The 72,089-nt window shown below is 37.8% G+C and overlaps 1 protein-coding gene across 1 annotated transcript; it reads left to right on the forward strand.

The window, feature by feature from the left end:
* Positions 1-27,845: 27,845 nt before the first annotated feature.
* On the forward strand, positions 27,846-33,218 carry LOC113318205 (probable beta-1,3-galactosyltransferase 2). The gene is made up of 11 exons (XM_026566340.1): positions 27,846-28,239; positions 29,265-29,361; positions 29,518-29,576; positions 29,691-29,902; positions 30,022-30,085; positions 30,867-30,939; positions 31,123-31,243; positions 32,128-32,215; positions 32,309-32,434; positions 32,519-32,628; positions 32,720-33,218. Exons 1-11 carry the CDS (start codon positions 28,115-28,117, stop codon positions 32,866-32,868), a joined length of 1,224 nt encoding a protein of 407 aa, XP_026422125.1. The 5' UTR covers positions 27,846-28,114; the 3' UTR covers positions 32,869-33,218.
* Positions 33,219-72,089: the final 38,871 nt, after the last annotated feature.

The following is a 72,089-nucleotide window of genomic DNA, read 5'->3' on the forward strand; positions in this document are numbered from 1 at the left end:
AAACGATGAACCTATGCAAAATAGAGAAGAAAATAATAAATAATTAAAAATATTGACCAGGATGCTGGGAGCACGGACACACGACCGGTCGACCGTGTCGTGGTCAATCCCACGCCAGTTTTATATTTTTAAGACATTTTTATTATTTTCCATGATTTTATGAAAATTCTCTCATTTTATCAAATCTCCTTGGTCTTGAGGAAACTCCTTGGTTTCATGTAACTTCCATAAATCCATAAAAAATAATACAAAATTAAGGAAAGGAGTGTGGGGCGAGACCATTGGCCAACCGGCCATGCCTTGGTCCCAACCGACCCCACACCCACGGTTTCTTATTATTTTATTATTATTTCTCTAATTTCATGAAAAAACTCCTTGATTTCATGGTATTTTTGCACAAATCATCAAATAATAATAAAATAAAATAAATTATGAAAACTTGTGGGACCAGGCCTTGGCCGGCCGGCCATTCCCTAGCCGGTCCCACACGCCCCTTTGTTTTATTATTTTATTATTAGTTTTCCTTGAATTCATCAAATTCCTTGATTTCATGGTATTTCTCTCAAATTAGGAAAAATTCCCTCAAATCATCAAAATACCTAAAAATATTAAAAAATTAGGAAAACTCGTGGGACCGGGCCCTAGCCGGCCGGCCATGCCTTCCACGATCCCACACACCCTTGTTTTTTATTATTTTAATATTTTTTGGTTCCTTGAACTCATGAAAACTCCTTCAATTCATGGAAACTCCCTAAATTCATGAAATTTCTCAAAATTCATGAATTTTTCATAAAATCATTATAAAATTAGGAAAACCCGTGGGACCGGGCCCTAGACGGCCGGCCATGCATTCCACAGTCCCACACGTCCTGTTTTATTATTTTTGCTTCCTTGAACTCATGAAAACTCATTCAATTCATGGAAACTCCCAAAATTCATCAAATTTCTCAAAATTCATGAATTTTTCACAAAATCATCAAAATATTATAAAATTAAGGAAAAGGCACCACGGGACCATGGTCACGAACGGTCGACCATGCCTTGACCATGGCGGTCCCACGCCTCCTCATTCCTTATTTTATAATTATTTTTCATCATCTCATGGTGTCTTCCTCAGTTTCGTCGAAATCCTAATTTTGGCATATTTTCTCGAATGGATGCTCAATTGCACGCCAGAAAATATCGAAATTCTCAGGACTAAGACGCGGACGCCTTGGTCTGGCGGTCTATGGCACGTGTGTTCAAACACACAATGGAATGTGACCAAGTCGTGCAATCAGTTGAAGGAATTCACGAGGTAGTGGGTGGAAAATCGATCAAGTCTCCACACGATGAGCAACTGGTTTCAAACACGATCTCCACTTCCCCACTCCTTGATTCCGTCAACTGTCACACTTCATGGGATCATGGTACCTAAAATTCCAGCAATATAAAATAAGTCTCTGAATCATGATTGAATCATCATCATCAGTATCATCAATCTCACGTCAAACTGACAACACGAGATCATCAACTCATCAATTGAGCAACTACTCTCAATTGAGAAATTTCAATCACTCAGAGCTTATCGTATTCAGAATTCACATACCAACAATCTTTGATTACCATTGATTCCACACATTTCTCAGCTTCCCTCCTACAGATCAACCCATCCTCTCTTGTGACCGAATTTACTCTAGAACGGTCATTGTCTTGATTTAGGCCGGAGTACTACAGATTGATCTCTCGAATCTAAAGCACCCCTTTGCAGCGGTGCATCTGTGTGAGGTTTAACATTTCGCTCGGTTCGAGGAGTCTCCTCCGTACGGTCGTCTCCTCAATTCCTTAAAAACCAGCAAATCGTTTTTCCCCATCTACAAGTCCGAATAGGTAGTAGGAAATTGGTGTAACAACTTATTATCAGTGTGTGTTTATTCTGGACTAGGTCCCGGGATATTTCTGCATTTGCAGTTTCCTCGTTAACAAAATTCTGGTGTCTGTGTTATTTCTTTTCCGCATTATATTTTATTTATATAATAGAAATATCACAGGTTGTACGTTAAGATCAATCAATTCTTGTATCCGGCCTTATGGTTGTTGAGTGAATTGATTGACACTTGAACATTGGTCTTTGGTACCGTTCAAGTTAATCCTCTTATATTCAATCGGGCTCGCAAATCCCTATTTGCTGATTGCGGATTGAATCAAGAGATAGAGATATAAAACTCTTTGATATACTTTTTATAGATTGAGTCTAACTGTCTAGTTGATTCTCTTGAAAGTATATTGGAGTTTGTCTATTCAGATTGCCAAACGAAATATTGGGTGGTGTTGTTGGACCCCTTCTTTTTCAATTGGTATCAGAGTAGGCAAACACGCTAAGACCTCATAAGTCTGTGTTTGTAGCAATCTGATTCTATGGACAGAGGTGATGTCTCTATAAACGTACCACCAGCCTTCGATGGCACAAACTACCTATGGTGGAAAATTGCTATGCGAGCTTTTCTTCAAGCACGTGATTTTCAAACATGGGTATATATAGTTAATGGATATGATGCTCCTATTGTGGCAGTTGGAGATGTAAACGTTCCCAAAAACATTGGTGAATACAGTCCTGCCGAGATACTTGTTGCAAAGAAAAATTCTGACGGTTTGAATGCTATCATACATGACATTACCCCAGATCTTCAGCACCACGTGACTACGTGCAATAAGTCTAAAGATGCTTGGGATATCTTAGAAACCGTATTCGAAGGGAATGCCGCAGAGAAAGAAGCAAGGCTTCAAAATCTAGCTTCTGACTGGGAAAACCTTCGCATGTCTGATGATGAAACCTTTGATGAGTTTAACCAAAGACTTTCTCAAATAGTTAACTCCTCATTTGCGTTAGGAAGAACTATTCCGGAGAAAAATATTGTGTGCAAAATTCTCAGGTCTCTACCATCAAGATACGAGTCTAAGAAACATGCCATTGAAGAAGCAAACGATCTTTCTACACTCTCCAAAAATACTCTTGTTAGAAAGTTAAAGATCTTTGATAATGAACACGCAAGAAAAGAGGTGATTTCTCTTAAAGCTGCAAACAATACTGAATCCTCTAAGGATAAATCTGGTTCGCCAGATACTAAGGATGTTACTCCACGACAATTTAGAAAATTCTTGAGAGACTGGAAAAAGATAATGCAAACAATACTTTTAGAGTTTTTCTAAAAGTACAACATCTCATAAGGATAATGTACAATGCCATAACTGTTGTGGTTTCGGGCATCTTTCTTCAGTATGTCCTAGTTGGAGTCGTAGGAAATCGGCATATGCAGCAGATTTTCCTACTCTTGATGATGGACATGAATATTATAATCTTCAAGAGCTCATAGGTGAGGTTGCATTAACTTCTGGAAAAATTCTTTCGGATACTGATTATGATTCTGACGAAGAAGTGTTCCATGTTGATCCAGTTGCTAATAATCTTCTTAAAGAATGTCATTGGAAACTTTCGGAAGCTGATAGTACCATTTTCAGTGAGAAAGTTAAATATGACAGACTTCCTAGTCGGAAAAAAAACTTGCAAGACCAACTTGATTCTAGTGGTGCAAGAGATTATCTCAACAAAATACGAAAGCTTAAAGAAGAAATTGCCGAAGGTCGAGATCGGGAAATTACTCGTCAAGCAAAGTTAGATAACTTGGAAAACATTGAGATGAACTTGTTATTTGATTCGGAACGAGAAGATCTCAAAGTTCAATGTGAATCATCCAAGAATGATCTAGTTATTGCGCTTGAGAAGGTCAAAAGTTTGGAAGAAGAAAACTTGAGCTTAAAAGAGAGTTTGTCTAGAAATAACAGCTCAGATAAATTAACCTCGATATTGGGAGAATGTAGAATTCATTGTGATACACGAGGATTGGGCTATGAAGGAATAGACGCTCCTAGTATTTGCAAAGAGGTAAAATTTGTCAAAGCTAAATATTTTTCTCAACCAAAACCTTCCACGGTTGACAAAAGTAAAGTATCTCTACCAACTACGGATGGCGAAAAGAAGAAATCCTTCCAAGCTCCAAATCAAGCACATACACATTCAGGTAATACTAAACATAACTTTTTCCATTATACTAAACATTTTTTTTTTATTGTGGAAAACCAGGTCACTTGCAAAGGAATTGCAGATTTCTTAAACGAGATAAAACCAGATATGATTATGTTAGGATGACAAGATCTGATGTTCCAAACTGGAGAAAAACTGAGTCTCATAATATCAGTTCTTTCAATATTCCCCCAAAGAAGTTTCACAATTATATTGGGGAGAAAAAGAAATACGTTGCTCCAAAAGCTGCTCAGAAATGGGTACCAAAGAAGACTAATAAAGAAACGAGTACTATTAAGAAGGATATCCCAGACAAGAGTTTGACAAGGGATAACATCTTAAAAAGGTATGGAACATTTATTGAAAGTTTCAAGGAAGTTTTTAAATTCCTAGAGTCCATGCATGATTTTGTTTCAAATACCTGTAGTGAGCAAGATTTTGCTCACCTCAACACAACCTGATTGTGTTGAGAGTGCATCCTCGCCAAGAAGCCCTAATAAAATAATTGGGGCGCACATATTAAGTTGGGAAATTTCTGAATATGTGGAACAATTTATTGTTTCGAGCTGAGTTTAACTCACCTATATATTCCTCGAAACATGTGTTGGTAAGCTTTCGCTTCAATCAAGTTTATCTTCACCTAGTGACTAAAGTCATGATGTTTCAATCACTTTGAAAATCGCTTTGATGGGAAATAGTGTAAGAACTATATAACGTCCTCTAAGAATGTTTCAATGATTGAAATGAGGGTTTAGATCAATATAACCAATGATGGATATAAGCATTGTTGTGGAAACACATATGTGGATAAATCCTATTCCTTAATCCGAAGTTTGCGAACTTTGTTGATTGAGAGAAACCGGAGGAATTGGCTATGCCAAGTCCGCGAACTCAGTCCGCGAACTGACGGAAGTTCTCTTGCCGAGAATTTCTGCTGGGATTTTCCAAAAACTCGTTTGCGTGTTTAGTCCGCGAACTCAGTCCGTGAACCTAGTCCCTGAACTGGCGGAAGTCTCCTTGCCGAGATTTTCTGCTGAGTTTAGAAAACTCTGTCGGTTGCCTTAAGTCCGCGAACTTGTTTGCGTACTTGAGTGGGTTATGATCTAAAGATGTGCTCTGAACATGAAACTTAAATTACTAAGGAATGCAGTATGCCAACCGTGGATATAAATTTCATGAGCCGATTCAATCGAATCGAATCATCTTTGTTTCAATTGTGTCTTGTTTAGTTACATAAGATCTCATAGCAATTGAACAACTCTCTAACTAGTTCATTTGAGTCAATTTAACTAGTTATGGTGAAGAAGAATATGGTTAGATACCACATGTATGAGTCTTAATTACTTAACTTGATTTGTGATTGAATTTCTTAAATATAACAGGTTAGAACCAATTATCAAAGCCATGGATGTTGGTTTTTATTTCCAAAGAATCTTTTTCATACTCTTATGGTAACCATTCTTGGTGTAAATCCTTGTGGAAAAGCTTATTCTTCCTTCTAAGCATATCAAGTCTTGTTTATACAAGTTTGTATTTTAGAAAAGATGATCACATATTGTGTATTGTTACCATGAGATAGTTCTAAACTTTTTAGTAACATGATCTCATGAGAGACTTTCAATGATTGGTTCTTAAATCATATCTCCTTGTAGGATTTCTAAGATCCATTATAAATCCTTCTCTCTGGAGTAAGGTCGCTCTTGTTGTTCTTTCGGGAATGACACCGAATGAGGGAGAGTTCTTTTGAACTTGTGCTTAATGGTATTATCTTGCGGGGTGTGCGGCTGTGGAATTTTATAGGGGTTATCTTGTATCTTAAAACTCCTTGATGAATGCATTTAGCTTCGGCTTTATGATTGCATCTAAATTAAGTTGGCATGTATTTTTTTCTTTTAGTATATGAAATGTCTCTTCTCGGAAATTTCATTAGGATCCCGTTCTTGTACCTTTGCCAATTTTATTGACAAAAAGGGGGAGAATTAATGTGTAGTTCTATTACATATACATATGGTTTTCGGATCATTGTGTAAGGGGGAGTGGTTTCCATGTGAGATGGAGTATTGACTAAGGGGGAGTGATGCATATCACCGTAGTATTATTGTCAAAGTTGTGATACAATAAAACATCGATGCTACGTAATAATACTATGATGGATCTTCAACAAGTATAGGATGAACACATGAAGAGTTGAAGAACCAAGGAAATCAAGATTGTCGTTTTTACTTTTAACAAGTACAAGCCATATGTAAAATGGTTTTGTCACTAAAATTGACAAAGGGGGAGATTGTTAAAGCACTGCTCGGTTGAACCCACTAGCGTTGGTATGTCAAGTTAGTTGTCAATTTCAGTTGCCAAAATGCATTCTTGATTTAGCATACTAAAGATAGTTTCGGACTAGATTAGGTCTAAGAAGTTGAATCGAAGCTATCCTTAAAGGTTGAAGATTGAAGATTGAAAGACTACAAGAAGACATCAACAAGTACTTCATCAACAAAGGTATGTGATTGATTTCATTTGGATTCTTATTCAATTCTACCTTTCTAATCTATCAAGATTAATGCTCACACCATGGAACAATTCCAATGATGGTAAATGTACATTTATGTATATATACTTGAGGTTATTTGATTCATGACCTTGGAGACAATAACCTTTATCCTTATAAATATTAGTGAATGAGCTTATGAATCCAACGAGCCAGGAATCACTCAATTCCGAGTTATAACGATGAAGTTATGAGTGATTTATTAAAGTAACAATTATAAGTGTTGCTGTGATTGTTACAGTTCGTTAGTAGGAAACAATTCATGGGCTGTTTGGAACAGTTCACGGACTTGGGCCCAATTACGTGACTAAAAGGCATTTTTGGTCAAATTGGTGATGTTTCCTTATCTAGGTAAGATGGCTATTGGTCCAGACATTTTTGATTGCCATATTAAAGTGTTTGTGATTCCTTCCTAATTTAATTTGTGATTTATTCACAAAAATACAAGGGCTATTTTGTGTTTCCTCCCCTCCCAAGATCGCTAATTAGCGTTTCCTCCCCAAAAAGATTAAAATTAGTGTTTCCTCCCATCGTTAGTTTTTCCATCCATTGCTCTGTTAGCTGAGTCACCAGTCGTGTATGCGTGTCAAAGACATAAAATTTTATGGTGAACTACCTAAAATACCCTCATCTTCTTCCCCAAAACTTTTGATTCCTTTCATTTCCTTTGTTCTGTAATTTCTCTTTTATTTCATTTCTTTGTTCGCTTGGTGAAGCAGATGCTCCTGCTCTAAACACCCAATATTGTTTGATAAAATCATCACCATCTACATAGCCAATCTCAAATAAGTTCATAGACCCAAATTCAAAGATCGGGTTTCTGTTTTCTCCACTTCATTCAATAATCAATTTATTATTCGATTAAGTCTCTCTTTAATCAAATCAAACACTGTTTGAATTATATTCAAGTGAAGCTCCTGTTATTGTTCCATAAAAACCAGGTAATAAGCTTCTTTGAAGCCATTATTAACTTCCATTATGGAAGACACGCCCAAGTGGGTTCTGCCTAGAATGGATCTTGATTAAATGGTGATTGACGGTAACCATAGATTTGAGGATTTCTGGATGTGACTGAAATTGGGTTTCGTTCAAAGTACTCAACGAAGAAAAAATGGACAGCCGGTGGTAGTGATGGAATTCTTTTTTCGGCTAAAATAGGTTTCTTATATGTACTGAAATTGAGTCGAAGCAATAGATGGAGCTGTTGATGCCTTGATGAACAAAAATTGGTGATGTTGCCGAGATTCATATGGTTCAGAATAGAAATTGATGTTATGGTTGCATTTGGGAAAGAATTGATTTTGGAAATTAAGGTTTGTTGGTGTTTATTGAATTGGGTATAACCCATTTGCAGAACTGGTGCAGGGAAGATGGAGAAGGGTCTGTATGTTAACTGGAATTGGGAGAAGGATCTCTCAGTAACTGAAACCAATTTGCTATCTGAGCCTCCCTTCCTTTGTTGTAAATTAGGGTTAGGGTTTCTAAGTAAAGGTTAGAAACGATCCCTTCATTATTGGAATATTTAATTTTGGTAAAGAAAACAATTAAAAGGGACTTAGAAGAGAAATTGATTGGATCAGCGGGAGTTGTTTCTTTAATTGAGTTTTTGGTTGAGTCCCTTATGAAGAAGGGAATGATCTTCCATGGATTTACTGAAGAAGATAAGGGTATTTCGGGAAGTATATGTGACACGTGTATATTTTTACCACGCGTACAGTAGTGGTGACTCGGCTAATTGGAAATTGGATGGAAAAAATAACGATGGGAGGAAACACTAATTTTAATCTTCTTGGGGAGGAAACGCTAATTAGCGATCTTGGGAGGGGAAGAAACGCAAAATAGGCCAAAATACAATTTTCTAAATTAATTATTTATTTAATAATTTTTGCAAGAGTTGTAACTTAGGAAAGACTCCCTTTTTTAGGAGAGTCTTGAAAAAGGAAAAATACCTTTTCTTAGCTTCCAAGCTATTATAAATAAGGAGTTCGTGAGTTTACATGTTTTTCATCCCTTTGGAAAATTGGCATAAGCTCTGCAGGTTGTTTTCCACGTCTTCCGTTCTTCGTGAACGAGAGTGACATAAAAGTCTTTGTATTAGGGATCACAAAGCCATGTTGGATTTAATCTTCGTGATTGATCATACAACTTGTAATCTAGGTTTTTCACCTCTTGTCTATTCTAAGGTTTTCTCTTCTGATATAAAACCATTCAAGAGTTGTTGATCATAAACCCTAGGTTTTGATAGATTTCAGTTTCCGATCGTATACCAACTCTTGTTAGTCGAAATCGGAGACTAGAAAGAAAAACTTCTATTGAGGCATCTCGTAAAAATCCTTGAGAAGTTTGAAACAAGATATATCTAGATTTATTCTAGTTGTTCTTGTTGTAGAATTATTAGTATTTTCTTAACTTGGAAATTGATCTTTGGAATCACCTAAGTTTACTTACGGAAATCAGGTTCACGGACTCCTTGTGTGTACGCATACTGATTGTAAGTTAAAACCCTAATCTACAAGTTTGTTTTGATATTACTTTTACCTAGTATTTGTTTTTATCAAAATAAACACAAGATTTCCAAAACCTTGATTTACATCTAAAGGGAAATCAAACCGGTGTTTTGTGCAAGCAAAATATCGAATCGTATCAATCGTGGTGGTGTATCTTCTAAAGAGAACCTTGGGTTCTGCTAGAAGATTTGTGTGAATAATTTCTAAAAAGAATCGGTATTCTGCTAGGAGTTCTACAAGTGCTGAAGAAGGTATTACATCTAGTCCGAATAGGTAGTAGCAAATTGGTGTAACAGCTTATTATCAGTGAGTGTTTATTCTGGACTAGGTCCCGGGGTTTTTCTGCATTTGCAGTTTCCTGTTAACAAAATTCTGGTGTCTGTGTTATTTCTTTTCCGTATTATATTTTATTTATATAATAAAAATATCACAGGTTGTACGTTAAGATCAATCAGTTCTTGTATCCGGTCTTAGGGTTGTTGAGTGAATTGATTGACACTTGAACATTGGTCTTTGGTATCGTTCAAGTTAATCCTCTTATATTCAATCGGGCTCGCAAATCCCTATTTGCTGATTGCGTATTGAATCAAGAGATAGAGATATAAAACTCTTTGATATACTTTTTATAGATTGAGTCTAACTGTCTAGTTGATTATCTTGAAAGTATATTGGAGTTTTTCTATTCAGATTGCCAAACGAAATATTGGGTGGTGTTGTTATTCCCCCGCTTTTTCACTTTCTATAACGATAAAATTCATATGAGTGACTATAATGCTAAATTGCTAAATACAAGTTCGCTACAAAATGTTGTACCTAGTAAGGATACGTCAACATGAAAATCACCTCTGGAACTTGTGAAAACATAAATTTGTTGCATCTCATATAACTAATTCTGGTATTTCAGGAATCGAACTTATATGTAGAAATCAACAGGTACTTACAATGGAGTAGGATGCCATCCAGAACAATTAGAGGAAAAATGTTGGAAGTTAAACCAAGATATGGTGAAGTTTGGCTTTGGATCTACTACTGTTGTCGACGAAGTATGAAGAAGACAATATGGATCAAAAGTGTTGTTGACACGATGGATTTACTTTGGACATCAAGTTAACTTGAGAAGCAAGTTGGTCCAATTGTCGGTTTTAGAGTTTTACTTTGTTTAAAAGTTCTTTGTATTTCTAGAAGAGTCTTTGTTAGAGTTTGGTCTTTGTTAGGAAAGTTTATTTGAGTGATCGTCAAGTTTGTGAAACTATAAGTAGTCTGTTGAGCCATGAGAATTGTACACCGGAGTATTATGAATGTAGTCTTTTTTCCTTTCGCGTTTGTGTTCTCTTCTCTCTTGTCTCGATCCTACATTTGGTATCAGAGCAAGGTGAGAGGGACAAAGGAGAGGGAAAAAGAGTTAGAGAAGATTCATAAGTTTTTTGGTGATAGAGAATTATTTTTCATTAAAAGAAGAAGTTGTGCGAAGTTCTGATGTTTTAAAAATTTGGAGTTTGTCAAGTTTGGTTAGGGTTTGGAGCAAACAAAGAAGATTAGGTGGTTTCTGCTCATTGTCGTAAAAAAATGGTCCAGTTTTCGGTTGTTGCTTCTTAGCATGGTTCGGTGGCGGTGAAGATGTGTTGTTGCTCTTTGTTTGGGTTCATGAATTGTTGAGACAAACAAGAAGAAGAAAAAAGTGGTAAAGTACGGTGTTTTTGGCTGATTTTGGAGACACAATAAAATACAGTTTTTCGAGTATGGTTGGATATAGAAGTGGAGATAAACAAGGAAGGTTGGTACGACTTAGACGGAATTGTTGGTGATATTTGATCAAGCAAATATATGAATAAGAACTGAAGAGTTGTTGTTGTTTCCAGAGAAATAATAAGTTTGGTGTTGTCGTGGGTGTTTAAAAAAGAAGATTGTTACCACCATGGTTTGTTTGATTAGTTACGGAGATTAATAGTTTACTTTAAAAAAGAGTCAGGAAAACAAGGTATTTGAAAAGAGAACTGAGATGAGTTAGCTGCTTCGTTTGAGGTGATGATGCTTAATGCGAGAAGAGGATTAGGTGAGAACCAGGTGTTGTTGCTGGCTAAAAAAATTGATTGGTTTACAGTGATTTTTGCTGGAAAGAAGGCGCAAGAATGAAGGAAAATTGTCGGTGCTGCCATATCATGTTGGCTGTTTACCAAAAGTTTGAAGGGGTATTCGTTTGCAAATAAGAAAGAAAGTTTGGATAGGAGGTGTTACTATCATCGATTAAATTGAAGATTGTTTATCGAGAAAAATCAGGTTGAAGACTGATCCTGATAGCAACAGTAGTGATGAGGTTGTTGATGCTGTTAACAAATTTGGAACTGTGGTGTAGTATGACTTTTGGTTGTTCGAAGCAAAAAGAAGACAGGAAGCAGAGTGTGAATGGATTCAAGGCCATGACAGTCTGTGAGCATGAGATGGTTGTCCAGAGATGGTGTTGTTACTGTTGCTGCATACAGTAGTGGCTGGATGGTAAGAGTTTGAAGAAGTTTGGAGTGCGAGAAGAAATTGGAGATGATGATGCAGAGAAGTTAAGGTTTTGTTAAAGATGATGTTCCGCTGCGATGAAGAAGAATGTGAAGGAAAAAAAAAGTTTGCGATGATTGCTATGGTATGATAGCAGTACGAAGCGAGTGTTTGATGATTACTGTTAAGTGAAACAAGAAGATTGATTTGTTAGCTGAGTTGCAGTTAGTGCTACAGTTTTTGAATTGAGTTTGCTGATTGGATAATAATAACGGAATTCCGGTATGATCATGAAATTGGGTTAGCTATAATTGAGTATCAAGGAGTAATGGTTTGTTGGTGGTATCTTTGAAAATGAGAAAAGACAAGAACGTGCTACTGACACTATTGGTAATTCTAATAGTGTTGTATGTTGATGTTGATCAATGGAAGAAGAGGAATAGAAGATGAGAAAAGATAAGGACGTGTTGACGTTGATTTATGGAAGAAGCTGAGGAGTAGAAGAGGATTACGGAATTCTCGTTGAATGATGGAAGAAGCTGAGGATGATTGGAAGAATGTGTGAAACAAGGTATTGATTATGTTTGTGTTTTTGGTAAAGAATCTTTGGGTGAGTGGTTGATTTAATGGGTTAAGTTATGGATTCGAAATAAACGCAAAAGAAGATCAAAGTTGGTATTGCAGATGGGAAATCCTGGTACAGTTTGATTAAGTTGATCGAATTCAGAGACTTAGAATGACAAGGAACGTTGGGTGGATATGTTTGAGCTTAAAGGAGGATGTTGAAGTTTAAGCTCAAACATGTTGGTGTCCAAAAAACGGTTGAAGAGTTTGTGGCAGAAACTGGGAATACCTGACAAAGTGTGGCAGACTTTGTAAAGAAAGGTTATAGCTTGTGGAAAAAGGGTAACAAGAGAAAGATTGTGAGAGAATCTTGAAAAGTAAAGAAGTCTGAAGGTTTCGCAATAATAGCATGAATAAGAGAAGAAGAAACAAAAGTAAGGTTGTGAAGAAAGAGAAGTAATCACCAGGAGGTGATGAGAGAGTGAAGAGAAAAGACATCACAAGGGTGTGATCGTGAGAAGTGAAACAATCCTAGTGTGGGATTTGAATATAGAAGAGAAGAAATTTCAGTATGGAATTTGGGAAGTGAAGAAAACAATAGTGGGTGAAAATCCCATGAGTTGTAGAGAACAACAATAGTGGGTTAAAACCTCATGAGTTATGGAGAACATCACAACAACGGAAAGTTGTAATCGTGGAGATAAAGCAAGATGTGCTAAAGAAGAGAAAGGATGCCAATGTTACCAGAAAATATCCAAAAATCGGGTTAGATGGATCATGGCAATAGTGACAAAGAGAAAAGTTGTTAGAGACTGAAATGATACAGGGAAATAATAGAAAATCAGGTTAGATGGATCATGGAAGTAGTGACAAAGAGTGAAGTAGGTAAATAAGAGATGAGGTTGAGCTACAATGCTCAGTGAAGAAAGTATAAGATGAACTACAATGCTCGGTGATGAGTTACAAAATTTTTTGTTTCAAGGGAGGATGTTGGAAGTTAAACCAAGATATGGTGAAGTTTGGTTTTGGATCAACTACTGTTGTTGACGAAGTATGAAGAAGGCACTATGGATCAACAAGTGTTGTTGACACGATGGATTTAGTTTGAACATCAAGTTAATTTGAGAAGCAAGTTGGGCCGGCTGCCGGTTTTAGAGTTTTACTTTGTTTAGCAGTTCTTTGTGTTTCTAGAAGAGTCTTTGTTAGAGTTTGGTCTTTGTTAGGAAAGTTTATTCGAGCGATCGTCAAGTTTGTGAAACTATAAGTAGGCTATTGGGCCATGAGAATTGTACACCGAATTATTATCAATGTAGTCTTTTGTTGCTTTCGCGTTTGTGCTCTCCTCTCTCTTGTCTCGATCCTGTACAAAATCTCTTTTGAAAGTTGTTTTTTGGGCAAGAGAAAAAGACTTGCAAACGTCCAACTAAAAGGGGATAATCTAGCCAATGTCGCTGTAATATAGTGGTAAAGTCATTGGGTGATGATACCAGTGATTCTGAATTGGAAACTTGTCAACACCAATTCTTTAGTGATCAAAAAAAAAATCAATTGAAAGGAAGAAAAAAAAGAAAAAATTATCTAAACATCGTGAATGCTCTGAATGGGGAGTCCACATGATGTGCAGTGGGCAACCTACGATATTATTGATTCTTATACTAGTTCAAATGACCAGAGAGATGCAAACAATGCATCAGACTATTGCTAAGTGAAAAAGCGGGGGTCTAACAACACCACCCAATATTTCACTTAGCAATCTGTATGGACAAACTCCAATATACTTTTTATGAGAATCAACTAAACAGTTAGACTCAATCAATAAAATATATATCAAAGAGTTTATATCTCAATCTCTCGATTTGATCTTTACTCAAGCAAAAGGAAATCTGCGAGTCTTTATCAAAGGTTAAAGGAGAATCGACTATAGCGAGCGCACTAGTATTACACAGACATGTGGGGATTAGTTTTGCACAATGCTAGATGTCTCCTTTATATAGCCTTCAAATCAGGGTTTTGCCTTAGTTACAAAGCAATCCGTATTCACCGTTAGATGAAACAAGATTTAGATTCAAGCTAATATTTCTCAACCGTTAGATCGAAAACTTAGCTTGTCACACACACTTGGGTAGACGTTTACTGGGTTTGTGAAAACCATGCCCAAACATGTACGTGTATGTTGGTTCAACATAGTAACCCAAAAGGTTAACCATATGAGCAATTCATATTAACCTAGTTCTTCTTCACCATAACTAGTTCAATTGACTCAAATGAACTAGTTAGAGAGTTGTTCAATTGCTATGAGATCTTATGTAACTACACAAGACACAATTAAAACAACGATGATTCGGTTCGATGGATCGGCTCATGAACTTTATAGCCACGGTTTGCATAAAGCATTCCTTAGTAATTTAAGTTTCATGTTTAGAGCACATCTTTAGATCATAACCACTTAAGCTCACAAACAAGTTCGCGGACTTAAGGCAACCGGTAGAGTTTTCCAAACTCAGCAGAAAATCTCGGCAAAGAGACTTCCGCCAGTTCGCGGACTAAACTCACAAACGAGTTTTTGGAAAATCCCAGCAGAAATTCTCTGTAAGAGAACTTCCGTCAGTTCGCGGACTTGGAAAAGCCAATTCCTCTGGTTTCTCTCAATCAACAAAGTTCAAAAACTTCGGATTAAGAAATACATGGTTATGTAATCTAAACTCTCATTCCAATCATTGAGACATTCTCAGAGGACGTTATATAGCCGTTATTCACAGACCGTTTCACGTCAGAGCAATTCTCAAAGTAATTGAAACTTTTCATGACTTCCGTCACTAGGTGAAGATAAACTTGATCAAAGCAAAACGCTTTACCAACACACGATTTCGAGAAAAAGATAAGTAGTGAATACTCAGCTCGAAATGTCAAATGTGTATGATCCAGTCTATATAGCATACGACTTTTTATCTCATAAGAAGTAGGAGACAAAATAGATAGACTTTTGAGTAATAGATAAGTTCAAGTCTCCACATACCTTTTTGTTGATGAAGTTCCACGGTTCCTTGAGTAGATCTTCGTCGTTGTATGATGAATCGCCATGAAGTCCTTGAGCTCAACTGCACTTTTCTATCCTAGTCCGAGACTTAGCTCTAATAGACTAGAAATCAAGACTCATAGTTTTGATCACTAACATTGACAAACATGCTTGATATAGCAACGCATGCGAGGTCGACCGAGCTATGCTCTAACAATATCCCCCTTTGTCAATTTTAGTGACAAAACTATTAATACATATGGAATACAAAAAAGATAAACTTTAGTGGCTCCTATTCGATAGTCTAATCTTCAACGTTCCTTGAAATATTCATCCTTCCAAGTACTCCAATGATCCCAAAGGTTGTAAGTTTAGCACCACCGTTGTTGAAGATCCGTAGCTATAACAATGAGAGAAATCGATATTCTCGATCATTATTATGCAGTGTCATGGTATCATTATTTAACATCAAATCCAATTGCATCACGACTTTAACAACAATACTATGGTGATATGTATCACTCCCCCTTAGTCAATACTCCATCTCGATCATGGAAACCACTCCCCCTTACACGATGATCCGAAAATCATATGTATTTGTAGTGTGAACTACATTATTTCGCCCCCTTTTTGTCAATAAAATTGGCAAAGGTAAAAGAACGGGATCATAATGAAATTTCCACAAGAGACATTTCATAGACTAAAAGAAAAAATACATACCAACTTAATTTAGATACAATCATAAAGCCGAAGCTAAATGTATTCATCAAGGAGTTTTAAGATACAAGATAACCCCTATAAAATTCCACATCCGCACACCTCGCAAGATATTACCATTAAGCACAAGTTCAAAAGAACTCTCCCCCATTTGATGTCATTCCCGAAAGAACAACAAGAGCGACCTTAATTTCGAAAGAAAAGAAGGATTTTTTAATTGGACACCAAAAACCATGAAAATGATTTTCTATATCCAAAACTCAACCAAATTAATCACAAGTAAACCCATGATTAATTTAATCGGAATACACAACTAAATCAAACCACAAAAGTGATCAATTTAATTGATTGTGCTCAACATAAGAAAACTCACGGATCTACGACTAAGATAACCACACGGAGATGACTACCTTAATCGTTCAAATACTCAACATAAGGAAAACCTTACGGAATATACGACTACATCAACCAATAGAACATGATTAGTATAGCCGTTCATATACTCAACACATGAACTTGTGGAATATATGAAAAACTCAACTAGATTAATTACAAGAGAACCTATAATTAATCTAATTGGAATACACAACCAAACTAATCACCGAAGCAATAAATTTAATTGTCAAAAGATTTTGCTCGACAAAAGAAGACTTTCGGAGCAAATAACTAAATAACCAATCAAGATGATTAATTTAGTTCAAGAATGCTCAACATATAGCATCTCATGGAACAACCAACAAGGCTAGTATTAATCGACATAGTTGTAAGGTGCTCAACATAAGATTGATAGGATTCGGAGATGCCTATATAAATAACCGCAATCGCACGGTGTCTAACTAGCAGACAGAGGCAAGTACGGGTCGTTCCCACGAGGAGCGGTGGAAATACCGTAAACAATATCTCTAATAAATTAACCAGCAATGATATTTTCGGATATTTATAATTGAAAACGAAATAATAAAATTAAATTAATAAAATGAACGCAGTGAGAGAGCCGGTAACCAGGGTTTAACGTATCCACCACTATTTCTATTCAAATACTGAAATGAAACATAATTCATGAATTATTTATTGTTCGTTCTATTGACATCACCTATTATGTATATTAGAGTCGCAAATATCACTGGGACGCCCTAAGCATGGCACATCAAAAGACTAAACCAAAGCATGCACCATCAAATTGCATTAGCGAGGAATTTATACGAAACTAAATACAGGTTCTCAAATAATACCTGGCTATTCTAAGCATACCTCATCAAAGGATTTAACCCAAGCATGAAATATCAAATAAGTAGACAAATATATTTTCGATCCTAACAATTATGCACAAAGGTTATACGAAACCGGTGAAGCAACAACTCATTATCATTAAATCAATATATAAAATCATGGAATTATTTATTCAAATCAAAATGGTCTATTGCTATATAATGCAATCAATCAAAAATGGCCTAATACCCAAAGTGGTTTCATCCAATAAACCCTAGTTACGATAAAAATAACAAGACATGGCTTTCTCAAAAGCCATAAATAAATCAAAAGAAAACTCGCTAATCACAAACGAAAATGGGAGGAATAAAACTTCAAACCCCACTAGCTCTGTCGCCGTCGGCCTCCTCCTTTCTCCTTCTCAAGATTCTGTTCTTCGGCTCCCTGTAACGGCGTCCGTCGCCTCCCCAAAACCGGCCTCCTCCCTCTGTCAATTCCTGTCGATATATCTGCTAGTTAGGGGTGTGCAACGGACGGACGGTTGCGGATTAGGGGTCACCCGCAACCAAACCGTCAAAGCTGCGGATTTGAAAAATCAAACCGTGACCGGCCCAATCATCCGCGGATCCGCGGATTGTGCGGTCCGGTTGCGGATTAACCGCGGATTAGGGATAAAAAAAAAAAAAAAAGAGATCTGGGCCTGTCTTTGGCATCGTGTTTTTAGTTGGTAGTCGTTACTACCGTTGCGTAAAGCCTAGTGGAAGCTCATTTAAGGTTTTACTTTACTATTGAATTGAATTGGAAGCCTAGTGGAAGCCCATTTAAGCCTAGTGGAAGCCAATGCTATTGAATTGGGGTTTGGGCCTGTCTTATGTTATAAGGTTTTACTTTACTAACCTACGGTGCGGGTAATCCGCGGTTTTCAATATTCAACCGCACCCAAACCGCTAAAACGTGCGGATTTGAGAATCCCACCCGTATCCGGCCCATACGTTTTGCGGTTTGGGTGAAATCCGCAATTTTGCGGACGGATACGGGTCAAATCCGCGGTTCCGGTTTTTATGCTCACCCCTACTGCTAGTCTTGCGAGGGTTTCGAGTGAGACCAAACATACAATTCCTAAGGCCCAGCCCAACCAGCGACAGTATAGGTCAACAAATGGCCCAACTTCCAAATCCAACTCCTTTCTCTACTCCGGTCACACCACCAGTTTCGGTCTTCTCTGCTCCTGGCCGTTTCACAACTTTCCCTCGCCGACTGCACACAGCTTAACCACGACACCAAGTCATGATCCTTGTTCACACAGCGCTTCTTTGAGAGACAAAATCCATCGCTGCCACAATCAGCCAACACCAGAATAAGCTCAAAACCATCTCCACTAGTTTTGTATACCGGCATCTCAGCAGCCACCAACTTCCGTTCACAGCACCATTTACATCGCTATGGCAACACATGCCATCTTCCCTGACATCTTCGTTCCTTTTCTTCTTGCACTCATCTCGAGATCTTCACTGTCCATCTAGCCATTACTTCAGCCATCATACCCAGCAGATCAATAAACCCCACAGAAGAAGCTAGCTCTGCTGCCAATCGATTACCACCAATAAAATCGAATCCATCTCCATTCATGGCCTTAACTTCTGCAACATGTCCTGCAGATGATCGAAAAATACTCACCAGGATCCATCAAGAACATTTGATAAACCATCTCTACTAATTGATGCTGCTCATCTCGGAGAAGGAGCTCAGACACCATTGGCAACATTCTTTAACAGTTCAACTCCATCGGCATAAAGATAAAGAAGAAACCACTCTCTCTTTTGCTGGCCAGCTCCTTTCTAATTCAGGTGAAGTGCAAATTTTGTCCTTTCAAAATCACGCCACAGCTCCAGCTTCATAGCTTCTTTCCATATGGTCACCACCTCCGTTTGCAGACCAACTAAGCACACCCATCAGCTCCTTCTCTATCCGTTGTATCTGCCCATCGTCATTCCTATGTGAATTCAATCTCCCACCATGAAGTAGAAGACGCAACAGCTTGGACCCTTTCTGTGATGAGAAACTCCACTTCTAAGAAATGAGACGGAGTTTCATTTTATTTTGATATAAGATAGTGCCTGAATATTATAAACAATAGGTGTTGGAAACCACGTCCACTGTTTAGGTATCACATGCTTGATTAGACAAAGAAAATTCATTGTCTTCTCTTGACTTCTTGGCCATGATGTGGCTTTGGTGATTCCACCAACTTAATCAGGTATCATGGCAAACCACCAGTGATCATGCCATGTCTCTTCGGTACTTTCTCGCCACTGACGGCATTTTAGCTTCTTTAATCGTCTATTTCACCGGGAATGGAATTTTGTACTTTCTAGAAAAGCACTAAAATAGAGTTATTAGTCAAAATGCCGAGTCCTAGCTAATATAAATATGGGTATAAAATGTAGTACATACGTGCTTATCAACACCCCTACACTTATATTTTGCTAGTTCTCGAGCAAAACAGAAAATTGACCCGCTACACAGCTGATCATATCATAAAAGAGAGTTAGACCCGCTACACAGCTGGTCATAAAATGAAAATTTAAAATACCCTACAAAAGACCCGCTAACAGCTGGTCATGACAAATATCATACACAAGACCCGCTACACAGCTGGTCATAACCCGAAAAGTCATGTAATAATTTTTTTTTAAAGACCCGCTACACAATTGATTTTTTTTTTTGATCAAAATTCCTAACAAAAGAGCCACTCCCCCACACTTAAACATTACATTGTCCTCAATGTAATTGAGTCATCCAACGTAGAAATTAAGATGGGAAATTCAAGCAAACAAATAAAAGAAAGAGGAAAGAAAACAAATCTGATGGGTTGACTCCCATGAAGCATAATCTTTGTATCTCTGGAAAGCATATATATAAAGTCTGAAAAGTTGGGGATCAATCCAACAAATCAGTTCAGCTACGAATATGAACCTGCAAAGACTATAAATCTCCAAAAAGATGTGTAAGTCCATTCCTAATAGAAAACAATCCTTAGTCGAGATAAGTAAATCACTCACATGGACAACCGACATAGAATCCATATTAGTTTCTATTCGAGAAGCACACTCTAAATCAGGTTCTAAATCAGCTGAAATACACCCGATCGACACATTATCTTAACTAGAGATCATAGGAAGCAATGCATTGACAATGCAAAAAGGTACCGATTTATCAAACTCAACACAATGGTTTAAACTTGTATCTAATGGTTCAAGTTTATCAAAATCAGCAACTCCTAAATCTGGTTCTAAGTCTGCGGAAATAACTTCCGTTGTTGAGTTACCTTGATTACCCATTGTAGACCGCAATGCATTGACGATGTCAATATGCATAGGATCATCGGAATCTGTAAAGTGGGCTAAACAAACTGATATTGGTTCAAAATCATTAGTTACCTGATCAGTGTCAATTGCCTCCACATCCACATCAGCAATCAGAAAATCACAAGATGGGTCAGCAAAACAGGAGCTCAATGGAGCAACAATGTCATGAATAATCGCCTCATTATTGTCTGCAACTAAGTGACTTATAGAAATATCGTTATTCAAATGACTAGAAGGTATCTCATTAGGAATGTCTATTGTCTCTAAGTCGTTAGACTCAACAATAGTATCTTTTGTATAAACAGGTTCTTCTAATTCATCATTATCTGAATAAATGGCATCTCTAACACAACTCTCGTCCTTTTGAATAGAAAAATAATCGGTTAGATCATGAGTTGTGTAAGATACAATAGATTCAGATATTATATCGGTATCATAATTCCTAAAATCACTTCTAGTATCAAGTTCCTTTTCACCCTCATGGTATTGGGGTTGATACTCATCTGAATAACCACCGATAGCGAAATTACGTGGATTCCAAGTTCCATACCTGAGACGATTATAAGCAAGAACTTCCTTATACCGTGACCCATACATGTATTCCCCAAGCGTCATAGACGACGTCTCGCGCAAGCACTCATTGTTCTCAAAAAGGCTCCTGAAATAAAATTCTGAAGCACAAAACAAGTCAAAAGGAAAAAAAATCCTAAAAAATAAAAATACTGTACAAAAAAAATTAAACACCTAAGTATTTACAAAATAAAAAAAAATACTAATTACCATATTCCACAACCGCTCCCCGGCAGCGGCGCCAAAAATTGATAGGATCCGGAGATGCCTATATAAATAACCGCAATCGCCGGCGTCTAACTAGCAGACAGAGACAAGTACGGGTCGTTCCCACGAGGAGCGGTGGAAATACCGTAAACAATATCTCTAATAAATTAACCAGCAATGATATTTTTGGATATTTATAATTGAAAACGAAATAATAAAATTAAATTAATAAAATGAACGCAGTGAGAGAGCCGGTAACCAGGGTTTAATGTATCCACCATTATTTCTATTCAAATACTGAAATGAAACATAATTCATGAATTATTTATTGTTCGTTCTATTGACATCACCTATTATGTATATTAGAGTCGCAAATATCACTGGGACGCCCTAAGCATGGCACATCAAAAGACTAAACCAAAGCATGCACCATCAAATTGCATTAGCGAGGAATTTATACGAAACTAAATACAGGTTCTCAAATAATACCTGGCTATTCTAAGCATATCTCATCAAAGGATTTAACCCAAGCATGAAATATCAAATAAGTAGACAAATATATTTTCGATCCTAACAATTATGCACAAAGGGTATACGAAACCGGTGAAGCAACAACTCATTATCAAAGATACACAATGGAGCCTTCACGGTAAAACATAACAAAATGGATCAATGAAGATCAATACCGTGGATAACATACAAGGATCTATTCTATTTTCCATCACTATTTGCATAACGACATAATAGACTTTATCCTTGTCAAACAAAAGATTTCATCCTATTTTCCATCAAATAAATGACTGCATAGGCATAAATTTTGTAATTTGTCAAAAGTTCATTCGTCCTTTCATCAATACGAATATCAATTTAAGAACGACTTTACTTTTGACACAATATGGGACCTTCAAGTTTACGGACGCAAACAATACATATCCCATAAAAATATTGCAATACTTCAAAACAGATTAATACTGCAATAATATCATCCTCCAAATATTTTTAGAATTTAAAACCAATAAACCTAAAAAATAAACATAAGAAGATGAAAACAAAAATAGCTATGTTTAGTCATAATCTTCGCTATTCAAGCTCTAGTTATTCTTCCAACTAATCCAAAAAGAAGACATACTAGGCAACAAAAAGACAAGCTAGAGAGAATCAGACCCCCATCATTTTCCTGACAGCGAATAGGGATATGGGCAGTACCGGATCCTCACAAGATATGGAGTCTTCGGGCTTGTGAACGCCAGCCTTCTCTGCTTCATCAGAGAGATGATTCTCTTTACGAAGATCATTGATTTGAGATTTTATGAGACCAAGGTCAGAAACAACCTTTTCCAACTCAGTTTTCACCTTATCAAGACCTTTTAAAGTATCAACAAGCTGTTGTTTTGCTTCCCCAAAGTACTTAAGAAAGTCATGAACGACTTCAGAAAAGATCATATCATCCTTCTCAACATCTTCATGAGAATAAGCAAAGAAACATGGAGCATTGGGATGATCTTCATCTACAAGTGTTCTCTTCCTCATGGAATCAACCTCAACACTTTTGCCAAGAAATCCTTTTCTGAAACCACCATAGCAAGAAGAGGAGGAAGACATTCTTTGAAAATCCAAAAACCACCAGAGGTACACGTACGTGACTTGTAACCCTAATAGTTTGGATATTTTATCCTTGGGGACAACAATTTAGGGTTTCAAATAAACTGCTGACTCGGGCCAGAACGAAATTTGTTCGAGTACAACAAATACCCAAGAAATAAAGTCCTTCAAACATTTGAAAACAGGTCCTAAAAAAAAAAATTTAAGACAGTATGCAACATTTTCATTTGACTTAAACAATACTTGATCTTAGCGGATCTGTCAACACAAGTTTAGCTATGGACGATAAGAAAATAGCTTAACTTAACAGATGCAAGCAGCAAGTATACCTGTTTTTAACACAACTTACTCAACAGGATTTTATATGAGTAAGTTCTCGAACCTTGTGATTAATTAGCACAAGTACGAGCCTACAGGCTCATTACGAGGTTTATGTCTTTGGTTAAGTTTGTTTTTTCTCTTAGTCTTAGAGAGGGATCCTGGTTGACATGAGAAATTATCAAAAAATTTACTGTTGTCAAAGTAAGAGACATAGTTAGAGTTCTTACCAGAAGTGCCTTGACATGAGGAAGAAGATAATTTGTTGACAAGCTCTTTGTATCTTACAATTATTTCTTTAATATCCTCTCATATTTTACCAATTTTCCTTTCTTATGGAATGATCTTCTCAACAGGAACAATGTTGCATTTAGAGACAAAGCATTGAACTTCCTTAGGACGATGTTTATTAAGACGTCTATTCTGCCCTTGAACATTGGAGGAACTCACTGTACTGACTTTCCTGGTTTCATACACATGATAGGTACGAAAACCAATTGGTTCAATCATACGGATGTCAGTCACACCTTTGAGAATCAAATCTAGGGTGTGTTGAAGTTGAACTAAGGAGTCTTTATTCAACTTAGAGTTTCTCTTCTGTTTAACAGAACACTTGGTCTCACAGACAAGACATACCTTTTGATCATAGGAATGATTGGAGGATGTAGTCTTAATATTACCGTCAGAAGAGTTGTCTCTTTTACAGAATGTCCCAAGTTCATGATTGGAAGAAACATTAGGAACATCTGTATTTACTTCTGAATGTAAAGCATAAGAAGTTCTTGGTACATTAGATTGCTTTGAACATCCTTGAATGGAGAATTTACTCAAGTGGCGTTCAATATCCAAGGCATCCTTTTCGAGGCTGGCCTCAAAAGTCAAGCATGAAGACTAATCTTCAGCGTTTCCATGGACTTAGCAATCTCATACAATACCAAGAAGAGCATTGACATGGTGTTTTAACTGATTCATTCTAACATCTTGAATTCTAACAAGATTTAGAATCAATTTACTCTCTTCAGTTGTATCCCATTCATTAGAAGAGAAGGTCTCTTTCGAAGGGTAATCATGAACACTCATGCCATTATTTTTCTGTCTCGTCGAACCACAAGGTTTCTATATATTCGAGATTGAACTTTTCTCTTTAATAGATTTAGACGAGAGAGAATCTTTATTACTGGTGACGCGTTTATCAGAGATAGTACTCTTGTCCATAGAGTCGGATCGCTACAAACACAGACTGATGAGGTCTTAGTGTGTTTGCCTGCTCTGATACCAATTGAAAACGCGGGGGTCTAATAACACCACCCAATATTTCGCTTAGCAATCTGTATGGAAAAACTACAATATAATTTTTATGAGAATCAACTAGACAGTTAAACTCAATAAATAAAAGATATATCAAAGAGTTTATATCTCAATCTCTCGATTTGATCTTTACTCAAGCAAACGGAAATCTGCGAGTCTTTATCAAAGAGAGATAACTTGGACGGTACCAATGACCAATGTCCAAGGATCAATCAACAACCAAAGGTTGGATTTCCAATTGATGATCTTTAACGCACAACCTGTATTATTTCAATTATATAAAATATAATGCGGAAAAGAAATAACACAGACACCAGAAGTTTTGTTAACGAGGAAACCGCAAATGTAGAAAAACCCCGGGACCTAGTCCAGATTGAATACACACTGTATTAAGCCACTACAGACACTAGCCTACTACAAGCTAACTTCGGACTGGACTATAGTTGAACCCCAATCAGTCTCCCACTAATTCAAGGTACAGTTGTATTCCTACGCCTCTGATCCCAGCAGGATACTGCGCACTTGATTCCCTTAGCTGATCTCACCCACAACTAAGAGTTGCTGCAACCCAAAATCGCAGACTTGATAATAAACAAATATGTCTCACACAGAAAAGTCTATCAAAGGATAAATCTGTCTCCCACAGAAAACCCTAGGTTTTTGTTCCGTCTTAAGATATAAAATCAAGGTGAACAGGAACCAATTGATAATCCGGTCTTATCTTCCCGAAGAACATCCTAGATTAATCAATCACCTCGACACAATCCTTCTTGACTACACAAGCAGTTTGTCGAGGAATCACAAACAGTGAGACGAAGATGTTTGTGACTTCTTCATCTTACCTATCGGAGAACTCTCACGATCTCAAGCCAATCAATAGATTGTACTCGTACGATAGAAGATGCAAGATCACATCACACAACTACGATAAAAGTAGTATCGGTTTGGCTTCACAATCCCAATGAAGTCTTTAAGTCGTTAACCTGGTTTTAGAGAAGAAAACCAAAGGTTAAAGGAGAATCGACTATAGCGAGCGCACTAGTATTACACAGACATGTGGGGATTATTTTTGCACAATGCTAGATGTCTGCTTTATATAGCCTTCAAATCAGGGTTTTTCCTTAGTTACAAAGCAATCCGTATTCACCGTTAGATGAAACAAGATTTAGATTCAAGCTAATATTTCTCAACCGTTAGATCGAAAACTTAGCTTGTCACACACACTTGGGTAGACGTTTACTGGGTTTGTGAAAACCATGCCCAAACGTGTACGTGTATGTTGGTTCAACATAGTAACCCAAAAGGTTAACCATATGAGCATTTCATATTAACCTAGTTCTTCTTCACCATAACTAGTTCAATTGACTCAAATGAACTAGTTAGAGAGTTGTTCAATTGCTATGAGATCTGATGTAACTACACAAGGCACAATTGAAACAACGATGATTCAATTCAATGAATCGACTCACGAACTTTATAGCCACGGTTTGCATAAAGCATTCCTTAGTAATTTAAGTTTCATGTTTAGAGCACATCTTTAGATCATAACCACTTAAGCTCACAAACAAGTTCGCGGACTTAAGGCAACCGGCAGAGTTTTTCAAACTCAGCAGAAAATCTCGGCAAAGAGACTTCCGCCAGTTCGCGGACTAAACACGTAAACGAGTTTTTGGAAAATCCTAGCAGAAATTCTCGGTAAGAGAACTTCCGTCAGTTCGCGGACTGAATTCGCAAACTGAGTTCGCGGATTTGGCAAAGCCAATTCCTCCGGTTTCTCTCAATCAACAAAGTTCGAAAACTTCGGATTAAGGAATACATGGTTATGTAATCTACACTCTCATTCCAATCATTGAGACATTCTCAGAGGACGTTATATAGCCGTTATTCACAGACCGTTTCGCGTCAGAGCAATTCTCAAAGTAATTGAAACTTTTCATGACTTTCGTCACTAGGTGAAGATAAACTTGATCAAAGCGAAACGATTTACCAACACACGATTTCGAGAAAAAGATAAGTAGTGAATACTCAGCTCGAAATGTCAAATGTGTATGATCCAGTCTATATAGCATACGACTTTTTGTCTCATAAGAAGTAGGAGACAAAATAGATAGGCTTTTGAGTGATAGATAAGTTCAAGTCTCCACATACCTTTTTGTTGATGAAGTTCCACGGTTCCTTGAGTAGATATTCGTCGTTGTACGATGAATCGCCATGAAGTCCTTGAGCTCAACTACACTTTTATATCCTAATCCGAGACTTAGCGATAATAGACTAGAAATCAAGACTCATAGTTTTGATCACTAACATTGACAAACATGCTTGATATAGCAACGCATGCGAGGTCGACCGAGCTGTGCTCTAACACTAAGTCTCAACTCTCAAGTCTCTAGCCTAGATTGGTCTAATAACTTGTCAACTTGGATAGGACTTGTAATGAGAAATTGGGTCAATTGCCCAAATATTTTTAAAACATGGTTCTAATGGACGAGTAAAAATTAGTATGGGTGAAATGGACACCAAAAAAATAGCAAAAATGAATCTGAATTCATCCTGGCTTAAACTTAGAAAATAGCGAGGGTGAAACTGGATGCATCCTGATGTAAATTTAATATAAGAAAAAATATTTTAAAAGGGTAGAATGAAACTGTTTACTGTACATCCTGGCTATTTTTACATTCTCGTTCATTTAAACAGTATCAAATTTACATATTTTTTCCACCCAGGAATTGTGATTATTGGATTAATTGACCTGTGAACTTGTAATCCAATCTGACCAATGTAGTTCGTTAAACTCACGAAATTCATTTTCCTATTAAAAACAACTTAAAAAGAAAATCCTATCAAAATTAAAGATGGCTAAAATTACCATATTAGAATAGTTTTTACATTTTTTCGTGGACAGATTTTTCGTTTCCACCCCACAGTGAAACTAGCGAGCATGCAAACAGGTCTAGCGAGCTATATTTGCCCATTTATCACTGCCGGAAATTGACGTGGATGGACGAGTGAACGAATATACCCGTCTCCCCTCCAATCTTAAAGACAAAAAAAAAGAAGATAAAATAATATATTTTCCTATCCTATTAAAAAAAGCAAAAAATTAAGTATGATTAGGAAACAATTAATTACTGCCAACCCATACCATTGTAGACCTTCTGTCCTTCTCCAATCTCCATGGAACCCAAACCGAAAACGGAGGTTTATAAAGTTAGACGGAGTTACAACTTACAAGCCACACTCCACAGATTTGTTGAAAGGTAAAGTATCGTTTTTAAGTGATGAACATCTCACCGAGAAGGCTATTTTAGACATTATAATTTTGTAGATCGATATCTCTCAAAGAAATTTACACTCCAAGCTAGAGTCAAAGACACTTAGCACTGGACCGACAGACGGTTTACCAAATTGAAACTGAGAGTGAGAGCAGTTGGGTTGTGTCTTATCGCTTGTTGTATGCACACCACCCTTCGCTGTCAGGCAGAAGGAATTTCAATTTCTATACTACTTTCTCTGTCTCTCTCTTCTTGTGTTAACTTGATTTCTCTTCTCTTTTCTGTGTCTATCTTAATTGATTTCATGATGGGTTTTTCACTGAGAAGTTTATAAGATTGAATTTAAAGAAGAGAAGGGTAGAAAATGTCTTACAAGAGTAGAGGAAGTGGAGGAGGAATTGAGTTGCCTTCAAGAAGCTTCGTTTCTAAGAAATGGACTCTTTTTCTTTGTCTTTGCTGCTTTTTAGCTGGAATGTTCTTCACTAACAGGTATATTTTCTTTAACTTTATCAATTTCTTGAAATGGGTTTCATTTATTATCTTCTTTTTGAAGGTATGTTTATGGGAAATTCAACTCTTCTGCTTTCCCTACCATAAATTTCCATGATTTCTTTTTTTACTTAATTGGCTGTGGAGTGGGCGTTACTGAGGGATTTTGATTTGGTAACAGACTAAATTTTTGTCTTCTTCCTTTGTTCATCTTTTTATGTATCAATTATGGAGTTTCTCCATCTGGATTTGCAGATGTCCGAATACTGTATGGAAATTTCCCTAATCTCTTTTCAGTTATTGTTTCAGGCCTCATAATTTCAATTGATGTCATGTCAACTTTTAGCTCTTCACATTTTCTTTGTAAATCTTATGATCTGTTTGTGCCTTTGTTCTTGTCCATTCAAGTTTAGCTCAATGCACTGCATAATTCCCCATTGTGTTCTATCAATACTGTCTTACATTAAAAAGATCAGTTTGATATTGGTTCTGAAATTTAAGCCTTGAACTCTTGAAGTGAGTACTATCTCACATTTATTTGAAGGGGTAGGATTACTTGACATGGTTAGTTGGCACTAACTTACATTTTGGGTGCTATTTTTTTTCGTGGCGCACGGATGAATTCAGTGAATGTTCATTTCATTTGGCACTGCATTTTCACAAAAAATTAGCGCACCTGTTATGTGTAACCTTACCATCTACCTGTTTGAATTTCAACCATTATTATCAGCATAATCCGCTAATATTTTTGTGAGAACATGATACGTTATAAGAAGTTCATTCACCAAAAAAATTAGCTTTGAATTAGTATTGATTTGGATGCCACGACAAAAAAAGCGCCAGTTGTATAAGTAGTGTCAACCTAACCATGTCAAGGGATTCTACCCCTATTTGAATCTCACAAACACACACACACACACGCATGTATATATATATATGATTCCAAAGTGTTGTATACTGCTCACTACAATTTTTAAATTACTGGTTTTATATCATATTATAAATGACATTGCAATATGTAATAGGATGTGGGATGTTCCTGACGGAAATGGAACTACATTGACAGTGGGTATGGTGGATGAAAAGATAAATCGGGATTCAGGTGGTTGCATAACAAAGCTTGTGAGACCCCTTTCTCTCTTTGTATTTCAATTTCATCTCACTTCAGATGTGTATGTTTTAAGGAAGAGTGACTTTCATATCTTAGATTTTTAGAGATAAAATAAATCTAGATGTTTTTTTGGCTATAGTAACATATTTGGCTTTTGTTTTTATTAGAGGGATTTGAAGCGTGAACCACGGGATAATCTAGGGGAGGACAGTAACGATTCTGTGCAGTAAGTTAACCTATGCGGCCATACTTACTTAGCTGGGTCTCTTTGTGCTATGATGCCTTTTATTATCTGCTACGTAATTTGGGTATAAAGATTGTCATTGAATATGGGGTGCAGGGCATTGGATAACACGATTTCAAATCTGGAGATGGAAATAGCTGTTGCGAGGGCAACGCAAGAGTCTGTGCTCAATGGTTCTCCTGTATCTGAAGGTCTGAATGATATCGAATCAACTGGGAAAAGAAAATATGTAATGGTTATCGGAATAAATACTGCTTTTAGTAGCAGAAAACGGAGAGATTCAGTTCGTGCTACGTGGATGCCATATGGTATGTATGCGAGTACTGGTTTTATTTATGTTTTTGTTCTTGTGGTAGTTCATTTTCTGAATTTTATATGTGAAAATATGGTTTTTGTCCTTACTCAAAATGGTATACTAAAACATTAGGTGATAAAAGAAAGCGCCTGGAGGAAGAGAAGGGTATCATTATTCGCTTTGTTATTGGCCACAGGTGGGACATTTTGTAGCCTAGATGTACTTTTCTCTTCTTGGTACTTCTCAGTTCTAATTACCGCTCTTTAACATTTTTCATAAGGACTTTCTCATGCCTTGTGAGCTTCACATATATGGATCACATCTTCTGTTTTCCTTTTTCCCCCTTGATGATGAAATTTTTCGTCAGTTTTAGTTACACTTTATCATTCTGATCACAGATTCTCTGCCAATCATGGAATTGAACTGATATGAATATCTTTGTGACATTAGGAGCTTAGGGCCTTGTAAACTATGTCAGAAGTTTGTCCATAGCAAGTAAAGGGAGTGGTTATTTAAAGTTGCTAGTGATAAGTGATAACAGTATGCTAAAAGAAAGCTGTTTTTCTTGAAGGTGTCACTAGATAAACTTCTTACTCAAGATTTAATGAAGGAGTAGAGAGGAAATACTTCAGACCTAGTTAAAGTTTGTTAAGAAACTAAAAGTTGTTTAAAATACTGATAGTAGCATGGAGGAGCCTATATTGGGTAGAACATCTGTATCCACCACAATTCATGATATTATTGCTTTGGAGAAATTTAGGGGAAGTATACTCGTTTTCTCTGGAGAAATTTAGGGGAAGTATACTCGCTTCTTCGACCAGTTTCAACATTCATTTTTTTTTATCGTATCACAGAAGGAGATTTTGTCTGTGCCTCACTGCGGCAATATTTTCTTGTTCTATATGAGTGGAGACTGTCCCAAAGTTTTACAAAAACAGAAATTAATTTCAAATTCTTGTTACTTGTGTCATTGCCAGCTCCACTTATGGTGGTATCCTGGACAAAGCTATGGAGGCAGAGGAAAGAAAACATGGGGACTTCCTTAGGCTGGTAATGCTTTATGACTCGTTTTTTACTTTAACCAATTCTCCACTCTCTCTTAATTGGCTGTTTTTTATTCCTAATGTATTTTCGAACGAGCTTGTACTTTATAGAAATGTTTCATGCTGTTGATTGATCTGGAAAATTTCTTGTACTGATCGCCTGTTTTTCATGTTTGATTACTCTGAGCAGGATCATGTTGAAGGGTACCTTGAGTTATCTGCCAAGACGAAAATTTATTTTGCTACTGCTTTTGCTATGTGGGATGCGGAGTTTTATATCAAGGTCGATGATGACGTGCACGTAAATATAGGTATGCTATCTAGGTGGCAGCTCATTTGCACTAACATTCATATTTGAAGCAGTGTTGTTTGAGGATTTTGAGGGTCTCACTTGCTGCTTCGATCCTAGATCTGATTGGTGAAGGTAATTGGCACATCATCCACATTGGTAGTCATAACATCATAAACCTTTGATCCCCAAAACAAACTTAGGCTAGTTATGGATTGTTCTTAGTTTCAGAAGATTCATATGAGGTAATCTGAGCCCTGAGGGGTCCTAAAGTGAGGTTGTATCTTGTATCCTTTGACTATCTCCATGTAAGCCCTCGATGGATTTTGATTTGGTATTGTGTAGCTATTCGCTTTGATACGTTAAGTCTTTTGTACTTATTGTCTTATTATGTGTATGAAAAATGTAACTGCCACTCATATTTGTACTTTCTAGGAAACAAGATTGAGCTGAAATTTTAGTACTTGTTCACTGCAATAACCGTAATGTGTTCAACTACTTCTGATTACTAGAAACAAAGATAAAATCTATATTAAAATTTCAGCAACATTCTTCGAAGCAACTGTTTTTGGTCAACGAAAATGTTACATTTTGTGTAATTCCTTAAAGTTTGAACAATTGAACCACTGTATGATTCTGTGCATATAAATGGTCCAGACTCCAGACTCAATAAACTACTTTGATATTAATTATATGTGCTGATCATCCTGTGTAATTTTATGATAATCTATCTTACTCCTGCCTATTTTTTATCAGTTTGCTGGTTTGTCAGTGTGAAGACATTTTCATTATTAGGGGTGTCAAACATCAGTTTTGATATATAAACATTTTGGACATACTGTATGCATACCGTATTTGGCTTTTCCATACTAAAGTTGTGTTTTATCTACTTGGAAAATGTTGCAGGAACGCTCGGAACAACATTAGCTATGCATCAGTCGAAGAAACGGGTGTACATTGGGTGCATGAAATCCGGTCCGGTCCTCGCACACAAGTAAGATGCTGCATCTGACACTGTTTAGTCGTTAAGGAGGTTCACTGTATGAAATGGTTAAGTAGTTTTTCCTTTTTTTCATTCTGGAAACAGGGGAGTCAGATACCATGAACCTGAGTACTGGAAGTTTGGCGAGGAAGGCAACAAATATTTCCGCCATGCTACTGGTCAGTTATATGCAATCTCGAATGATTTGGCCAGATATATATCCATTAACCGGTAAGTGCCTTCTGTTTTTCTTTGGAAGCTCTTACATTATCAAATCTTTTGTTGGTTCTTATAAAGTAACTTTGATCAACCCAGACACTTGCTACACAAGTACGCAAATGAAGATGTTTCATTGGGAGCTTGGTTTATTGGTTTGGATGTGGAGCACATTGATGATCGCAGGCTCTGTTGTGGTACCCCTCCAGGTAAGACATATCTTTGTTCTCATGAAATTTCGTTAATGCTTTATCATCATTTGCCTAAAATGATGGCGCTTGTATACCCGTCTTTCTCTAGATTGCGAGTGGAAAGCTCAAGCAGGCAATCTTTGCGTTGCTTCTTTCGACTGGAGCTGTAGTGGGATTTGTAGATCTCATGACAGGATCAAGGAAGTTCACCGGCGGTGTGGGGAAGGTGAGAATGTTTTATGGAGTTCGACATTCTAAATGTTTATAACCTTTCAAACTCTGAAAGGAATCTTTGCAAAGCAAAATGGCTTGTTAGTGTTTGTTTTATAGGTATATCAGTAAGTATAGCCACGATTAATGTATGTAATATAATAGATTAGAATTACAGAGAGAGTTTCAGTGAGAGAAAATGGAAGGTTGTTGTTTCTGTAGAGGGTCTTGTCCATTTTAGCAGAGGAAATAGACCCCTTGAAGACAGCGAGAGAGGAAGGAGGAAATGCATGTTTCTGTAAACATTCTCAATTCTTTTTAAATTTGTTGAAGCGCCATTTGTAAGTTTCTCTCATGGCTACTGAGTTCATAATAAGTAAATTTCCTTTATGGTAACACCCGTTATGTTATGTTCTTCACCATATTCAAAGTTGGCAAGTCTGTTGTTCCCCTTCTATTCTTAGAACTCATGATGACATCAGTGGGAACTGGGAACTAAGAAAATTGATTTGATCAACTAAGAAGCAAATCTGCAAGCTTATATACTTAAATTCACACGCAACTCTAGAGCCTCCTATGCTTATAAATCTTCCAAAAAAATTTCACTCCTTGAAAAAGAAATTGCATTTAATGAAAAAAAAATGAATAAGAAATTATTGTTTTCATTTTCTGAACGGTAACAAGTATGCCTAAATTCGGAGCCGTTACAGCACTTATTTTACAGTACAGACCTGGTATTTTCTGATACATTGCTGGAACCAAAAATGAATTCTAAGATTCCGTATTCATTAAAAACCTTTTCTTTTTAAGTACCAATTTGAAACTGTTTTGATGCTTTGGACCCAGAAACTTCCATTAAGAGAGTATGCATATCAAACTCATTAATTTTTTTTTTTTTTTTTTGACAGACCAAGGAATTCAAGTCCATTACATTGATTGATCATAATAGGGAACACACAATAAAAGGTCTGGAGACTGGGAGGTTCTTCTCCCCACCAGTGTTGATAGAGAGTAACTGAATCCGCACCTGTTTTGCAAGTGAGTCAGCCAATTTATTACACATATGACCAACTAGGATACAATTTGAAGTGTTTGTTATACATTGAAGAAGTAGAGGTAGATATTGGCATATTGCCAAGGGTCAGACAAGGTTTTATAGTTGATAACTTCAGTAAGAGCTAAGGAAACTTTGAGCTGCTTCAAGGATAGCCGAAGACTGAGCTTGACGTACATGTTGAGTTCATTTTGAGATTTTTATCCCTTAAGCATCTCTTGTTAGCAAACCAATACCAACTCATATCGATTTTGAGGTATCCGGGTGGAGGTAGTGGTAACTCAAGAATTAATGTAGGTGACAGAAAACAACGTGTGGAAGACAAAAAGTGAAGGAGATGAAAGCTCAGTGGTATCAAACAAGAACAAAAATGATGTTTTACTTTGAATATTCTGATGGAACAATATTCCATCTTACTATTTATAACCTGAAACTTTTTATCGTCTTCCAGATTTAAGATTACACGAAAGATTTGACTAGAAACTTATAAAACTTGAGTAAAATGTATTCGTTCATATACAAAATTTCGATACAACAGCCATAGTAAGTTTAGACTTTATTAAAAAAGTACACAGTTCCGATTTGATTCGTCATAATGGAGCCTGCAGGGCAAGGCATAGTGAAGTACATTTTCTTGTTCATCACAAATTAGTTGCAATTAACTCCGTGTGTCGATACACATACAAAGATTACCAAAGGAGGAATTTAACTAATCTTTCTTTTTACTAACTTCTTCTCTGCTTTTTTTTGACTTTAGTGGATTCCTTGAAATTCTTGCAAGAAAAAACAATTTTTTGCTCTATAAATGGCAAAAACAAAAGTTAATTTATGCACCTGAAGAAATTCATAAAGAAAACAAAAGGAAACTATATAACAAAGAAGAAGGCATGGATGGATGAGGAGTGCATATATGGCAGTTAGATTTGAAAGGCGGTGACGTGATATTGGCACGGCTCAATCAAATAACAGAGCCCGTAATTTAACCGGACAACTGTTTTCTAATTGAACCGGACCAATATCCCGTTAATCCTATTTCAGATTCACACCAACTTACCCTACACTCGTCACCTCCATCCTGTTATTCTCTGCGTATTCACCATAAGAAACAAAAAAAAAAACATACAGAAGAAAACACAAGTAAGAAGCAAACAAAGATTTTACATAATATAAAAACGTCAAATCACAGAATGAAATGAAAGGTTTATTGTTTGCCAAAAAAACAATAACATGTTGTTAATCAAACTAAAGCCGGCTTGTTTATATATTATGTGGAGAAAGAGAGAAAAAAGATATGCAGCAGATAGAAGAGTGGTAGCTAGGTTTTGGTGGTGGTGAAAGGAGATGAAGAGAGGGAATATATGTATAAATGAAGGGGGCAAGGAGGGGTGTTATGATGATGAGATGGAGAAATGGGCAAGCATTGAATTTTCTCAACGACCCAACAACAAAGGAGTTGCAGTATTTATTTTTAAAGTTAGGGCAGAAGAACAGAACAGACAAGACCAGGCCAGGGAGGGAGAGAGGTAAGCAAAAGAAAAAAATGAAAAGCACGCCAACACATTGAATGAAGGGTCTCTCTCTCTCTCTCTCTCTCTCGTCTTTCGAACTTTGAATTTACTTCGCATTTATGTCTCCTGGAAGGATGTTGGTGGTGACTCTGGAAATTGTAGAAACTACCCCCCTCCTCTCTGTTCTTGTTTGTTTCATCCAGTTTAAGATTTTGATTTTCTCTCGGTCGACTCTATAAACTTCATTGATTGGTTGGATTTTGATTTTACGGGTTAGTAATTTATTTGAGGTGTGTTGAGGAGGAATTTAGAAACTCAACTACAAACCAAGACGTGGTTAATTAATTATTGCAGCTCTTACATAGTTTTGTACTTAGTATGATGAATAGCTAGTAGTCTAGTACCATTGCGCATATATACGACTGTTGCAGAGCTAATTGCAGCTTATGCATGGGTTTTTTCTCTTGTTGGCACAGTGGCATGCACTGTTTGGGACATGGTTTGGTCGGTCGCAGCATGCGCTATTTTGTAGATGCGGTTCTTTTTATTTTGTTTTTGACTGCAATATAGGAAAACGAAATGTTGTATTTCAAACTGCATTTAATATAAATTTTCCAAACAAAATTTGATTCTTTGCGATGAATATGAAGGTGTCTTTTTTTTTTTGGCCATAATGGTTTTATCTGTTTCATTAATATTAATGTTTCCTGCACATCTGCCAGTCAGTTATTCTCTTCTCTATTGAAAAGGGTAAAAAAACTAGTTGCATCTATGATGGTTCATTAGAGTCGATTTTGTTAATGCATTGTAAAAAAAGAAGTGATAGTAAGCCTGGCTTGATTGGGGTATACCTAATAAGAAAAAATCTGGTCATTATGAAGTAAAACCAAGCCACCCCTTAACCTTGTATTTTATAAATGTCTAAAATGCCCCCACAATGATTAGCACTAATTTAATTAAAATGATTAGATTAGTTAAATTAGTTAGATTAGTTAGTTGATTTATAAGTTGGGTTTTAGAAATAATTTAGAGAGAGAAGTAGAATGAAGTAGTAGAGGAAGTTTTGGGGGGGGGGGGGGGGGGGGGAAGTTAGGGTTTTTGAGAAATTTGTGATATGAGTGATTCAAATCCTGATTCTGAAGTGGGGGAGTCTTCTAACTTTCCTCCTACATATGAGTACTTGTATGATGATCTACCAGACCATGATCAAATGGATTACATGCATGACCCTCACTTTTATTTTCCTCAAACTCATGATGGGTATGGAAGTGATGAATATCTTGAGCCAAACGTAGAATCCAATGACCAAGAAGAAGAGAATGGAGCTACAAGTAATCAGGTAGACAACATACATGGTGAAGATTGTGATTTTCCATGCAAATGATGGATTTTGGTTTTGTTTTTTCACTTCTGTTGCACAGTGTCGGCAGGGTCGACGCTTGTCGATCATGCCGACCAAACACGCCGGCGTGGTTTGTATTTCAACAACTTTCCTACTTTTCATGAACAGTATTCGTATATGCAGGGTAGAAAATTTACACCATACCGACTTTCAGTTTTACAACACAGGAGTCGTTACTTGAAAATGCTTAAGCCAGCATTTTCAAGTTTTCGAACCTTGCCGACTCTAGTTTTGTCGGCACTGTTAAATTTTTCTTATGTGCCGGCTGTTTTGTAGTCGGCAGGGTTTTATATGTCGACCTTGCCGACATTGGTAATACATATCAACTAACTTTTGATGTTTTGTAGATTGTTGCATTGGTACCGATGACGGATCAGCCTCAAGCTCAGAAAATTTGGGGTCCTGATACTTCCGAACATTATGCTAATGATTTGGAATGGGAGGATAAAAATGACGCGGTCAAATGGATTATTGAGAAAGCAAAAGAGAAGATGTGCGTTCTAGTGAAAAACACCCAACAAAAATCTACGCGGTTTGAAATGGTATGCCAGTGTTATGGGTCGTCGGACAAAAGTCGCAAGAGAAAGGGCTATGTGTATGATAAGAAGACGACTAGGGTGTACAAGACGAAGTCAAAGAAGTGTGGATTCCCATTCAAGATTATTTTTTGGAGGAACAAAGAAACCGACAACGTGTGGAGAATGAGTAGAGTTGATGTTGATTGGCATAACCATAAGGATCCGGAAACTCTTGTTGGGCATTGTCAAGTTGCCAAGTTGAAACCGCACGAGTTCGAACAAGTAAGAACAAGTTGGGGAATTAAACCAAGCAAGCTCCTTAGTAAGTTCAAGAGGGATGACAAGAATAACCTCTCTTCATTGTCTACAATTTATGCGGCCGAGACAACTATTAAAAGAATTGAATGGGATGGAAGAAAGGTGATGGAAGAATCACAATGGTTAATACACAAAAACAACCACACGGTGAGACACCATGAGTCATCGGAGGGGAAGGTGGATCGTATTTTTCTTGCGCATCCCGATATGATTCAATTGGCGCGTTGTTTTTACCAAGTTTTGTTCATGGATTGTACTTATAAGACGAATAGGTACAACATGCCTTTGTGGAACATTGTTGGAAAAACCTCGGATAAGCAATCGTTCACGGTGGCATGGTGTTTTATGCATCGTGAGAAGGAGGATAGCTAAATTTGGGCATTGAAAACTTTGAAGCTTCTCTACCACGAAGACGAGACTCCCGGGGTTATAATCACCGACAATGAGCAAGAAATAATGAATGCCGTGAGGATAGTCTTTCCCAATGCACAAAATTTCCTTTGCACTTGGCATATACAATGCAATCTCAGAAAGAATTGTAGAAGTCATATCCAAAAACCGAAGGCAAAGAAAGGAACTTGATCGCAGTCGTATGCGTCAAAAATAATATTACTTTCTCACAACTTAAAATATATAATATAGTAAGGGTAAGAAAGGATCGTTCCCACAAAGAGGCTTTTTGTTGTTATAAAATCTCAGTTTCTTAGTAACTAAGGATGGATTTTTGTTTTTATCTAAGCAATAAAAGTAATTGAAAGCAATGAAATAATTTGAATAATCAGTAAGGAGAAGATATTGGTCACGAGATAGTATCATTCACGAACATGTATTTTCATCAATGACTAGAATTGGTATTTTAATCTCTCATTTACTAAAAGTCCTAGGATACCTTGATCGCAAGAGTATCCCGTTTATTTCCCGATTTTATCACAAACAACATTAAAAGATGCTATTGTGAAATCTACCTAGAAAGCAACCTAAAGTGTAAAAGCACAATTAAGTTTAACTCCCTAAGAGCATTAAGTTCTATGAAATAAGACTAATCAATACAAACAAACGTGTAAAAGCACTAATTCGTTTTAACAAAGGTTATGATCCATATGTGACTGGTAGGATATATCACTACAAGCACTACTCACATTTATGCTACTTGTAATCAGGAATTATCACTTTTTCGTATAATAACCCTAATCTAGCAATAGAGATGAAGACTAATCTAATTGATTCCGGACTCAATCAAACTAACATTCAAGTCATACAACAATATAAACCATGAATCATAAACAATAAAGCTGAGACAAAATTAATCCATTGATTTAAATATCATGCTTGAGAAATCAACTTTTAGCCCATAACCAATAATAGTTATTTATCTACTCATAGCTTTTGAGTTCATCATAATCATAATCAATAATAAATGACGAAGATGAAAAATAAACGAAAACAAATCCTAGTCGTCGCTCTCCAAAACTCCAACTCCAAGTAGAAAAATACGTCGTCATCAAAGTTGTAGAAAACTTTCCTTTTGTAGCCTTTCCTCAACTAAGTCAATCCTCCAAAAGCCCATACCCAATGTGGTCCACCAAGTCCATATGTGAAAATACCCATGTAGAAAATATACCCCAAAAGTGGTCGCGGGAAAACTGGTAAAATGGTCGGATCTTGGTCGGAGAAGTGACCGGAAAAGAGCTCAGGTGACCGGCCAAGTTCACCCGGTCACCGGTCAAATCCCCAGTCAACTGAGTTAACTCGGGTCAAGCACCGAGTCAGATCGAGTCATGATGAGTCAGCTAAGTTTAAACCGAATCAGCATCTGACTTGGCTGAATGAGCTAACTGGTAGAGTCTAGGCCAAGGATGTTGCAATCTTGCACAAGCCATTCCCAGTGTTGCACCAACATGGCGCTTCACAACCTGCAATATCATCTTCTCATCATTTCTGTAGCTTCTTCATTCACACAACAACTTCACTGCAGCAAAAGCACTAGCCATTTCCACTCAAATCACTTCCCTGTTACTCAACCATTGCAGTTCATAAACCAACATACACCTACAATACCATTCTGCACTTCCACTTCCAATCTCTATCTCAGTCATATCACCATCAACTGCAAATGCTTCACTTAAGTCCTTACTGAAACACAACACCAACAATATCATCTCAGTAGCAGCTACCACTTCCATCTTTAGCTGCTGCTTCAACTCAAACCCTCATTGCCGTCACTATTACCAGCACAACCATTGTGCTTCACTAACCCAAACTAACACCAGTTATAGCACTTCATCTAGCCTCCCACACTAACACGCAAATGCATCAGTTGCCGCACAAACTCGAACCGTTCTTACATTCGAGTCTTATTCGCCACTGCAACTCCACATTTCCTTAAGCCATGGCATCACCAACAGTCATATCATCATCTGCTTCTCTTACTGACAGCAACAACAACACCACTTGCCTTCAGCTGCACAGCAATTCCAACTGCAATCACAGCTAATTGACTGCACCTGAAACTCAACAGCATTACAACCACTTTAACATCAATGCCACAGTTCAACCACCACTGCCATCCACTCTTCTCAGCGCCTATAGCTGCAATCTCAGTTCAGCCATTCCTCTTGTGTGAAGTAATTGGTGGTCAGGTCCCCTCTCAGTCACTGCCACCACCATTTACTGAATTATTGCCAACATCTCCAAGCCTGCAATTTCTCTAATTTCCCAGAACCCATCTCCTATAGCAGCATCACCACCAACACTTTGCTACTCCAGCTGAAACTCCACCAGAACAAACACTTTCACCTCCATTGATAACAACAGCTATGTCTCCTTGTTCTTCATCTTCCTTGCCTGAATCAACTCAGCCCTTGAGCCATATCACCAGTTTCAACTTCCTTGTTGTTTTAACTGCAAGACCCATTCAGCCTACCAACAACAACAACAACCAATTCCTCCAAACAATTCTTTCAGCCCCAGCTGCTACAGTCCATGATAAGCACATATGTGCTACATTTTATACCCATATTTATATGAGATAGGACTCAATATTCTTACTAATAACACTATTTTAGTGCTTTTGTAGAAAGTACAAGTGAATTGGATCATCCGGAAAATAAACGCCTAAATTGCAGCTTAAATGGCGTTTGCCACGGAAATCACCAAAGTGGCTCACGGATGGAGCTTGCTTCCGAGTTAATATGTCACGAACACCAGCTTGATTACCTCATTTCCGGGCCAATAAATTATCAAGTGGATTCGTACAGTAAAGCACCAATATTGCAGGTCTCGGCGCCAAATACACTAAGAGTTGATAATGAACAACCATGTCAACTATTTGTCTTGTCAAAGCATTGAACCATTCCAAGGACACGTCTTTGTTTTGCTCCAGCACATAAGTGTGAGGTGTCATTGCTATCTCACTTCATTTAATTGAGAAAAAGTACCGAGCAACATTTTCCAGGATCTGAGCTGAAACTTCAATGGGGTGTTTAGTATATTACCGAGCAGCTACAGTATAACCATTCTTCATGGTGCGAGATTTAAATATTACAGAGGAGTGAAAATGCTAGACAAACTTTGAGAAGAAGGTGTTGTAGATGGAGAAACTATGCTGTGACCTGCTGGTGCCGACGATGGTTTCATGGAGAGCTTGAACGGAGTTGAACTGGTTTATACTTCCATGATTCATATGGGTTACTTGGGAGACGATTCTATGGCTGAATAAACGAGCAGTGGTGATGTGAATGGATGAATGCTGGTGTCAGGGAGGAAGATGAGCAGTTGGAGTTCAGTGTATGTGATTGGAGAATGGCAGTGATAGTCGTGATGGCTAGGTGGCGTCGTATTGGTGTTTGCTTCATGAGATGTACAAGGAAATTGAGGCGAGATGTTGGGTTGGTTTTACAGCTACAAGGAGGCAAAAATATGGGTTGAACGGCTGTGCATGGGGTGTACTTGGCAGTCGTGTAAGCTCAATTGAGGTGCTATGACGATGAAGTAACTAGTAGAAACTGTGGTGGCTCTTCTCAGATTGCTTCTCGACTAAGATGTTACAATGCTTTGCTGTCGAAGGTGGGTGAACTGCAGTTGCCGGTGATGACTTGGAGTTGGGTGTGGTGTTTATGAATCCTCTAATGGCTGAGATAACTATGTTTGGCGAAACTGGAATCGAAATGGGACTCTGGTTCATACCACGAAGAGGTTGGCTGAACTGGTGCCGAGTGGGGTTGTACGTAGCTGGTGAACTGAAGCCGAGATGGTCAGGGATTAGACTGGTTTTGCTCGGTGGTGGTTTTGCTCAGGGATTGCACTGTTTGGATCTCAAAACTAGTATTGTGATGCTGTTTCTGGTGAAACGATTTCAGTAACTGATGTTTGTGTCTGGAAAGGTTATCTCGGTTGATGTTTGTGGTCGAGATTTGTATGGATAGAAGATTGGAGTTGCTGTGTGTGATCACTGGAGGTGATTTCTTAGTCAGAGAATATGAAATGCGGTTGGGTCTGTATGTGAAGCTGTAGATATGAAGAAAAATGGCCACAACGAGTTTTGGAAGGAGCTGGAATGGATAGACAATGAGAAGTGGAAGTGCAGAGAAGTTAAAGACGTTGACGATGGCTACATGTGTTCGACAACAAGCAAAGCAGGGACCTGATCTCGGTTTTTGAGTTTATTTTGTGGTTAACTGGTCGGGTTGTTGGACCAGTGGTGGGAGTGATGATTCGTGTTTGGTTTAGGGGTACTGTTGTTGAAGCCCGTGGTTCACGAGCGTCTGAGAAGGAGTCTGTGGAGTTCAAATGTTTATTACTTGTGTCAACATCATATCTTAACTTTCCCATATTGTACTAATATTCTTTCACAACGTTTATGGAAACAAAATGATCATGCAACATCAAGAAGATCAGATGGCAGACAAGTGTTGGAAATGAAGCCATGGCGAAACTTCATTGGGTGATTTTGTTTATCCCTCAACATATGTCATAGGTTAATTGGCTGATGACGTGGTGTAGATAATTAATAAGGAAATTAGATTTCTTTGGTGAGGCTATGTATACGATCACATATTGAGCCAAAGAGGAGAGAAGGGTTTTGAAGTTTTCTTTTCGATTCTTCATTTTTCATTAGCTAGAGTTTGATTTTAATATGTTTATGGCTTTTGAGAAAGCCATGTCTAGCTAGAGTCATGTTAGGGTTTAGGTAGAAATCAATTAATTGTGAAAACTCTACATTGATATATGCTTAATAATTATTTGATTGATTAATAGTTTTTCTTCACAAAGCTTGGTGTTTAATCGTTTATGTGATTTTCTTGATTATTTATGCTTTTGAATTGATATTTCGTGCTTTGGTTAAATCCCTAGACGTGGTATGTAAGGATTGATAAATAATGCTTTAGAATCACTACCGATGAAGCGAAGAAAACTATAGCGGAGAAACAGTATTTGAAAATAAAAGCATGGAATATATTTTTAAAGATTAGTAGAGTTTGCATAGTTATTTGGTTGAAACCGAAAATCCTAATAACCCGCTCTCATTCCGTTTATTGTTAACAATTATTTATTATTTCATTTTGTCCCGAATTCCTGAAAAATCGTTAAACATCACCTTATTGATTTGTTGATTCTTGGTATTAGTTAGTAGAAGTATTTAACATTCCTCGTGGGAACGACCTTTACTTTCCATTGTCTACTAGTTAGACGTTGTGCACTTGCAGTATTTATTGTAGGTTTCTGAGCTACCAAGTTTTTGGCGCCGCTGCCGGGGAGTGGTTGTAAAATATTCTCTGATTGATATCTTTATGTACATAATTTTATTTTATTTTTATTTAAGATTTCTTTTGGTTCTTTTTAAGTATTTTATTTGATTGTTTAGGTACCTTAGCCTGAAGAGTTGTGGGCGAAAAGAAAGTATGCACTCACAAGGCTTTTGCAAGAGCGACTTGGAAGATCCATTAGAGGTTTGCTTAGCTCATTTTGGGTATGATTTTGATGATGATAATGTTATTTGTGAAGTCAATGCTTTGTTAGACTCCACACCGCTGCTAGACACTAATAAATGGAAACCCAAACTAGAACCTCTAGTTTTTACTGAGTCTCGACTAGTTCCATTAGTTGAGAAAGCTCTGACCTTGACCCTTAATAGTGAAACCGTTGTGAATGATAATGGGACAATTAGTAACGATATCATTGTTCCGTTGAGCCCTTGTTTCTCAGATCGTGATTTTCTAAAAGCTTATGTGAATGTTCCGAATAAGACTGGGTTCAGTTTTTGCTATCTGGGTACTAATCATCATTACTGCAGGATCATCTTTTCATCAAAACTGATTAGTTGGGTTGATCCCCAAATTTTCAGACTGTATATATATGATTTGCAGCGTACTCTGGGTTCCAACCTCACCTTATTTGAGACTACATGCTACTGGCAAGCAGGTAAACAAATACCTTTTGCTTCATGGGAGTCAACCCATCAGATTTGTTTCCTAGACTCTATCTTTTATTTTTATTTTATTTTAAAATTTCCCACCTTAATTTCTACGTTGGATGACTCAATCACATTGAGGACAATGTAATGTTCAAGTTTGGGGGAGTGGTCTTCTCGTTAGGAATTATGATTTGAAAATAAAATAAAATTGCATCAATAAAAGAAAAATGCATTATATGACCAGCTGTGTAGCGGGTCTACAAAAAAAAATATGATCAGCTGTGTAGCGGGTCTTGAAAAAAATAATTTATCATTATGATTTTATGATTATGACCAGCTGTGTAGCGGGTCTTATATATGACATTTGTCATAACCAGCTGTGTAGCGGGTCTAACTCTCTCTTATTATATGAACAGTTGTGTAGCGGGTCAATTTTCTGTTTTGCTCGAAGACTAGCAAAATATAAGTGTGGGGGTGTTGATAAGCACGTATGTGCTACATTTTATACCCATATTTATATGAGCTAAGACTCAATATTCTTACTAATAACACTATTTTAGTGCTTTTGTAGAAAGTACAAGTGAATTCGATTATCCGGAGAATAAACGCCTAAATTGCAGCTTAAATGGCATTTGCCACGGAAATCACCAAAGTGGCTCACGGATGGAGCTTGCTTCCAAGTTAATATGTCACAAATACCTTCTTGATTACCTCATTTCCGCGCCAATAAATTATCAAGTGCATTTGTACAGTAAAGCACCAATATTGCAGGTCTCGGCGCCAAATACACTGAGAGTTGATAATGAACATCCATGTCAACTATTTGTCTTGTCAAAACATTGAACCATTCCAAGGCCACGTATTTATTTTGCTCCAGCACATAAGTGTGAGGTGTCATTGCTATCTCACTTCATTTAATTGAGAAAAGAGTACCGAGCAACATTTTCCAGGATCTGAGCTGAAACTTCAATGGGTGTTTAGTATGTTACCGAGTAGCTACAGTATAACCATTCTTCATGGTGCGAGATTTAAATATTACAGAGGAGTGAAAATGCTAGACAAACTTTGAGAAGAAGGTATTGTAGATGGAGAAACTATGTTGTGACCTGCTGGTGCCGACGATGGTTACATGGAGAGCTTGAACGGAGATGAACTGGTGTTTACTTCCATGATTCATATGGGTTACTTGGGAGACGATTCTATGGCTGAATAAACGAGCAGTGGTGATGTGAATGGATGACTGCTGGTATCAGCGAGGAAGATGAGCAGTTGGAGTTCAGTGTATGTGATTGGAGAATGGCAGTGATAGTCGTGATGGCTAGGTGGCGTCGTATTGGTGTTTGTTTCATGAGATGTACAAGGAAATTGAGGCGAGATGTTGGGTTGGTTTTACAGCTACAAGGAGGCAAAAATATGGGTTGAACGGCTGTGCATGGGGTGTACTTGGCAGTCGTGTAAGCTCAATTGAGGTGCTATGACGATGAAGTAACTAGTAGAAACTGTGGTGGCTCTTCTCAGATTGCTTCTAGACTAAGATGTTACAATGCTTCGTTGTCGAAGGTGGGTGAACTGCAGTTTCCGGTGATGACTTGGAGTTGGGTGTGGTGGCTATGAATCCTCTAATGGATGAAATAACTATGTTTAGCGAAACAGGAATCGAAATGGGACTCTGGTTCATACCGCGAAGAGGTTGGCTGAACTGGTGCCGAGTGGGGTTGTACGTAGCTGGTGAACTGAAGCCGAGATGGTCAGGGATTAGACTGGTTTTTCTCGGTGGTGGTTTTTCTCAGGGATTGTACTATTTGGAGCTCAAAACTAGTATTGTGATGTTGTTGCTGGTGAAACGATTGCAGTAGATGATGTTTGTGTCTAGAAAGGTTATCTCGGTTGATGTTTGTGGTCGAGATTTGTGTGGATAGAAGATTGGAGTTGCCGTGTGTGATCACTGGAGGTGAGTTCTTAGTCAGAGAATATGAAATGCGGTTGGGTCGTGGCAGCTGTATGTGAAGCTGTAAATATGAAGAAAAATGGACACAACGAGTTTTGGAAGGAGCTGGAATGGATAGACAATGAGAAGTGGAAGTGCAGAGAAGTTAAATACGTTGACGATGGCTACATGTGTTCGACAACAAGCAAAGCAGGGACCTGATCTCGGTTTTTGAGTTTATTTTGTGGTTAACTGGTCGGGTTGTTGGACCAGTGGTGGGAGTGATGATTCGTGTTTGGTTTAGGGGTACTGTTGTTGAAGCCTGTGGTTCACGAGCGTCTGAGAAGGAGTCTGTGGAGTTCAAATGTTTATGACTTGTGTCAACATCATATCTTAACTTTCCCATATTGTACTAATATTCTTTCACAACGTTTATGGAAACAAAATGAGCATGCAACATCAAGAAGATCAGATGGCAGACAAGTGTTGGAAATGAAGACATGGCGAAACTTCATTGGGTGATTTTGTTTATCCCTCAACATATGTCATAGGTTAATTGGTTGACGACGTGGTGTAGAGAATTAATAAGGAAATTAGATTTCTTTGGTGAGGCTATGTATACGATCACATATTGAGCCAAAGAGGAGGCCCCCGGCCATAGTGCCGCAAGGAGAGAAGGGTTTTGAAGTTTTCTTTTCGATTCTTCATTTTTCATTAGCTAGAGTTTGATTTTAATATGTTTATGGCTTTTGAGAAAGCCATGTCTAGCTAGAGTCATGTTAGGGTTTAGGTAGAAATCAATTAATTGTGAAAACTCTACATTGATATATGCTTAATAATTATTTGATTGCTTAATAGTTTTTCTTCACAAAGCTTGGTGTTTAATCGTTTATGTGATTTTCTTGATTATTTATGCTTTTGAATTGATATTTCGTGCTTTGGTTAAATCCCTAGACGTGGTATGCAAGGATTGATAGGTAATGCTTTAGAATCACTACCGATGAAGCGAAGAAAACTATAGCGGAGAAACAGTATTTGAAAATAAAAGCATGGAATATATTTTTAAAGATTAGTAGAGTTTGCATAGTTATTTGGTGGAAACCGAAAATCCTAATAACGCGCTCTCATTCCATTTATTGTTAACAATTATTTATTATTTCATTTTGTCCCGAATTCCTGAAAAATCGTTAAACATCACCTTATTGATTTGTTGATTCTTGGTATTAGTTAGTAGAAATATTTCAAATTCCTCGTGGGAACGACCTTTACTTTCCATTGTCTACTAGTTAGACGTTGTGCACTTGCAGTATTTATTGTAGGTTTCTGAGCTACCAAGTTTTTGGCGCCGCTGCCGGGGAGTGGTTGTAAAATATTCTCTGATTGATATCTTTTTGTACATAATTTTATTTTATTTTTCTTTAAGATTTCTTTTGGTTCTTTTTAAGTATTTTATTTGATTTTTTAGGTACCTTAGCCTGAAGAGTTGCGGGCGAAAAGAAAGTATGCACTCACAAGGATTTTGCAAGAGCGACTTGGAAGATCCATTAGAGGTTTGCTTAGCTCATTTTGGGTATGATTTTGATGATGATAATGTTATTTGTGAATTCAATGCTTTGTTAGACTCCATAACGCTGCTAGACACTAATAAATGGAAACCCAAACTAGAACCTCTAGTTTTTACTGAGTCTCGACTAGTTCCATTAGTTGAGAAAGCTCTGACCTTGACCCTTAATAATGAAACCGTTGTGAATGATAATGGTTAGTAACGATATCATTGATCCGTTGAGCCTTGTTTCTCGGATCGTGATTTTCTAAAAGCTTATGTGAATGTTCCGAATAAGACTGGGTTCAGTTTTTGCTATCTGGGTACTAATCATCATTACTGCAGGATCATCTTTTCATCAAAACTGATTAGTTGGGTTGATCCCCAACATTTCAGACTGTATATATATATATGATTTGCATCATACTCTGGGTTCCAACCTCACCTTATTTGAGACTACATGCTACTGGCAAGCAGGTAAACAAATACCTTTCGCTTCATGGGAGTCAACCCATCAGATTTGTTTCCTAAACTCTATCTTTTATTTTTATTTTATTTTAAAATTTCCCACCTTAATTTCTACATTGGATGACTCAATCACATTGAGGACAATGTGATGTTCAAGTGTGGGGGAGTGGTCTTCTCGTTAGGAATTATGATTTGAAAATAACATAAAATTGCATCAATAAAAGAAAAATGCATCATATTACCAGCTGTGTAGCGGGTCTACAAAAAAAAAGATGATCAGCTGTGTAGCGGGTCTTTAAAAAAAAATTATCATTATGATTTTATGATTATGACCAGCTGTGTAGCGGGTCTTATGTATGGCATTTGTCATAACCAGCTGTGTAGCGGGTCTAACTCTCTCTTATTATATGAACAGTTGTGTAGCGGGTCAATTTTCTGTTTTGCTCGAAGACTAGTAAAATATAAGTGTGGGGGTGTTGATAAGCACGTATGTGCTACATTTTATACCCATATTTATATGAGATAGGACTCAATATTCTTACTAATAACACTATTTTAGTGCTTTTGTAGAAAGTACAAGTGAATTCGATCATCCGGAGAATAAACGCCTAAATTGCAGCTTAAATGGCGTTTGCCACGGAAATCACCAAAGTGGCTCACGGATGGAGCTTGATTCCGAGTTAATATGTCACGAATACCTGCTTGATTACCTCATTTCCGGGACAATAAATTATAAAGTGCATTTGTACAGTAAAGCACCAATATTGCAGGTCTCGGCGCCAAATACACTGAGAGTTGATAATGAACAGCCATGTCAACTATTTGTCTTGTTAAATCATTGAACCATTCCAAGGCCACGTCTTTGTCTTGCTCCAGCACATAAGTGTGAGGTGTCATTTCTATCTCACTTCATTTAATTGAGAAAAGAGTATCGAGCAACATCTTCCAGGATCTAAGCTAAAACTTCAATGGGGTGTTTGGTATATTACCGAGCAGCTACAGTATAAACATTCTTCATGGTGCGAGATTTAAATATTACAGAGGAGTGAAAATTCTAGACAAAATTTGAGAAGAAGGTGATGTAGATGGAGAAACTATGTTGTGACCTGCTGGTGCCGACGATGGTTGCATGGAGAGCTTGAACGGAGCTGAACTGGTGTTTACTTCCATGATTCATATGGGTTACTTGGGAGACGATTTTATGGCTGAATAAACGAGCAGTGGTGATGTGAATGGATGACTGCTGGTGTCAAGGAGGAAGATGAGCAGTTGGAGTTCAGTGTATGTGATTGGAGAATGGGAGTGATAGTCGTGATGGCTAGGTGGCGTCGTATTGGTGTTTGCTTCATGATCTGTACAAGGCAATTGAGGAGAGATGTTGGGTTGGTTTTGCAGCTACAAGGAGGCAAAAAGATGGTTTCGGCTATACATGGGGTGTACTTGGTAGTCATGTAAGCTCAGTTGAGGTGCTATGAAGATGAAGTAACTGGTAGAAACGGTGGTGGATCTTCTCAGATTGCTTCTCGACTAAGATGTTACAATATTTTGTTGCCGAAGGTGGGTGAACTGCAGTTGCCGGTGATGACATGGAGTTGGGTGTGGTGGCTATGAATCCTCTAATGGCTGAGATAACTATGTTTGGCGAAACTGGAATTTAAATGGGACTCTGGTTCATACCGCGAAGAGGTTGGCTGAACGGGTGCCGAGTGGGGTTGTACGTAGCTGGTGAACTGAGGCCGAGATGGTCAGGGATTAGACTGGTTTTGCTCGGTGGTGGTTTTGCTCAGGGATTGTACTATTTGGAGCTCAAAACTAGTATTGTGATGTTGTTGCTGGTGAAACGATTGCAGTAGTTGATGTTTATGTCTGGAAAGGTTATCTCGGTTGATGTTTGTGGTCGAGATTTGTATGGATGTAAGATTGGAGTTGTTGTATGTGATCACTAGAGGTGAGTTTTTAGTCAGAGAATATGAAATGCGGTTGGGTCGTGGCAGCTGTATGTGAAGCTGTAGATATGAAGAAAAATGGCCACAACGAGTTTTGGAAGGAGCTGGAATGGATAGACAATGAGAAGTGGAAGTGCAGAGAAGTTAAAGACGTTGACGATGGCTACATGTGTTCGACAACAAGCAAAGCAGGGACCTGATCTCGTTTTTTGAGTTTAGTTTGTGGTTAACTGGTCGGGTTGTTGGACCAGTGGTGGGAGTGATGATTCGTGTTTGGTTTAGGGGTACTGTTGTTGAAGCCTGTGGTTCACGAGCGTCTGAGAAGGAGTCTGTGGAGTTCAAATGTTTATGGCTTGTGTCAACATCACATCTTAACTTTCCCATATTGTTCTAAGATTCTTTCACAACGTTTATGGAAACAAAATGAGCACGAGACATCTAGAAGATCAGATGGCAGACAAGTGTTGGAATTGAAGACGTGACGAAACTTCATTGGGTGATTTTGTTTATACCTCAACATGTGCCATAGGTTAATTGGTTGATGACGTGGTGTAGAGAATTAATAAGGAAATTAGATTTCTTTGGTGAGGCTATGTGTACGATCACATATTGAGCCAAAGAGGAGGCCCCCGGCCATAATGCCGCAAGGAGAGAATGGTTTTGAAGTTTTGTTTTCGATTCTTCATTTTTCATTAGCTAGAGTTTGATTTTAATATGTTTATGGATTTTGAGAAATCCATGTCTAGCTAGAGTCATGTTAGGGTTTAGGTAGAAATCAATTAATCGTGAAAACTCTACATTGATATATGCTTAATAATGATTTGATTGATTAATAGTTTTTCTTCACAAAGCTTGGTGTTTAATCGTTTATGTGATTTCTTGATTATTTATGCTTTTGAATTGATATTTCGTGCTTCGGTTAAATCCCTAGACGTGGTATGCAAGGATTGATAGGTAATGCTTTAGAATCACTACCCATGAAGCGAAGAAAACTATAGCGAAGAAACAATATTTGAAAATAAAAGCATGGAATATACTTTTAAAGATTAGTAGAGTTTGCATAGTTATTTGGTGGAAACCGAAAATCCTAATAACCCGCTCTCATTCCGTTTATTGTTTACAATTATTTATTATTTCATTTTGTCCCGAATTCCTGAAAAATTGTTAAACATCACTTTATTGATTTGTTGATTCTTGGTATTAGTTAGTAGAAGTATTTCACACTCCTCGTGGGAATGACCTGTACTTGCCATTGTCTACTAGTTAGACGTTGTGCACTTGCAGTATTTATTGTAGTGGTCTTCTCGTTAGGAATTATGATTTGAAAAAAAATGAAAAAATAAAATAAAAATTGCATCAATAAAAGAAAAATGCATCATATGACCAGCTGTGTAGCGGATCTACAAAAAAAAGATGATCAGCTATGTAGCGGGTCTTGAAAAAAAAAAATCATTATGATTTTATGATTATGACCAGCTGTGTAGCGGGTCTTATGCATGGCATTTGTCATGACCAGCTGTGTAGCGGGTCTAACTCTCTCTTATTATATGAACAGTTGTGTAGCGGGTCAATTTTCAGTTTTGCTCGAGAACTAGCAAAATATAAGTGTGGGGGTGTTGATAAGCACGTATGTGCTACATTTTATACCCCATATTTATAGTGCTTTTGTAGAAAGTACAAGTGAATTCGATTATCCGGAGAATAAACGCCTAAATTGCAGCTTAAATGGTGTTTGCCATGGAAATCACCAAAGTGGATCACGGATGGAGCTTGCTTCCGATTTAATATGTCACGAACACATGCTTGATTACCTCATTTTCAGGCCAATAAATTATCAAGTGCATTTGTACAGTAAAGCACCAATATTACAGGTCTCGGCACCAAATACACTGAGAGTTGATAATGAACAGCCATGTCAACTATTTGTCTTGTTAAAGCATTAAACCATTCCAAGGCCACGTATTTGTCTTGCTCCAGCACATAAGTGTGAGGTGTCATTGCTATCTCACTTCATTTAATTGAGAAAAGAGTACCGAGAAACATTTTCCAAGATCTAAGCTAAAACTTCAATGGGGTGTTTGGTATATTATCGAGCAGCTACAGTATAACCATTCTTCATGGTGCGAGATTTAAATATTATAGAGGAGTGAAAATTCTAGATAAACTTTGAGAAGAAGGTGTTGTAGATGGAGAAACTATGTTGTGACCTGCTGGTGCCGACGATGGTTGCATGGAGAGCTTGAACGGAGCTGAACTGGTGTTTACTTCCATGATTCATATGGGTTACTTGGGAGACGATTCTATGGCTGAATAAACGAGCAGTGCTGATGTGAATGGATGACTGCTGGTGTCAGGGAGGAAGATGAGCAGTTGGAGTTCAGTGTATGTGATTGGAGAATGGGAGTGATAGTCGTGATGGATAGGTGGCGTCGTATTGGTGTTTGCTTCATGATCTGTACAAGGAAATTGAGGCGAGATGTTGGGTTGGTTTTACAGATACAAGGAGGCAAAAAGATGGGTTGAACGGTTGTGCATAGGGTATAATTGGCAGTCGTGTAAACTTAGTTGAGGTGTTATGACGATGAAGTAACTGGTAGAAACGGTGGTGGCTCTTCTCAGATTGCTTCTCGACTAAGATGTTAATATTTTTTGTTTTTGAAGGTGTGTGAACTGCAGTTGCCGGTGATGACATGGAGTTGGGTGTGATGGATATGAATACTCTAATGGCTGAGATAACTATGTTTGGCGAAACAGGAATTGAAATGGGACTATGGTTCATACCGCGAAGAGGTTGGCTGAACGAGGGCCGAGTGGGGTTGTACGTAGCTGGTGAACTGAAGCCGAGATGGTCAGGGATTAGACTGGTTTTGCTCGGTGGTGGTTTTTCTTAGGGATTGTACTATTTGGAGTTCAAAACTAGTATTGTAATGTTGTTGCTGGTGAAACGATTGCAGTAGCTGATGTTTGTGTCTGAAAAGGTTATCTCGGTTGATGTTTGTGGTCGAGATTTGTATGGATATAAGATTGGAGTTGCTGTGTGTGATCACTGGAGGTGAGTTTTTAGTCAGAGAATATGAAATGCGGTTGGGTCGTGGCAGCTGTATGTGAAGCTGTAGATATGAAGAAAAATGGCCACAACGAGTTTTGGAAGGAGCTGGAATGGATAGACAATGAGAAGTGGAAGTGCAAAGAAGTTAAAGACGTTGACGATGGCTACATGTGTTCGACAACAAGCAAAGCAGAGACCTGATCTCGGTTTTTGAGTTTATTTTGTGGTTAACTGGTCGGGCTGTTGGACCAGTGATGGGAGTGATGTTCGTGTTTTGTTTAGGGGTACTGTTGTTACAACCTGTGGTTCACGAGCATCTGAGAAGGAGTCTGTGGAGTTCAAATGTTTATGACTTGTGTCAACATCATATCTTAACTTTCCCATATTGTGTTAAGATTCTTTCACAACGTTTATGGAAACAAAATGAGCACGAGACATCTAGAAGATCAGATGGCAGACAAGTGTTGGAAATGAAGACGTGGCGAAACTTCATTGGGTGATTTTGTTTATACCTCAACATGTGTCATAGGTTAATTGGCTGATGACGTGGTGTAGAGAATTAATAAGGAAATTAGATTTCTTTGGTGAGGCCATGTATGTGATCACATATTGAGCCAAAGAGGAGGCCCCTGGCCATAGTGCCGCAAGGAGATAAGGGTTTTGAAGTTTTGTTTTCGATTCTTCATTTTTCATTAGCTAGAGTTTGATTTTAATATGTTTATGGATTTTGAGAAAGCCATGTCTAGCTAGAGTCATGTTAGGGTTTAGGTAGAAATCAATTAATTGTGAAAACTCTAGATTGAATATGCTTAATAATGATTTGATTGATTAATAGGTTTTCTTAACAAAACTTGGTGTTTAATCGTTTATGTGATTTTGTTGATTATTTATTCTTTTGAATTGATATTTCGTGCTTCGGTTAAATCCCTAGACGTGGTATAGAAGGATTGATAGGTAATGCTTTAGAATCACTAACCATGAAACGAAGAAAACTATAGCGGAGAAACAGTATTTGAAAATAAAATCATGGAATATATTTTTAAAGATTAGTAGAGTTTGCATAGTTATTTGGTGGAAACCGAAAATCCTAATAACCCGCTCTCATTCCGTTTACTGTTAACAATTATTTATTATTTCATTTTGTCCCGAATTCCTGAAAAATCGTTAAAAATCACCTTATTGATTTGTTGATTCTTGGTATTAGTTAGTAGAAGTATTTCACAATCCTCGTGGGAACGACCTGTACTTGCCATTGTCTACTAGTTAGATGTTGTGCACTTGCAGTATTTATTGTAGGTTTCTGAGCCTACCAGTCCACTACCATCACAATCTAAGAACTCTTGAATCACTCCACTGATGCTTCAACCATCACCTATGTAATCATCATTGATTCATTTCAGTAGCACATATATCCAAGACAACAGCTTCTCATCTTGCTGTATTTGAGCTCAATACCCTTGTTCTGTACCACCAACAACGACTAGCTGACTGCATCTCAAATCTGAGCCATGAACCACCCATTCCACCTGCAAAGAGTTACATTCACATTGACAGCAAAACCCACAGCAGCAACTGAATCACCATCAACAACACAGAATCACCATGAATTCCTCAATAATTCTTCACTGTAATATCACCAAATCCAATCCAAACCCACCTAATCTTCTCAAATCTCTTCTCCATCAGGTGCTTCACTGAAACCCTAACTTCACCTCTCTCTTTGACAGCATCAATCAATTCAGAGCCAAGGACCATAATTCTGTAAGAATCAGTTTCCCATTAGCTCAAAACATCATCAAATTTTCACTCTCAACCTTCTTCAACAACAGATCTCTTCATTAAATTAATCAAACTCAGGTCTTACGAAACCCTGAATTCCAATCCTCTCTTTTAATCTTCACCAGCAATATCATCTTCTACTGAGTTCTCGACTTTGATTTACTTCACTGCAGCTTTCACTCTCGGCTAACTTACCAGCCGCACTTCCCTCATCTCTCTTTTCTCGATTTCAGACAGAGAAATAAATGAGAAGAAGAATACTGATTTTTAGGTTTTGTGTTGAAATGGGAATGGATATAGCCACTCAGGGAGAGTCAGATAAGGGATACCCAGGATAATTCTAGGCACCCATAAATAAGATAAATACCAACCAAATGGTGACCCTTTTGCAACTTGTATTGGTGATGTCGACTGTCCCATATACTCTATTGTACTACCAATAGCACTTGCATGCCAATTGACACTTTTTGTCCTTTACGCTCCTAATGACCAAGTTCTTCTTCTTTTGCTCCGAATGACTCCGAAGTACCTAAAAACTCAAAAGTAAACATAAGATACATAATTTACATGAAAACTCGCAAAGAAAGCATCAATAATAGATAAATATTAAGGTGTTTACAACACCTATCAAATTCCCCCACACTTAGACTTTTCTAGTCCTCGAGCAAATCAAACAAAACTTATTCTAAAGGATACAAACAACTCTCGTGAGGGTTTACTAGAGATATACCCACAAAACCTACATTTCCAACTTACTAGTTCTCCGTAATGATAGCATCCAACGCGCTAAGAAGACATAGAGATTCTGCACACTAGTCATAAGAAGTAAGACACATATATGAACACAATCTCATCCTTAAAAGTTGAGAGAGAAATAACCATCCCTTATCGAAAGAAATTCGGGTTCGGAGTGATCAAAAGTCTCGACTCTGCCTCACAAGAAAGGGTTTTGTGATATTTCTCTCAATAATAAACAGCTTTTTATGGGTCACACATGTGTCCAGGTAGGAGGGAAGAGAGAATCCTGCGACACCTTGAATGGTAGGAAGGTATAACCCTCTGAATTTTTTTGAAAACCCACATATTTTATTCATTTTGAAAACCCTTTTTATGACGATCTCTAAGAAAGGAAATCAACCACTTAACGAAGGTGGGAATATGCTTACTTACCTCGTTATCCGTTCGTCGTGTAGTTAGCAGCACTCTCACGACATCCATAGAAACGTCTTCGGTCTTCAATCCTTGTCTTCATCTTCCTCTTCGGTCTTCAACTCTTGATGATGAAATCTTGAACTTCGTAGAATCTCGACAATGTGACTCTTTCCTCTAATTCCTTGTTGCTTGAAACCTCATTATGGATATTTCTTCTTCCATGGATTTATTGAATGAATACAAAACCAAAAACGAACTAAACAAACCAAAATATGATGCAATGAATATTTTTTTCTTTTCTTTTCTTTTTTCTTTTTTTAAGATAAATAAAGTAAATACAAAATGAAAATAAACAAAATATGAAAACTAATGATGAACCTAATAAAAAAAATTCTCTTTTTTTTTTGACAAAGGACCTAGCATAATGATGATCATGTCCCAAGTTTTTTTTTTTTTTTTGAGACAAGAGAAAATAAAATACAAATTAACAAATAAAAATAAAAATAAAATAAAATACAAAGGCCACGGTGTAAGTACTTTACCGCTCGATTCTTCACAACTTATATGTCTCGACATCATAAACTTCTTGACTCTCATCTTGATAATATTCTCTCTCGTTCAATAGTATTCAACTTGTAAAAATTCTGCTCCTTGTCTTGTTGCTATACTTAAATCTGAAATCTGCTCATTTTTGTAACGTTGCTTGTAAACCTTAAACGTCTTCAACTTTCCTTCGAATTTGTGATGATCCTCTTGTTGATGATGATGGTGTTTCTATGGACCTGTTGGTGTAGAGAGAGATAAAGTGGATGGTGCTAACTGCGAACAAGATTACAAGTGGTATGTAAGTTAGCAATTCGATGTCACCATTCATGATTGATAAAATAGCACTCAAGAGATCAAAATAGTGCTTCTATTGGTGGGAGGTTGGGTAGCTCACCATTCTACCCGGAGTTTACGTACGGTGACACACACTCTAAAAGCACATATTTAGACAGGTACAAAGAAGTGAAGGTCGGTGCCTCTCATGATGTAACATGGGTAGTCTCCACTATAGGGGATCACAAATCTAATATTGAATTCAGTCTGCACCTCATTTTCCATTGGGATGGTTAAATCCAACTTTAACTCTCATACAAGTAAGAAACCCGATCATGTTCTCTGTCATCTCTAAGTTCAGTCACTCTTATGAGAATCTCGATGTAATCTTAACGACATGTATACTACGTGACTCTAAACTAACCACAAGTTGGAGTTTTCTTATTCGCTATTTTACACAAAAATAGAAAAATTTGAAAATTTTACAATGCAAATGCTTAACCACTCCCCCACACTTAAACTTTACATTGTCCTCAATGTAAATTGAGTCATCCAAAGTAAGTCAAGGTGGGAAATTCTAACATGATAATGTGCCAAGAAATCAGAAAAAGTAAATGCAAGACAAGACAAGAAAAAGATAAAAACAAGACAAGAAAATAAAAACAAGACAAGAAATACTCATCCTATGGGTTGCCTCCCATTTAGCGCTTGGTTTAAAGTCGTCATCCCGACTATCTCCTTGCTTTCTATGACTCCTCCAGAGGGAGTGCATCCACAAAGTTAGCTCCTTCCACCACTTCGGAAGTGAAATTCTCATAATATGGTTTCAACCGGTGCCCATTAACTTTAAGTTCCTTGCCTATAGCTGTGCTACGAATTTCTACTGCACCATGAGAAAATACATTAGTAACAATAAAAGGTCTGATCCATCGTGACCTTAATTTACCCGGAAATAAATGCAAGCGAGAATTAAACAAAAGCACTTTCTTCCCAATGAAAAATTGTTTCCTAGAAATCATGTTATCATGAAATGCTTTCGTCTATTCCTTATAAATGCGCGAGCTTTCAAATGCATCATTGCGAAGCTCCTCTAGCTCTTGGAGTTGTAACTTCCTTTACTTTCCAGCCCCATCCATCTCCATATTGCATTGCTTAATAGCCCAAAATGCCTTATGCTCAATTTCAACGGGTAAGTGACAAGGTTTACTATACACAAGCCTAAAGGAAGACATCCCGATAGGTGTCTTGTATGCGGTTCTATAAGCCCATAAAACATCATTAAGTCGCATGCTCAAATCTTTCCTTGTTGGATTCACCGTCTTCTCTAGAATGGATTTCACCTCTCGGTTAGAAACTTCGGCTTGTCCATTTGTTTGGGGATGATAAGATGTTGCAATCTTGTGAGACACATTGTACTTCTTCAACAAGGTTTGTAAGATCCTGTTTTTGAAGTGAGAACCCCCATCGCTAATTATGGCTCTTGGAATTCCAAACCTTGCAAAGATATTAACTTGCACAAAATCTGAAACCACTTTAGAATCATTAGTTGGGGTGGCCTTAGCTTCCACCCATTTGGAGACATAATCAACAGCGAGTAAGATATAAAAATTCCCATGAGAGTTGACAAAAGGACCCATAAAATCAATACCCCATACATCGAAAACTTCAATAAATTGAATAAAAGTTTGTGGCATTTGATTTTGTGCACCTAGATTGCCTGTTCTTTGGCACCTATCACAAGTTGTACAAAATATATATGCATCCTTGAACAAGGTTGGCCAATAGAGTACTTGTGAGCGGTTCTCTTACTCCCAAAATGTCCTCCGCAACCATAGGAGTGACAAAAAGACAAGATAGAATTAAACTCGGATTCGGGAACGCACCTTCGTAATACTTGGTCGCTACCTTGTTTCCATAAGTATGGATCATCCCATATGTATTGGTTCTCTAACCTCTTAAGTTTTTCCCTCTCAGGACGAGACAAGTTCTTTGGGATTTGTTTAGACACCAAGTAGTTGACAATATCGGCATACCATGGTTCTCCAAAGGCAATTGAGAATAGTTGCTCATCCGGGAAACTTTCACGCAATGGGATAGCTTCCTTGTCCACATCAAGACGGATCAAATGATCCGCAACAGGGTTCTCAATTCCTTTCTTGTCCTTGATTTCAATATCAAACTCTTGCAAGAGTAAGATCCATCGTATAAGCCTCGGTTTCGCTTATTTCTTCATTAGCGAGTACCTAAGTGCTGCATGATCAGAAAAGACAACAAATTTTGTACCAATTAGATAAGAGCTAAACTTTTCCAAAGCAAAAACAATAGCCAACAACTCTTTTTCAGTGGTTGTGTAGTTTTGTTGGGCCTCATTTAACGTTCTAGAAGCATAATAAATAGCATGAGGTATCTTCCCCACATGTTGCCCAAGCACCGCACCAACCGCATAATCACTTGCATCACACATGAGCTCAAAAGGCTTGCTCCAATCCGGTGGTTTAATGATAAGGGCTGAAATCAAAAGTTCTTTCAAACGATTGAATGTCGCTATACACTTTTCATCAAAGTTAAAAACCACATCCTTTTGCAATAAGTTGCAAAGTGGTGATGCTATCTTGGAAAAGTCTTTGATAAATCTACGATAAAAACCTGCATGACCAAGAAAATAGCATATCTCCCTCACCGTAGTGGGAGGGGTTAAAGCACGAATAAGGTTTATTTTATATTTATCGACTTCCAAGCCTTTAGAAGATATTATATGGCCTAAAACTACGCCATGAGTTACCATGAAATGACTCTTCTCCCAATTTAGCACAAGATTTGTTTCAACACATCGTTCAAGGATTAATGACAAGTTGTGCAAGCAAAGGTCAAATGAATCACCAAAGACACTAAAGTCATCCATAAACACTTCGATTATGTTTTCAACATATTCCGAAAAAATACTTACCATACACCTTTGAAAGGTAGCTGGAGCATTTCACAAGCCAAAAGGCATCCTTCTATAAGCAAAAGTACCAAAAGGACAAGTGAAAGTGGTTTTCTCTTGATCCTCCGGTGCTATCACAATCTGATTATAACCTGAATAGCCATCAAGGAAGCAATAATAAGAGTGTCCAGCTAAACATTCAAGAATTTGATCAATAAAAGGAAATGGAAAATGATCCTTCCTAGTGGTGGCATTCAATTTCCTGTAGTCAATACTAACCCTCCAACCGGTTTGCACACGAGTTGGGACAAGTTCGTTCTTATCATTCTCCACCACCGTCACACCTGATTTCTTTGGTACTACTTGTACCGGTCTCACCCACTTATTATCGGATATGGGGTAGATAACACCCACGTCCAAAAGCTTTAGTATCTCCTTTTTCACAACTTCCATCATGGGAGGGTTCAAACGATGTTGTGCTTTCCTTGTAGGTTTTGCATCGTCCTCCAAATGGATTTTGTGCATACAAACGGCAGGGCTTATACCCTTGATATCAGCAATTGTCCATCCAATGGCCGTCTTGTACTTCCTTAACACCCTTATAAGTTTTTTCTCTTGTAATTAACTAAGCTTGTTAGAAACAATCACAGGTAAATCTTCCTTGTCACCCAAGTATAAGTACTTTAGGTGATCGAGAAGAGGTTTCGATTCTAATTTTGGAGATTTAACAATGGAAGGTACAAGCTTTTCATCACTGCATGGTAAAGAAATAAAAGAGATATTATGAGTTTTCGGGCATCCTTGTAGTGAACTAAGATCACCAAGGGCTTCCTTGACTTCATTACCACACTCTACACCATTATCCATGGATGTAGTTAAAACAGTTTCCAAAGCATTATCACCATTCAATTCAAATACTTGTTGTGCAAAAGTATCCATAACATCAATGGAGAAACAAGAGTGGACATTTCTAGGATATCTCATCGTCTCGAAAATGTTGAAACGTATTGTTTCTCCATCAAACTCCATAGTTAGCGTTCCCTTGTCCACATCAATAATGGTTTTCGCCGTTTTCATGAAGGGACGCCCAAGTAACAATGGAAGAGACGAGTCCGGTGACCCTTCATTTATCTCTAACACGCAAAAGTCAGCTGGAAATACTAATTGATTAACCTTCACAAGAACATCCTCAACAATACCCATTGGGTAAACATTAGAGCGATTGGCTAATTGCAATACAATTCCAGCCTTTCTAAGAGGACCTAACTCAAGTGAATTGTACATAGATGCAGGCATAACATTAACGGATGCACCTAAATCCAACATAGCTTTGTTAAATGTGGTGTTACCAATTGTGACTGGAATGTCAAAGCTACCGGGATCCTTACATTTCAGTGGGAGTTTGTGTTGTAAGATTGCCGAAGCATTCTCCCCCACACTTAGCACTTCATTACCTTTGAACCTTTGCTTATTGGTACACAAGTCCTTCAACACCTTCGCATACTTGGGAACTTTCTTGATAGCATCAATGAGTGGTATGTTCACATGGATCTTCTTTAGAACGTCTAAAATCTCCTTTTCTAGTTCCGCCTTCTTGGAGTTTGCAAATCTGCGAGGAAAAGGTAAAGGAGGAACATAAGTAGAAACCGGAGTTTTAGAGTTAGGAATAGGTACCTCAGAAGTTTGGAGAGAATCATCACTCTTCTCCTCCAAAACAAGTTCCTTTGGTGTTTCCACTTTGCCCGAATCAGTAACCTCGGGTTGCACAAGTTGTGTACCACTTCTCAACGTAATAGCATTGACACCCTCTATTGGGTTAAGGTTGAGAAGGGAGTTTCCCACTATTTTGTGCCTTCAATTGTTTATATCAATGCCATGGAGCCCATTTGTGTCTGCAACTCCTTGATAGCACTCTTAGTTTCTTGTTGACTTTCCTTAAACATGGTAGAAATGCCTTGCATAAAAGTTTGAAGCTTTGCATCGATATCGGAACCTTGATTTTGCATCGTTGTGTGTGGTTGCTGAAATTGTTGTTGTTGCGGCTGGAATTGTTGTTGTTGTGGTTGAAATCCACCGAACGGTTGAAAGTAGGTTGTTGAACCGCGCCTTGCTTGTTGCATAGCTAAAGTTGGGGTGATCTCTCCATCCCGGATTGTAAGTGTTGGAGTAGGGATCATACCGTCTTTGTTGATTTGGAAAACCGCACTAGCTTGCTCCAACTCTTCACCATATGAAGGTAAAATAACCGCAGCCATCTTTTCATCATTTGCTCCATGTTATATCCATTTGATCACGGTGTGATGATGAATCCGTAACTTCATGCACTCGCCTAACCATTGGTTCACCTCTTGTGTAGAATTGTTGCGAGTTTGCAGCCATGCTTTCAATCAACTCGGTAGCTTGGGCCACCGTCTTGTTCACTAGAGCTCCACCACCCGCTGCATCAAGAAGATATCTATCACTTGTTTGGAGACCTTCGTAGAAGTATTGTATTATCATCAGTCACTAATTGGTGGTGTGGACAGCTTGCCACCAATCTCTTGTATCGCTCCCAACATTCATACAAAGATTCTCCTACGTGTTGCTTTATCCCACAAATGTCTTTGCGAATTTGAGTAGCCTTTGACGCAGGAAAATACCTCTCTAGAAAGAGTTTCTTCAACCCGTTCCATGTAGTGACACTTCCGGATGGTAAATAATACAACCATTCCTTAGCATTGTCCGCCAAAGAGAATGGAAAAGCTTTCAACATTGCACCATCGCATTAGTCTCCGGTGGTAGCATGCCATGACTATGTATGGAAATCCATGAGATGCTTGTTTGGATCTCATTCGCCATGCCATGAAACTTCGGTAACTCTCTAATCAACCCCGGCTTGATCTCGAAGGTTGAGTTTGTCACCACGTTGTGCATCAAGCCTATGAGAAGCCAAGTCCTTGAGTGTACGATTGCATCACCCATTGCTTCTTCTTCTTCTTCTTCAAAGTGGTTCTTCTTCAACCGGAACCTCTTGTCTTCTTTTCTAGTTGTAACTCTTCTTCCACTTCTAACTCTTGTTTTCTTCGTGTCTTGACTTGGTTGGAGTATTGTGCCTCTTCGAGTAGCTATCCCGCACCTTGGATAGTTCCAATCTTTAGAAGCCAGGGATTAGGTACCTGAAAACAATTCTCGCAAACAAGTGAGAAACAAGACAAGAAAACAAAAAGCAAATATGAAAGCAGAAATGATGATATAAGAAACTAAAAACTTAATAACAAGCCGTATGCCTCCCGGCAGCGGCGCCAAAATTTGATCGCAGTCGTATGCGTCAAAAATAATTTACTTTCTCACACTAAATATAAATATAGTAGGGTAAGAAAGAGTCGTTCCCACAAAGAGGCTTTCTGTTGTTATAAAATCTCAGTTTCTTAGTAACCAAGGGGGGATTTTTGTTTTTATCTAAGCAATAAAAGTAATTGAAAGCAATGAAATAATTTGAATAATCAATAAGGAGAAGATATTGGTCACGGGATAATATCATTCACAAACATGTATTTTCATCAATGACTAGAATTGGTATATTAATCTCTCATTTACTAAAAGTCCTAGGATACCTTGATCGCAAGAGTATCCCGTTTATTTCCCGATTTTATCACAAACAACATTAAAAGATGCTATTGTGAAATCTACCTAGAAATCAACCTAAAGTGTAAAAGTACAATTAAGTTTAACTCCTAAGAGCATTAAGTTCTATGAAATAAGACTAATCAATGCAAACAAACGTGTAAAAGCACTAATTCATTTTAACAAAGGTTATGATTCATATGTGACTAGTAGGATATATCACTACAAGCACTACTCACATTTATGCTACTTGTAATCAGGAATTATCACTTTTTCGTATAATAACCATAATCTAGCAATAGAGATGAAGACTAATCTAATTGATTCCGGACTCAACCAAACTAGCATTCAAATCATACAACAATATAAACCATGAATCATAAACAATAAAGCTGAGATAAAACTAATACATTGATTTAAATATCATGCTTGAGAAATCAACTTTTATCCCATAAACAATAATAGTTGTTTAACTACTCATAGCTTTTGAGTTCATCATAATCATAATCAATAATAAATGAAGAAGATGAAAAATAAACGAAAGCAAACCCTAGTCGCCGCTCTCCAAAACTCCAATTCCAATTAGAAAAATACGTCATCATCAAAGTTGTAGAAAACTTTCCTTTTGTAGCCTTTCCTAAACTAAGTCAATCCTCCAAAAGCCCATATCCAATGTGGTCCACCAAGTCCATATGTGAAAATACCCATGTAGAAAATATACCCCAAAAGTGGTCGCCGAAAAACTGGTAAAATGGCCAGAACTTGGCCGGAGAAGTGTCCGGAAAAGAGCTCAGGTGACGGGCCAAGTTCACCCGGTCACCGGTCAAATCCCCAGTCAACTGAGTTAACTCGGGTCAAGCACCGAGTCAAATCGAGTCATGATGAGTCATCTAAGTAAAATCCGAATCAGCATCTGACTTGGATGAATGAGCTAACTGGTAGAGTCTAGGCCAAGGCTGTTGCAATCTTGCACATGCCATTCCCAGTGTTGCACCAACATGGCGCTTCACATCCTGCAATATCATCTTCTCAACATTTCTGTAGCTTCTTCATTCACACAACAGCTTCACTGCAGCAAAAGCACTATCCATTTCCACTCAAATCACTTCCCTATTACTCAACCATTGCAGTTCATAAACCAACATACACCTACAATACCATTCTGCACTTCCACTTCCAATCTCTATCTCAGTCATATCACCCTCAACTGCAAATGCTTTACTTAAGTCCTGACTGAAACACAACACCAACAATCTCAGCTCAGTAGCAGCTACCACTTCCATCTTTAGCTGCTGCTTCAACTCAAACCCTCATTGCCGTCACTATTACCAGCACAACCATTGTGCTTCACTAACCCAAACTAACACCAGTTATAGCACTTCATCAAGCCTTTCACACTAACACGCAAATGCATCAGTTGCAGCACAAACTCGAACCGTTCTTACATTCGAGTCTCATTCGCCACTGCAACTCCACATTTCCTTAAGCCATGGCATCACCAACAGTCATATCATCATCTTCTTCTCTTACTGACAGCAACAACAACACCACTTGCCTTCAGCTGCACAACAATTCCAACTTCAATCACAGCTAGCTGACTGCACCTGAAACTCAACAGCATCACAACCACTTTAACTTCAATGCCACAGTTCAACCACCACTGCCATCCACTCTTCTCAGCGTCTATAGATGCAATCTCAGTTCAGCCATTCATCTTGTGTGAAGTAACTGGTGGTCAGGTCCCCTCTCAGTCAGTGCCACCACCATTTACTGAATTACTGCCAACATCTCCAAGCCTGCAATTGCTCTTATTTCCCAGAACCCATCTCCTATAGCAGCATCACCACCAACACTTTTCTACTCCAACTAAAACTCCACCAGAACAAACACTTTCACCTCCATTGATAACAACAGCTATGTCTCCTTGTTCTTCATCTTCCTTGCCTGAATCAACTCAACCCTTGAGCCATATCACCAGTTTCAACTTCCTTATTGTTTTAACTGCAAGACCCATTCAGCCTACCAACAACAACAACAACCAATTCCTCCAAACAATTGTTTCAGCCCCAGCTGCTACAGTCCACTACCATCACAATCTGAGAACTCTTGAATCACTCCACTGATGCTTTAACCATCACCTCTGTAATCATCACTGATTCATTTCAGTACCACATCTATCCAAGACAACAGCTTCTCATCTTGTTGTATTTGAGCTCAATACCCTTGTTCTGCACCACCAACAACGACTAGCTGACTGCATCTCAAATTTGAGCCATGAACCACCCATTCCACCTGCAAAGAGTTACATTCACATTGACAACAAAACCCACAACAGCAACTGAAGCACCATCAACAACACAGAATCACCATGAATTCCTCAACAATTCTTCACTGTAATATCATCAAATCCAATCCAAACCCACCTAATCTTCTCAAATCTCTTGTCCATCAGGTGCTTCACTGAAACCCTAACTTCACCACTCTCTTTGACAGCATCAATCAATTCAGAGCCAAGGACCATAATTTTGTAAGAATCAGTTTCCCATGAGCTCAAAACATCATCAAATTTTCACTCTCAACCTTCTTCAACAGCAGATCTCTTCATTCAATTAATCAAACTCAGGTCTTACGAAACCCCGAATTCCAATCCTCTCTTTTAATCTTCACCAGCAGTATCTTCTTCTACTGAGTTCTCGACTTTGATTTGCTTCACTGCAGCTTTCACTCTCGGCTAACTTACCATCCGCACTTCCCTCATCTCTCTTTTCTCGATTTCAGACAGAGAAATAAATGAAAAGAAGAATACTGATTTTTAGGTTTTGTGTTGAAATGGAAATGGATATAGCCACCCAGGGAGAGTCAGATAAGGGATACCCAGGATAATTCTAGGCACCCATAAATAAGATAAAGGCTAACCAAATGGTGACCCTTTTGCAACTTGTATTGGTGATGTCTACTGTCCCGTATACTCTATTGCGCTACCAATAGCACTTGCATGCCAATTGACACTTTTTGCCCTTTAGGCTCCTAATGACCAATTTCTTCTTCTTTGCTCTGAATGACTCCGAAGTACCTAAAAACTCAAAAGTAAACATAAGATACATAATTTACATGAAAACTCGCAAAGAAAGCATCAATAATAGATAAATATTAAGGTGTTTATAATACCTATCAGAACTAAACATGAAAAAGAGGAAGATGAACGTCTTAACAAACTAACTAAAGAGGAGCGAGAGAAGGAGAAAGAGAAAGAAGACGAAGAATGGAAAGTAGGTGAGATCAAGTTTGGGTTATTCATGAAAGGGTGGGATAAGGTGGTTTGGTCGATGAGTGTTGCAATATATAAGATAAACTTGAACGAGTTTGAGGAAGATTGGGGGACTATTACCCCAAAGTAGTGGAATATTGTAAGAAACAATGGTTGAGGCCACACAAAGAGAGGTTTGTGTATGCTTTTACTTACGACTATAAACATTTCAAACTTGAATCCACAAGTATGGTAGAGCAAGCTCATGGGAGACTAAAAGGTCTACTTTTCACAAGTCAAAATGGGATTGTGACGGTGCAACATGCTATCCATGAGTACACTAATAATGATATCAACAAGATAAAAAAAAAATTCAAGAAAGTAGCTTCCGGAAGTTGGGGGAGTTTAAGGAGGATAATTGGATGCTTGTTGGTATACATTGCAACGTCTCGCATTGGGAAATACGTTTTATGATGAAACATCTCGCTTTGTTTAAAAAGTATAAAAAGTATGACGACCCGAGCACTCCTTGTAAGTGTAGGATAATGAAGGTTATCGGTCTTCCATGTCGTCATATGCTTGGCAGGTATAAAACTCCCATTCCTCTTGATGATATCGATCCTTATTGGAAGCAATTATCTTTCAAACCGGCTCCAAGAGAAGATCCCGGTGAAGAGTTTGGAGACATGAAACTTGGGAGAATAATCCTTGAAAAGTACCCCAAGTTGAATAGGTTAGACAAACAAACTATGAAGCACAAGTTGATGCCGATTGTTTACCCTTTTATGGAAGAACTTCAAGAACCGGAAAAACAAGATCCTAATGGTAGACCACCTACCACAAAGAAGAGGGCGGAAGAAAGGGAACAAATTAAAGAGTATTTGAGTACAAAGTGCGAACAATCCGAAAGGGAACAAATTAAAGAGTATTTGAGTACAAAGTGCGATCAATCCGAAAGGGAACAAATTAAAGAGCATTTGAGTACAAAGTGTGATCCATCCGGACATGTTTATACCGAGGCGCAATACAAGTAGGAGTCGGCTAAAAAGAAAAGAGGTCGTTCGCGGAAAGAAACAACTACACCAACGGTTTCAAACTTGAATCCAAATAGCACTCCACTTCTTGAGAGTCAAGCAAGTGTGAAATTTGTTGGACAGAAAAGGGGTCGTCCGCGGAAAGAAACAACTACACCAACGGTCTCAAACTTGAATCCAAATGGCACTCTACCTCTTGAGAGTCAAGCAAGCCAAGGAGATGTTGCGAAGAAAAGAGGTCGTCCAAGGAAGGTAGTACAACTGGTGTTGCAAGAGTATCGCGTACAACTCCCACCAATTATTCAACAGTTCGTTATTGGTACCGACGACGTCCCAAAATATGGAAATTATGGGTTTCACGTTGTCTCGCAACAATTGGGATACCTAAGTGGAGCGGTTGAGGAGAATCTCACCCAATTCCAATACATAAGAAAGAATATGGCCGCCCGACTAGAAAACGACAAGGAGTTTCATATCTCAATGATGCTAGAAGGTTCCATGGAGGACAAAGAATCGACTTTTAAGGATTTTCTAACTAGTGTTAAAGGCCTCGAGGGAAATGCATCGGTCAAATGGGAGCATTGGATGAGAATGCCGGAGTGTGGCCATCTATTGGCGGATACATGGAATTGCGTGGTACATTTTTTTAGTAAGGGACTATCTATAGCATTTGCACCGAAACATGCGGTTTGCGTGGACCAACTCAAGCATAGAAGAATTGTCATGGCTTTGGTGGATAAAAATCATTTTATTGGTCTACAACTTAACAAGGAATGTTCATTACCTCCTCTTTGTAGGTTTAGTTTTTGGGAGAAGTTCACAAACAACAAGAGCAAGGAATGGATGAAACTTTATGAGGAAAACATGGACCTTTGGAATGTTTTAGATGAGTCTAAGGAATGTCCCATAGATTTGACCAAAGGAGGTTTAATAAATTTGAATGAACTCCCTCCAATAGATTTGAGTGATGATTGATTACGATAGGAACTAAAGAATCTTTTTAGAGTACTTTTGTAATCGCATTCGTGTTTTGTGTAATGTACTTTGGCGTACTACAAATGAATGAAATGGATGTGTTTTTTTTTGTGTATACTCCTTTGGTCGGCATTGTATTTGTCATACGACCCTGCCGACCGTAACAGGGTCGGCAGGGTCTTGGTTTCGTCAGCTTGCCGACGTTTATGTGGTCGGCATGGTTTTTGAGGATAACCATGCCAATCAAAATAGCAAAAAAAACTTGTTTCTGGATGTTCTCATGCATTAAGTCGGCAGGGTTTATGAGGAGAACACTGTCGGCTTTACAACCGCCGGCATGGTTTATAAGGATAACCAGGCCGATCAAAATAGGAAAAAAAAACTTGTTCTCATACATTATAGCCGGCAGGGTTTATCAGGAGAACATTGTCGGCTTTACGACCACCGGCATGGTTTGTAAACTGTTAAGTGACGGCTGTTAAGCAGCCGACACGCTTTTAATTTAGTACCATGCCGACTTTACATCGAATACAAACCTTAATTAAAGCATACAAACGTTAAAAACTTAACCCTAACACATTTGGGACATAGATAATATCTTTTTCCGGTACACAATTTCTTAGGAGAGGTAATTAGCTTCATATTATCGTCGCAACATGGATCTGTGCATGGTAGAAGGTTGATTTTAGCAACTTCGTCTTCATACGGAGGTAGGCGCTCATCTATCCAATAGAAAAACCCACAACAAGTGAATTTTGAAGCATACGGTTGATATACATCTCCTACTGCAGCTTTCATGAGAAATAAGAATCCATTACAACTTTCAATAGTGCATTTGCTTCCTTCAAAGGGACAATCGTTTGCAAAATGACCACTTAGTGTACAAAGACCACAAATATTTGGTTATGTTGAACTTGAAACTTCCATTCTTTATGCAAGGTTGAAGATGAAGTTGAGAATGATTTTATAATAACAACACACCTAATATCTTGATTTTGAAATTTCTAGCCGTTGAGAATTCAATGGGTTGTACTTTGTACCTAAAAAGTACAACTAACATATAAGTCGGCAAGGTCGATATTTAAAACCACGCCAACCACCACTCTATGACAGCATTGTGGCATATAAAGCCTAGTATGGTCGGCAGGGTATAGTTTACACACCATGCCGACTCAGTAAAACATGAAAATTTTTCTAAAACTGCACAAAAAAGAATAACTTCTAAAGCAACTGAAACTCAAAATTAACATAAGTTTAACAAGTCTAAAACCATAATCTAAGAGTTCAAAACATAATGTAATAGTTCAAACCACAAACTAAGTTTTGGTAGAGCAAGTAAAACATAATAAAGTTTAAAAATTTCATGGATCCTTCTCATTGTTGTTATCTTCCTCCCCATCACTAGCTTATTCACCATCACTAGATTTTTCACCAGCATCAGCTTTTGTTTTTCCCTTATCTGGACCTATGTAGTCACCGTCCTCATTGTAATAGGGGTTCACTCCAGAAAAGTCACATGCCCTGAAAAAAGTTCTTGGATCAACCTCCTCTTCTTCCTCCTCTGATGATGTGCATTCAACATAGTTAAGGGGATTGCTAGGACTGTGCATAAACCTGAGGAATTCTTCAGTATCTTTCTTACCCATCAGAAGTAACTTCCTTACAGGGCAATTCTCTTCAGTTACATCTTTAGGATCTTCTATATTGGGATAAATTCCGTCAATAAATTCTAATAGCTCTTCCGCAGTAACCGAACAAGGTAGATCTTCTTTTTTTTTCCTCTGGGAACCTAAACAATGCACAAATAAGAGATATGAAAACAAACAACACAGTTGAACATACGATATTGGTCGGTACATTCATGAATTTGGATAAAAAATTTCTTCTCCCTTCCACTTTACGTGTATGGGGAAATGGCGAAGAATTAATTACTATTCTCCTTGTTTCTTAGAGAAAAATAATCAATTCCTGACCACTTACCCATACACATAAAGAGGGAAAGAGATGAAAATTGTTACACATTTTAATATGGTTTTGGTCATCCACTGGTCGGCAAGGTCGATAAACTAAACAGTTTCGACAACCAACTAGTCGGCATGGTTGTATTCATCTACAATGTCGACAAATAAACAGTCGGAATGGTCCTTGTTAGAGCATAGCTCGGTCAACCTCGCATGCGTTGCTATCTCAAGCATGTTTGTCAATGTTAGTGATCAAAACTATAAGTCTTGATTTCTAGCCTACATAGCTAAGTCTTGGACTAGGATAGAAAAGTGTAGTTGAGCTCAAGGACTTCATGGCAATTCATCATACAACGACGAAGATCTATACAAGGAACCGTGGAACTTCATCAACAAAAAGGTATGTGGAGACTTGAACTTATCTATCACTCAAAAGTCTATCTCTTCTATCTCCAACTTCTTATGAGACAAAAGTCGTATGTTATATAGACTATATCATACACATTTGACATTTCGAGCTGAGCACTCATTACTTATCTTTTATCTCGAAATCGTGTGTTGGTAAAGCGTTTCGCTTTGATCAAGTTTATCTTCACCTAGTGATGAAAGTCATGAAAAGTTTCAATCACTTTGAGAATTTCTCTGATGTGAATCGGTCTGTGAATAACGTCTACATAGCGTCCTCTGAGAATGTCTCAATGGTTGAAATGTGAGTTTATATTACATAACCATGTATTCCTTGAACGGAAGTTTTCGAACTTTGTTGATCAAGAGAAATCGGGAGGATTGTGGAATTGGCTTGCCAAGTCCGCGAACTGGCGGAAGTTGTCTTTCCGAGAATTTCTGCTGAGTTTGGAAAACTTAACCGATTAACTTAAGTCCGCGAACTTGTTTGTGAACTTAAGAGGTTATGATCTAAAGATGTGCTCTGAACATGAAACATTAAATTACTAAGGAATGCTTCATGCAAACCGTGGCTATAATGTTCATGAGCCGATTCAATCAAATCGAATCATCTTTGTTTCAATTGTGTCTTGTATAGTTACATAAGATCTCATAGCAATTGAACAACTCTTTAACTAGTGCATTTGAGTCAATTGAACTAGTTATGGTGAAGAAGAACAAGGCTAATATGAAATGCTCATATGGTTAACCTTTTGGGTTACTATGTTGAACCAACATACACGTACACGTTTGGGCATGGTTTTCACGAACCCGGTAAACGTCTACCCAAGTGTGTGTGACAAGCTAAGTTTTCGATCTAACGGTTGAGAAATATTAGCTTGAATATAAATCAGGTTTTCATCTAACGGTGAATAAGGATTGCTTTGTAACTAAGGCAAAACCCTGATTTGAAGGCTATATAAAGGAGACATCTAGCATTGTGCAAAACTAATACCCACACGTCTGTGTGCTACTAGTGCGCCCACTAGAGTCGATCTCCATTAACCTTTGATTTTCTTCTCTAAAATCAGGCTAACGACTTAAAGACTTCATTGGGATTGTGAAGCCATACCGATACTACTTTATCGTAGTTGTGTGATCTGATCTTGCATCTTTTATCGTACGAGTACAATCGATTGATTGGCTTGAGATCGTGAGAGTTCTCTGATAGGCAAGATAAAGAA

This window comes from Papaver somniferum, chromosome 10, assembly GCF_003573695.1.
Source record: "Papaver somniferum cultivar HN1 chromosome 10, ASM357369v1, whole genome shotgun sequence".
Lineage (NCBI taxonomy): Eukaryota > Viridiplantae > Streptophyta > Magnoliopsida > Ranunculales > Papaveraceae > Papaver > Papaver somniferum.

Excerpts from the sequence above, each read along its gene's own strand:
- LOC113318205 (XM_026566340.1), top strand. The coding sequence starts at position 28,115 with ATGTCTTACAAGAGTAGAGGAAGTGGAGGAGGAATTGAGTTGCCTTCA. Across the intron at positions 30,086-30,866 it reads CGCTTTGTTATTGGCCACAG|CTCCACTTATGGTGGTATCC; the intron begins GTGGGACATTTT and ends TGTCATTGCCAG. Across the intron at positions 30,940-31,122 it reads ATGGGGACTTCCTTAGGCTG|GATCATGTTGAAGGGTACCT; the intron begins GTAATGCTTTAT and ends TACTCTGAGCAG.